General features: G+C 45.6%; 5 protein-coding genes across 9 annotated transcripts; 1 reads left to right on the top strand and 4 right to left on the bottom strand.

Annotated features, from left to right (window-relative positions):
• Positions 1-26,177: 26,177 nt before the first annotated feature.
• LOC123063290 (uncharacterized) lies at positions 26,178-27,427 on the bottom strand. The gene has a single exon (XM_044487030.1). It carries the CDS (start codon positions 27,405-27,407, stop codon positions 26,427-26,429), a length of 981 nt encoding a protein of 326 aa, XP_044342965.1. The 5' UTR covers positions 27,408-27,427; the 3' UTR covers positions 26,178-26,426.
• Positions 27,428-42,581: 15,154 nt separating this feature from the next.
• On the bottom strand, positions 42,582-44,294 carry LOC123059195 (putative F-box protein At1g30920). Its single transcript, XM_044481819.1, has 2 exons — positions 44,143-44,294; positions 42,582-44,059 (listed from the first exon to the last, which is right to left on the bottom strand). Exon 2 carries the CDS (start codon positions 44,031-44,033, stop codon positions 42,882-42,884), a length of 1,152 nt encoding a protein of 383 aa, XP_044337754.1. The 5' UTR covers positions 44,034-44,059; positions 44,143-44,294; the 3' UTR covers positions 42,582-42,881.
• Positions 44,295-45,521: 1,227 nt separating this feature from the next.
• Positions 45,522-48,997, bottom strand: LOC123059193 (cytochrome c1-2, heme protein, mitochondrial). 2 transcript variants are annotated; one of them, XM_044481818.1, is made up of 8 exons: positions 48,812-48,997; positions 48,409-48,468; positions 47,579-47,790; positions 47,042-47,321; positions 46,886-46,957; positions 46,254-46,370; positions 46,084-46,149; positions 45,522-45,988 (listed from the first exon to the last, which is right to left on the bottom strand). In XM_044481818.1, exons 2-8 carry the CDS (start codon positions 48,466-48,468, stop codon positions 45,872-45,874), a joined length of 924 nt encoding a protein of 307 aa, XP_044337753.1. In that variant the 5' UTR covers positions 48,812-48,997; the 3' UTR covers positions 45,522-45,871. The 2 variants fall into 2 exon arrangements, with proteins under 2 accessions (XP_044337753.1, XP_044337752.1); XM_044481817.1 differs by having other exon boundaries at positions 48,409-48,660; positions 48,812-48,967.
• A 1,694-nt stretch (positions 48,998-50,691) lies between these two features.
• Positions 50,692-56,817, top strand: LOC123063289 (spermatogenesis-associated protein 20). Of its 4 annotated transcripts, none has more exons than XM_044487025.1 (15): positions 50,692-50,917; positions 51,293-51,365; positions 51,767-51,788; positions 51,877-51,955; positions 52,086-52,118; positions 52,267-52,415; positions 52,494-52,650; positions 52,969-53,209; positions 53,291-53,532; positions 54,389-54,652; positions 54,729-54,839; positions 55,338-55,562; positions 55,649-55,852; positions 56,031-56,207; positions 56,299-56,817. In XM_044487025.1, exons 4-15 carry the CDS (start codon positions 51,887-51,889, stop codon positions 56,509-56,511), a joined length of 2,085 nt encoding a protein of 694 aa, XP_044342960.1. In that variant the 5' UTR covers positions 50,692-50,917; positions 51,293-51,365; positions 51,767-51,788; positions 51,877-51,886; the 3' UTR covers positions 56,512-56,817. The 4 variants fall into 4 exon arrangements, with proteins under 4 accessions (XP_044342960.1, XP_044342961.1, XP_044342963.1 ...); XM_044487028.1 differs by having other exon boundaries at positions 50,693-50,917; positions 52,077-52,118; XM_044487026.1 differs by lacking the exon at positions 51,767-51,788.
• An 81-nt stretch (positions 56,818-56,898) lies between these two features.
• On the bottom strand, positions 56,899-62,653 carry LOC123063288 (probable potassium transporter 2). The gene is made up of 10 exons (XM_044487024.1): positions 62,478-62,653; positions 61,537-61,774; positions 61,123-61,371; positions 60,966-61,016; positions 60,248-60,508; positions 60,118-60,170; positions 59,509-59,623; positions 59,170-59,424; positions 57,912-59,052; positions 56,899-57,166 (listed from the first exon to the last, which is right to left on the bottom strand). Exons 1-9 carry the CDS (start codon positions 62,517-62,519, stop codon positions 57,962-57,964), a joined length of 2,355 nt encoding a protein of 784 aa, XP_044342959.1. The 5' UTR covers positions 62,520-62,653; the 3' UTR covers positions 56,899-57,166; positions 57,912-57,961.
• Between the last annotated feature and the right edge of the window lie 7,682 nt (positions 62,654-70,335).

Here is a 70,335-nt window from a genome sequence, read left to right as displayed (position 1 = left end):
CTTCTTTCCAGAGCTTCCATTGCCGTTTTGGCCTTCAGGACATTCATTGGCATAATGTCCGGTCTTGGAACGCTTGAAACAGGTGACTTGGCTCAGGTCCTTCTTGGCTGGGGTTGATGGGTTGTTGCGGTTCTGGCCATTGCTTCCTCCATTCCCATTACCATTCTTGGTGCCATTGTGATTGTGCGAGCTACCTACTCCATGGGTATGCTGAAAATGTCCTCCCGGTCTAGGGGTAAAACGTGGCTTCTGTTGAGCTCCTGAATTATACTTTCCTTGTCCATACTTCCTCTTGCGGTTCTCAATTTCCTGTTGCTTCCCTTCAATCATAAGAGCATGATCTACCAACTCCTGGTAGTTGTTGAAGGTGGCTACCATCAACTGCATACTCAACTCGTCATTCAGTCCTTCCAGGAACTTCTCCTGCTTAGCTGCGTCCGTAGCAACGTCATCTGGGGCATAACATGCTAGCTTACTAAACTCCTCCACATACTGGCCAACTGTCCGTCCTCCTTGGCGCAAGTTATGAAACTCACGCTTCTTCATGGCCATTGCTCCTGCTGAAACATGGGCAGTACAGAAAGCCTGCTGAAACTGATCCCATGTGACAGTGTTGACTGGGAAAGTGGCCGTGAAGTTCTCCCACCATGATGCAGCGGGTCCTTCTAACTAATGTGCGGCAAACTTCACCTTCTCCGCATCTGTGCACCCTGTTGTGGCCAACTCCCTAGCAGTCTTGCGGAGCCAATCATCTGCTACAATCGGCTCGGTGCTACTGGAAAACACCGGCGGATTCAGCCTAAGAAAATGGCTAGGTGGTCAATAGGTGGTGGTGGTGGTGGGTTGTTGTTGTTGTTCCCCTGATTCTGATTCTGGACTAGCAACTGCATCAAGGTGTTCTGCTGCTGGATCAACTGGGTGAGCTCCAGTGGAAAGGCAAATCTGGGGTCACGTCTCGGAGGCATCTGAGGGTTTTAGAAAAGATGAGAGATAAGATTAGAGGGGGTCTAAAGAGGAAAGCACTACCCATATGCACATGAGGCAAAAGCAAACAATTCACTTCATTCAAACAAACAAAGGCATACAATCGATCTAGCTATCGCAAAGTGCTCGAACTACTATAATTACATGGTGGACTACTACTACTGATGAGGTGGTCTACTAGAAATATTCTACGGTTGTAGACTCCATGATATCTGCTCCTGCTTCATCAACATAGTCATCATCGCTACTATCTGCTTCCGAGTCGGTGCCGTCGATGATGATGTAGTCTTCTGGGCTAATCTCTTTGGGTTCTTCGTCTTCATCTACTGGTGTCGGGCCTCCCATAAATACTACTAGCTTCATAGTTAGGTCGGCATTCTTATCCACCAATACTTCTATTTCTTCTTCATAATCTTCACATGTAGCCTTGAGTTCTTCCTCCAGTTCCTTGATTCTAGTCTTAGCCTTCTTCAGATCTATCATGTCGGCGCACATCTGATTCTCCTGTCGTCGAATGTGCTGGTTTAACTCCTGGATAAAAGCTGCAATTGATCTATCCTTCCTGTTGCTAATCATCTCCCAGTGTTCATCTCGGCGCCCACAAATCGGGTAGATAGTATCCTTGAGATCCTTGCGGTAGACTTCTCCAATGCGTCCCATGGCGATGTGAGCTGCCATACTCTTTCCTAGACTCCAAGTTGGTGCGTTAAAAGAAAACTCTATGGGCTTAGTGACTGGCATGAACGTCCTTCCTGGAACTTGAACTTGAATCATCCAGCGCTCTTCTTCAGGTAAAGTGGCGTTGTAGGTTCCCGTGAAGCTTGGTACTCCTATGTTCAGGTATCTAGTGACTTCCTTCAAGTGGCGTCCAAAGGGTGTATCTTCGTCCGGTTGGGTGAACTTGTTCCTTGCATCAGCCATCCTAAAGAGTACAAAAGATGGGAAGTCACAAGAGAAGAGAGTGAGTAGTGATCTAGGTCTTTAGCTTAGTGGTCGTGTCCTACAGTCAGCGTGTGCTCTGATACCATCTCTGTAGCGACCAGACCTCAAACAGTCTGATCTCTGTGCTCCGGTGTCATCTCTGGATCAGTAATGCTGACACCACACAGTACTTGGAGGATTTATAGCAGAGTAGCAATCGCACACTTATTACATCGAGTGTCTCAAAAGAGAAACTATTACAATGAATATGGCTTAAGGCCATCTAATAACTATAACAGCGGAAGGCTTGGAAGATAAGTGAGTCCATCAACTCCAACGGCATCACTGAGTATAGAACCACGACCTAAAAACTCCTTAATCATCGTCTGAAAAGTCTGCAACATTAACGTTGCAGCCCGAAAACAGGTCAGCACATGGAATATGCTGGCAAGGTAACACATAGAGAGTAATGGAATGAAACAGCTGTACTACATGCATATTTGGCTGTTGGAAAGCTCTATGGTTACAGTTTTTGCGTAAAGCCAAATTTTCCCTACCTCAAAGGAATAAATTTTATTTAACTATCATGGTGGTTGTTAAACATTGAGAATGGTTGACAGCATTCTCAATCCCAATTAAAATAACATCATTAAACCCAACAAAATTAATTTAAAGTAACATGTTGAGATTCACATGATAATCCAGGTACTAGATACTCAAGATGTCCATAACCGGGGACACGACTAATCATGATTAGTTTGTTACGCTCTGCAGAGGTTTGCGCACTTTTCCCCACAAGACTCGATCGCCTCCGTTGGATTTCTCGCACTACATGGTGTTTGAGAAACGGATGACCGAGACACAGTCTTTCAGAAGCACTAGCACCTTACGATGGATAGACCGGTACACCTACTTTCCCCTACATCTGCTAGTCTACCCTGTAAGAGTTCGCACGACTTACTCAACTATGCCAGAGCCCATAATGGCTTGTGGCTGCACACGGAAGTTTCTAGTATGAATAATCTCATGATCCCTTTGAGCCTGGGTGGCGGTCCAAAGAAAAATAGGCAAGTCCTGGAATACCCAGGTGCCTCAATCCACCCAGATGTGTGTTTAAGTTGCCACCTTAGATAAACCCTTCATTATCAATCTCACATCTGTCATGGATATCACTCACCCAATCCACGTCTACTAGCATAGCATGGCATAATAAGCAAACGCAGAAGTAACTCCCAAAGCTTTGACAATAAACAGGTAATAGGTACTACCTCATCTACTTCCCATCCCACAGTTTAATTAGATCCTAATCATGCAATGTGTGAGGATTGATCTAATGCAAGAAAAACTGGGTTGTAGAAAAGGTATGATCAAAGTGTTACTTGCCTTGCTGATGATCCGCGAAACCTAACGATTCGAAGTAACAGGCGGCGCACTTCGGGTATTCTATCGCAGACAAACAAACAAGCATACAATAAGTACTCATCTAATGCACAGGTAAAACTCAAATAAGAGATTTAACCAGAAGGTTCAACTTAAGAACTCCGGTTGGCAAAAGAAATCAAATCGAACGAAGCAAAGAAAGTCAAACTGTGAAAGAAAACAACTTCATTCTAGTAATCTGAATCTAAGTCAAATTTTACAGGAGCAAAAACTTGTTTGAGTTGATTATTCGGATAGAGGGTTTCGAGACGAAACTCCAGGCGCTTGAATCGCCTGATTCCGATAAACGAGCAAAAAGATAAACGAAAACGAAAATCGGATCGGGAATCACGATCAGAAAAATCGCGGATTTAATCCGACAAAAAGGAAAATGATGAACGGAATTTATTTTTTTTAGAATGGCATGGAAAACGAGGTGGCGGCGAACCTCGGGCGTTGCGCGGCTCCGGCGGGTCGGCGGCGGCGGCGACGGCTGGCGGGTGCGGGCGCTAGGGTTTGGGGCTGGGGCGGCTGGGCTCTCGGGCCCCGGGGAGGCGCCTTATAAAGGCCTCGGCCAGGCGGAGTCCTGGCCGAGTACGGCCCAAAGTCGGTTCCCCCTTTTGTTTACGCTCGGAAGAAAAATAAAAAGAAGTACTAAACAGACTCCAAAAATCCCGAAATAAATTTATCGGGCTTCTAAAATCAAGCCCGACAAAGTGAACATTTATTTGGGCCCTAAATGCAATTTTGAAAAACGCGCATTTTTCCTAAATTCAAATAAAAATATCGAAAAACTCCGAAATAAATCTTATTTGATTTTTTTATTAGACCCTCAATATTTCTATATTTTGGGAAAGTCATTTTATTCCCTCTCGCATATTTTTGTAATAGAAATAATTGATGATAAAATAAATAAAATCAAATGATCCTATTCTCAAAATTTGAGAAAACTCAAATGTGAGAATAACGAAATCCCCAACTCTCTCTGTGGGTCCTTGAGTTGCTTAGAATTTTCTAGGATCAAAACCCAAAAGCAAATAAAATATGATATGCATGATGATCTAATGTATAACATTCCAAATTGGAAATTTGGGATGTTACAATAACTTCAAAGCTTTAAGCATATAGAGAGGAAACTTGATATTATTGCAACTCCTACAAGCATATATTCTTCCATCATAATAATTTTTAGTAGCATCATGAATAAATTCAACAATATAACCATCTCATAAAGCATTCTTTTCAAGATCTACAAGCATAGAAATTTTTCTACTCTCGTCATGAGCAAAATTCTTCTCATTCGGAATAGCGGGATCACTAGTTCCTAAAGTTGACACTCTTCCAAACCCGCTTTAGATGGTAGTATTATTCATACTCCAAAAGATATAAGTGAAGTTCATGGAGCGTTCTATGATTAACATAGACTAACCAATATCCAAGCTCAAAATGTATAAGTGAAGCACATGAAGCATTCTATGAAACCATACTCAAAAGATTTAAGTGAAGCTCAAAGAGCAATTCTATAAGATCATACTTAAAAGATATAAGTGAAGCACATGAAGCATTCAATAAACCAATGAAGAGATATATCATACTAGCATGGTTCTTAAAGAAAAAAATAAAAACACAAAGGACACAAATCATGTGAACAAAACAAAAACCGAGGTATACCGATAATTGTTGAAGAAGAAAGATGGGATGCCAACCGGGGCATCCCCAAGCTTAGATGCTTGAGTATCCTTAGAATATTTACTTGGGGTGCCTTGTTCATCCCCAAGCTTGATCTCTTGCCTCTCTTTATTCTTATCACATTGGTAACTCCTCTTTCTTCGAACACTTCATCCACACAAAACTTTAACAAAAGCTTTGTGAGATCAGTTAGTATAATAAAGCAAATCACTACCTTTAGGTACTGTTGTGAACTCATTATAAATTCATATTGGTGTAATATCTACTGTATTCCAACTCATCCATGGTTCATACCCCCTGATACTAGGCATAGATTCATCAAAATAAGCAAACAACACACGAAAAACAGAATCTGTCTAAAACAGGACAGTCTGTAGTAATCTGGAAGTTTAGTAAACTTCTGTAACTCCAATAATTATGAAATAAATTTTAAAATTTTAAAACTTTTTACAGAAGTAATGTGCAAATAGTTTTAGACCCATTTGACTTTCCAGTAAAAAAAATGTAAATTCACGCGCTACAGCCAAAGTTTCTGTTTTTGTTCTGCACATAGTAAACAAGCAATCTAATCATCCTAAAACCAAAGCTTGGCACATTATTTTTATAATACAATGGATATATACAAGGGGATAATTATTTACAGAGAAACTTCCATGAAAAATTATACATTGTTTCCGTGAGCATATACACGAGTGCTCAAGGTCGACCCTCACTTCTTCAATGCATAACTTTCCAATCACTTCTCTTTTTCAAAAACTTTTTAGGCATGAGAGGCAAGTAAATTTTTTTGGTATTTTCATTATTTAAAAAAATTGTATGTTTCACCCACAACTAAACAGAAACAAAAAGGAAAAACAAAATCTACTTAGTGAAGAAAGCAAACAAGCACACACGAGAATATCAACCCCACGCTATTGCTCCCCGGCAACGACGCCAGAAAAGAGCTTGATAATCCCCAAGTGCAAGGAATCATCATAGAAATTTCCAAAGGTGGAAGTGATAAGTATGGAATGTAGAACCCACAAGGAGCAAAAGGTAAGACCAATATTCTCTCAAGCCCTATCTTCCACTGATACGACTCTACGTACACCGAACGTTTACTTCCAACTAGCAACGAGAAATAAAACTATGTTGTGGGTATGAAGAGGATAACTTTGTATGATATCGGAGAGATAAAATATAAAAGTAGGTGACGTTATCATAAAGTTAGAATATATTACTAAATATTATAAATAGTGAGTGTGTAATAATGGTGGATCGGTGTGCGGAATTGTCCTAGGCAATCACTAACAAGACCGGTAATCACTATTGCAGTTTCATATGAGGGAGAGGCATAAGCTAAAATACTTCCTCTACTTGGATCATATGCACTTATGATTGGAACTCTAGCAAGAATCCGCAACTACTAAAGATCATTAAGGTAAAACCCAACCATAGCATTAAAGCATCAAGTCCTCTTTATTCCCATACGCAACAACCCCCTTACTCGGGTTTGTGTTTCAATCACTCACCAACCCACTATAAGCGAATCATGAACGTATTACAACACCCTACAGCGGGAACCCCTCACGCTTGTGCGACACGGAGGGCACCATAGGACAGCATCAACGTAAAACATACAACTCATACTAATCTAGATCATCAATCAAACCAAAGACAAAAGATATCTACTCAAAACATCATAGAATGGCAACACATCATTGGATCATAATATGTGGCATAAAGCACCATGTTCAAGTAGGGATTACAGCGGGGTGCGGGAGAGTGGACCGCGTAAAAGAGATGAGTATGGTGATGATGATGGTGATGTTGATGAAGACGATCACATCGGCGATGATTCCCCACCCGATGGCACTCTGGTGCCACCAAGAGAGAGGAGGAGAGGCTCTCCCCCTTGTGCTTCCTCCTCCATGGCCTCCCCCCTGGATGGGGAGAGGTTCCTCCTCTGGTCCTTGGCCTTCATGGTGACGATGGCCCCTCCAGGATCCACCTCCATGCCCTCTGGTGATGATGGCCCCCTTCGGCAGGGTGCCAGAGAGGGCCTAGATTGGTTTTCGGTGGCTACGGAGGTTTCTGGTGGCGGAACTCCCGATCTAGATTAATTTTCTGAGGTTTTATATTTATAGGAATTTTTGGCGTCAGTCTCACGTCAAGGAGGTGCCCGAGGCGTCCACGAGGCAGGGGCCCATGCCGAGGGGGGGCGGGCGCGCCCCACCCTCGTGGACAGTCCGGGACTCTTCTGGCTCAACTCTTTTACTCTGGGGTCTTCTTTTGGTCCATAAAAAATCGTCAAAAATTGGCACGTCAATTGGACTCCGTTTGATATTCCTTTTCTGTAGAACTCAAAAACAAGGAAAAAACACAAACTGGCACTGGGCTCTAGGTTAATAAGTTAGTCCCAAAAACCATATAAAATAGCATATAAATGCATATAAAACATCCAAGGTTTATAATATAATAGCATGAATACTTCATAAATTATAGATATGTTGGGGACGTATCATGAAGCGCCTTTGGTAAGTGGAATTCGGTAAGGAAACATTTATATGGTGTGCTAAAATTTATTGCCACTTGTTACTATGGAAAACAATCCTTTGAGGGGTTTGTTCATGGTATCTTCACCTCGTCCGGAACCACAATTAGCTACCCCTCAACCTACTGCACCTACTGAAAATATTGAATATGAAATTCCTTCGGGTATGATAGAACAACTGCTAGCTAATCCTTATGCAGGAGATGGAACCGAACATCCTGATATGCACTTGATATATGTAGAACAAATTTGTTGATTGTTTAAGCTTGCAGGTTTACCCGAAGATAAAGTTATGTAGAACAAATTTGTTGATTGTTTAAGCTTGCAGGTTGTGGTGCGCTATTACTAACAAATTTTATTTTTTTTATTTTTCCAAAACTAGTAATGGTGCACCACACACTCTGTGCACCACTACTAACATTTTTTTTACTTCCTTTCAAAATTAGTAATGGCGCACGCACCACAACCATGGTGCGCCACTACTAACAATTCTTATTATTATTTTTCAAAAACTAGTAATGGCGCACCACGTAACAGGTGCACCATTAGTAACTAGGGTTACTAATGGCGCATTGTTAGGTGGTGCGCCATTACTAACTTTCTTTGCACCCCCCCCCCCCCGCCGACCGCCTTTTCCATGTAATATGTGGTCTAGTTGTTGGGAAATTTACAAATATGAATTTCGACTTTATTTGCAAAATCTCTCTAGAATTTCGTAAAATGGGCATAACTTTTGCATACGAACTCGGATTAAAAAGTTTTTTCTATGAAAAATCATCTACTCGAAAAGTTACATCCGAATAGAATTGGGGGAACTTTGTTCAAGATTTTCAGAATCCCCAAAAACCTAACAGAATAAAAGATACGGGGCTTTTAAGATCTAGAGGGGGAATGGAAAAAAATTCAAACTTACTAGTGGCGCACCATTTGCTAGGTGCGCCACTAGTAACAGAAAAAAAAAATTGGTTTCGAATTTTTTTTGGATTTTTTTTTCAAAATATGATACGTAATATGACCGGGAAGTTTGAAGTATTTTTTAAAATTTCATCACACTCATGAACATGAACAAAGTCCTAGACATCAACAAGGTTTAATAGGATTGATATGATAGATATATCAACAAGTGCCTGTTAAGTGAGGTGGTGCTGGGGTTGGATAGAACTGCGAAGGGTGACCTTCCGGGAAGTTTGACCACTTAATGTGATTTGACTTGAGATTAAGCATATTGACCCGAGATTAAGAAAAAAATTGAACAAAAATTCTGATTTTTTTAAAAAACAATTGTTAGTAATGACGCACTTCTATGTGGTGCGCCATTACTAAGTCAGATAGTGCGCCATTAGTATTTGTTACTAGTGGCGCGATAATAGTGGCGCACCTGTAGTGCGCCATTAATGGCCAAAACAGGTGTGCCACTAATTAGCCTTTTCCTAGTAGTGCAGTTCTCAAAGAAATTATGCTACTATTGAAAAGGAATTCTTAGCAATTGTGTTTGCTTGTGATAAATTTAGACCTTATATTGTTGATTCCAAAGTAACTGTTCACACAGACCATGTTGCTATTAAATATCTTATGGAAAAGAAAGATGCTAAAACTAGATTTATTCGATGAGTTCTCTTGTTACAAGAATTTGATTTACATATCATTGATAGAAAAGGAGCTAAGAACCGAGTTGCTGATAATTTGTCTAGGCTTGAAAATGTGCTTCATGACCCACTACCTATTGATGATAGTTTTCCTGATGAGCAGTTAGCTGCAATAAATGTTTCTCATAGTACTCCTTGGTATGCTGATTGTGCTAATTACATTGTTGCTAAATATTTACCACCTAGCTTTCGTACCAACAAAATAAAAAAATTCTTCTATGATTTAAGACATTACTTTTGGGATGACCCACATCTTTATAAAGAAGGAGTAGATGGTATTACTAGACGTTGTGTGCCTGAGCATGAACAGGGACAAATCCTACGGAAATGTCACTCCGAGGCTTATGGAGGGCATCATGCTGGAGATAGAACTGCTCACAAGCTATTGCAATCTGGATTTTATTGGCCTACTCTCTTCAAGGATGCCCGTAAGTTCATCTTATCTTGTGATGAATGTCAAAGAATAGGTAATATCGGTAAGCGTCAAGAAATTCCTATGAATTATTCACTTGCTGGTGAACCATTTGATGTTTGGGGATTTGATTACATGGGACCTTTTCCTTCCTCTAATGGGTATACACATATTTTGGTTGATGTTGATTATGTTACTAAATGGGTAGAAGCTATACCAACTAGTAGTGCTGATCACAACACCTCTATTAAAATGCTTAAGGACGTTATTTTCCCAAGGTTTGGAGTCCCTAGATATTTAATGATTGATGGTGGTTCACACTTTATTTATGCCGCTTTCCGTAAAATGCTTGCCAAGTATGATGTTAACCATAGAATTGCACCGCCTTATCATCCTTAGTCTAGTGGTCAAGTTGAACTTAGGAATAGATAAATAAAATTAATTTTGCAAAAGACTGTCAATAGATCCAGGAAGAATTGGTCTAAGAAATTAGATGATGCACTTTGGGCTTATAGAACAGCTTATAAAAATCCTATGGATATGTCTCCTTATAAAATGGTTTATGGAAAAGCATGTCATTTGCCTCTTGAGTTACAACATAAATCATATTGGGAAATCAAAGAACTCAATTATGACTTCAAACTTGCTGGTGAAAAGAGGTTATTTGATATTAGCTCATTAGATCAAAGGAGAACCCAAGCTTATGAAAATGCAAAATTATTTAAATAAAAAGTAAAAAGATGGCATGACAAAAGAATTCAAAAGCGTGAGTTTAAAGTCAGAGAATGTGTTCTTGTAAAACTCTCGTTTCAGATTCTTTGCAGGAAAACTCCTCTCAAAATGGGAGAGCCCATACGTCATCGAGGAGGTTTACCTGTCTGGAGCCATCAAAATAAATAATTCCGAAGGTACTAACCCGAAGGTTGTCAATGGGAAACGAATAAAGCATTATATCTCAGGTACGCCTAATATTGAAAGTAATATTATACAAACCATGACACCAGAAGAACACATAAAAGAGTCCTTCCGGAACACTCCGGAATCGTGAAAATAAGGAGGTACGTGATATGGTAAGTAAACGGACTCCGAAAAAACCGTAAAAATATTTTTTATCAGTTTTGGAATATTTTAGAATTTTGTAAATAAATAAACTTCCAGGAAGCGTCCCCTGGTGGGCACAAGACCTAGCGTGCCCAGGTGGGTTGTGCCCACCTGGGACACCTTCAGTACTCCTTTTTTCTACCATATGCTTATCCTCCAAGATATAAAATATCTATATATACTCCCCGAACCTGTTGATCATCGTATCACGGAGAAATCCCCTGTTCTCTGTTTCCTTGCTATTTTCTGTCGGATCCCATCTACCATGGCCTCCTCAAACTCCTCCAAGGAAAAGTTCTTCAAGGACATCATCAACCCATATCTGCGGGAGGTGGTGCAGCACCCTCAGGTCATCCAGATGCATGAGGGGGTGCTTCACCTCAGCGATGTGCCATGTCCCAAGGGGACGGGAACCATGGAGGCCAGGCTCGAAGCTGTGGAGCAAGACGTCTTCCGGTGCAAGGGGATGGTGGAGCGTGGGCTCAATGCCAATCACCTCATGATGACGAACCTTTCTCGTGATCTCAAGGTGGATGGCAAGCCCATGAAGGACATCATCTTCACCCTCAATGAGCAAATCAACTTCCTCCAAAGCCAGATCTATGATCTTCAAAACCAAGTCTTTGAATATGAGGCGAGGTTTAAAGGTATGAGTTTGGCTGCTAGTTGCAGGACTCATGAGACTTACTCCTCCTCTCACGATGGTGGACCACTGCCATGGAGATACGAGGACAAGATCTCTTCTTCACCACCACCTTCATCATCTTCACCACCAAAGGAGAATTGAGTATCGGGTATGGGCACTCCCCTTGGCTTCCGCCAAGCTTGGATGATGTGCCCCGGTATCGTATCATCCCACTATCTTTTTACTTTCACTTATTTTAGTTCGATCTTTTGCTTTAGATGAATAAAAGTTTAGTATGATCCTTTCTTCTTTGAGACTTTGCTTAGTGATCTATCCTTGTAATTGTGTGCAAACTATATAATAAAGTTTAGTATGAATTTTGCTTTCTTTACTTTCATGTTGCAAATAAAGAAAAGAAATAACAAAGGAATCAAATAAAATAAAAGAATTAAATAAAGAAAAGATTGTATACTAATCCTATGGTAGGTGATGGCACCACATAAGGAAAAGTATAAGTAGAAAATTTTATTAGAGATTGACAAACATAGCATTAGTCAATGATGCAACTCATGAAAGAATTAATAAGGGAAGAGAAGATTCACATATAAATATACTGTCCTAGAAATCTTTTGTGATTATGAGCACTCATCAAAATATTATATGCCAGAATTGTTGACGTTGGACAAGGAAGACAACCTAATGATTTATGTTTATTCATATTCACATAGAAGTCATATTGTCAGAGATCCTTTAACATGTGGTGCTTTCCCCCTACCTTTGCTAGCCAAAAATTCTGCACTAAGTAGAGATACTACTTGTGCATCCAAAAACCTTTAAACCCAAATCTATTTTCAAGTGTCCACCATACCTACCTAGGGATTGAGCAAGATCCATCAAGTAAGTTGTCATCGGTGCAAAAAAAGGCAATAAAAATTGCTTCTAAAAGTGTGAGATCGTTTACTGTAAGAGAAAATTAAGCGTTGCACGAACTTGTGATGGTGAAGAATAAAAGCGATAGACTGCATAATAAAGGTCGCTATCACAAGGGGCAATGTAACGTGACATTCTTTTGCACTAAGGGATTGAGCATACAAAAAAAATAAGCGCATGGCAACCTTTGCTTCCCTCTGCGAAGGGCCTATCTTTTACTTTTATGCAAAGAGTCAAAGTTTTTCCCTCTATTCACTACTAGGGAAAACCTTATACACAGAATGTTACCAGTAGTGCTGTACAAAATCAAACGCTACTGCTAATTAGTAGCAGCGCGCGTAAATAAACCGCGCTACTGCTATGACTTTTGCAGTAGCGTGTACTGGCGAGAAGCGTTGCTGCTATGTTTGAACTGGGCGCACATGGCTAGCCCAACCTAGCAGTAGCGCGTATACTGGCCCAGCGCTACTGCTACGCTCCTTAGCTGTAGCGCGCTTACGTGTAAGGCGCTGCTGCTAACGGAAATAAAATAAAGTGAAAAACAAGTAGAAAAGTAAATGAAAATGAAAGAAATAGAAAAAGGAGAAAGGAAAAAAATAAAATGTAAAGAAAAATAAAAGAAAAAAAGGAAAAAAGGAGAAAGGAATAGCAGTAGAGGGTTTCAGTAAACGCGCTATAGCTAACATAGCTATAGCGCGTTTCCGAAAACTCGCTACCGCTCCGTTTCACTTAAACAGCGGTCCCCCCCCCCCGTCCCCCGGCCACCACTTCTTCCCCAAATCCCTCGCCCTCGCTGCCGTCTCCCCAATTCGTCGTCGCCCACTTCGCCGCCGTCTCCTGCCGGCGTGGACGCCCGCAACCTCACCGTCTCCCCCCGAGGCCGCCATCATCCTCACCGCCGCCGCCCGAGGCCGCCCTCATCCTCACCGGCGCCGCCCGAGGCCGCCCTCGACGTCACCGTCGGCGCCCTCCACCTCACCGCCACCCGAGCCCGCCCTCTCTCCCCTCTCTGTAAGTCCCCCACCCCTCCCCCCCACTCATCTCTCTCTGCATTTTAGAGAAAAAATTAGTAGAGCAAAATTAGTAGAGCAAAAGTTAGTTAGGGCAGTAGGGTTTAATTAGTGTAGATGCTGCTTGTATAGTATATAGTGATACTAATAGATGTTAATTAGGTTAGGGCAATAGTGGTACTAGTATATGTTAATTAGATGTTTTTCAGTAAGGGCACTAGAGTTTTGCTAGGTTAATTTGGTTAGTAGTGCTGCTAGTAGTAGTGGTATAGTAGGTTAATTAGGTGATGTTAAATGAATAACCTAAATGAATGAAATTAGTAGTTAACTGAATTTTTTTTGCTTTCATCATTATAGAGCACTAAAGTTAACTGAATTTTGTTCTATTAGTAGTTAAATGAATTTTCTTCTACACTTTGTTTTTGAATTAGCTTGTGAAATTTGGACATGTGGTTCTTCGTGTATATTTGGACACTGTTTCCAGGGAATGATGCTTAGTGGCCTATGTTTTGCCGGAATGTTGATTCATTTCTTTTCCGGCAAATTTCAGGTTCTCGATTTGTCCACTTTTTAGCAAAGGTCATGCCAAAAATTTCCGTGAATTTCGGCATGACTTGTGCGACAAACTAGGACATATCGAGTGCCCGTGATTTGCCGCACCAGGAAGGAGTCAACATTCCTGCAAAACAATAGGCCTTTTTTATGTCATTATTCATTTTATTAGGTCTAGAATTAATTGACTAGACTTAATCATAGGAAACATGGCTAGCAACGATGAAGGACAGGGTTTTGGTGATTGCGACGACGCCTACAGGGCGGCAGACTAATTTTTTAGCCTTACCGATGATCAATCGATGTTATTGTTGGGCCCACCGGTGGCATCGGGGACTGACGCCGACACGCAGACCGGTGCTGAGACTGAGACCGGCGCTCAGACTCAGACCGGCATCGAGACCGGCGCTGAGACTGAGACCGGCGCTGCCTCCGGGAGCGGAGTCGGTGTAGAACCGAAAGCAAAGAGGCAACGGGTTCCTAACAAACTCAGGACTACTAGAGTGGTGGTCACAAAGGTGGACGACGGCAATTTTGAGCCAATGGCGCCCGAGGAAGCGCGTCAATGCTACGGCAATCAAATAGGCTGCATCATACCGACTTCTGCTGCATCCAGCAACCGAACGATTCTCTTAATGATGGATTCTATGTCCTACACCACAAGCTGGAGTACAAACGGGATCACCAGAACCTTCGCATGGCACCTTCTTCCGGCGATGCCCATATTCTGCAATGGGCAAAGGACATAGGAGATATCGAGGATCATCGACTTCGAGCTGAGTTCTATAACATCCAGCGCGAACTTGCCCTAATCATCATGAAGGAGGTCGTCGGAAAAACAGGGATGTTCTATGGAGAAGGACAAATGTCGCGGGAAGACGTCCGAACATGGATAGCCTCTCAGTGTCTCGACCTGAAGCCTTTCACTAGGCTCGGGGACTATCTCCCTGACTTGCATGGATGGAACGACATGTTGGAGTGATTGTCGATATATGACAATGTGTCCATTTAGTCCATACTTTCTGTATGACAAAACTTTGAGTTATGCATGGTGAAACTTTATTTGTGATGTAATTAAACCGTCCTCCTCCTCGACTAGCGAAAATCACTCTAGTTAGGGCATTTTGGGGTATGATGAACTTTGTTATTTATGCTTATGATATGTTGTTTCTATTTTTGCCAAGTCTCTCTCTTTCTGTTGCTCAACTATATATGTTGCATATCATCGACTCATGTGATGGTGCAGGTGCATAGATCATAGATGGCGAAGAAGTGCTACGCTAGGAGTATATATACGACAAGTGGCCGGAGTGTCAGGTCGCCCAGGTGTACCGGTTTCCGGTTTCCGAGCGACAGGCAGTAGTTAGTTTAGGTTCACGCTAATGCGAGAGAGGGATACGAACTCATGTTCTCAAAGTGATAGCTCTTCTCGTGTATATCATTGTTTAGATGGATGACGATGTATTTGCAAGTAATCGAGACTTGTATCGCTATTTTCGAGATGATGACGAGAGACCACTTTGTGTTGGATGATGATTATGATGATGACATGATTTGATGAGACTAATTGTATGTATATACTATGATTACATTTGTATGTGTATGATATGCTAAAGATTATTGTATAAAGCCTATTCAAATACAAAACAAATATGCAGGAAAGAAACTAATAAATAAACTAGTAGTAGCGAGGGGGGAAATTTAGCAGTAGCGCCTCCTTACCAGTAGCGCGTCCCAGCAAACAGCGCTGCAGATAATATCAGTAGCGCCCTTTCCCAAAGAGCGCTACAACTATTCATGTATAGCAGTAGCGTGGGACAACAGGCGCTACTGCTATACGTTAGCTGTAGCGCCTTATTAGTAGCACCGGCACCCGCGCTACTGAGAGGCCCAAAACCCTCGCTGCTGCTAGGCTTTTCCCTAGTAGTGATTCCTTTTATTTTTCTCTTTTGGCAAGCATCATGTGGTGAGGAAAGATCTAGGCACATGTGTCTAGTTGAATATGGGTGGCATGAGTTATTATTGTTGACATCACCTTCAAGGTGAGTATGTTGGGAGGCAAAATCATAAGCCCCTATCTTTCTATGTGTCCGGTTGAAACGTTTTGCTCATGGGTACAAGGTGAGTGTTAGCAATCATAGAAGACTATATGATAGTTGAGTATGTGGACTTGCCTAAAGGCTCCGACACGTGACTCTTCCTGAAAAGATGATGAATTGTAGTTGCAAAATTAACTGAGAACATAGTTTGTTGGTTTCTAATAGAGTTTTTTCTTTATACTTCGATTGTGTGATGAACTATTACTTATTCATGAGAAGTATATGATAAAAGTTCTATGATAAAAGTCTTATGTTTAATTTTGTTGATGTTAAAATAATCAACATGATGCTTCTATGTCCATATTTTATTTTTACGACACCTCTCTCTCAAAGCATGTGGACATGTGTTTCGATTTTGGTTTTCGCTTGAGGACAAGCGAGGTCTAAGCTTGGGGACTTGATACGTCCATTTTGCATCATGTTTTCTTACTGTTATTTATAATGTTTTTATCCATAATAATGCTTTTTGGAGTAATTCTAATGCCTTTTCTCTCATAATTTGCAAGGTACACACCAAGAGGGAGAATCCAGGCAGTTGGAAATCTGGACGTAAAAAAGCTACGTCGGGCTACCTATTCTGCACAAATCCTAATGAGCTGAAACTTCACGGGGATTTTTTATGGAATATATAAGAATTATTGGGGCAAATAACTACCAGCGGGGGGCACCAGGTGGGCACAACCCACCTGGGCGCGCCAGGGCTCCCTGGCGCACCCTGGGGGGTTGTGGCCTCCTTTGCCCACCTACGGTGCCCATCTTTTGGTATATAAGGCATTTTGACCTAGAAAAAATAAGGGGAGGACTTTTGGGACGAAGCGTCGCCGCCTCGAGGCGGAACTTGGGTAGGAGCACTTTTGCCCTCCGGTGGAGCGATTCTGCCAGGGAAACTTCCCTCCCGGAGGGGGAAATCATCGTCATCATCATCACCAACAACTCTCCCATCTTGGGGAGGGCAATCTCCATCAACATCTTCAACAGCACCATCTCCTCTCAAACCCTAGTTCATCTCTTGTGTTCAATCTTATTACCGGAACTATAGATTGGTACTTGTGGGTGATTAGTAGTGTTGATTACATCTTGTAGTTGATTACTATATAGTTTATTTGGTGGAAGATTATATGTTCAGATCTAATATGCTATTTAATACCCCTCTGATCATGAGCACGTTTATCATTTGTGAGTAGTTACCTTTGTTCTTGAGATCACGGGAGAAATCATGTTGCAAGTAATCATGTGAATTTGATATGTGTTTGATATTTTGATAGTATGTATGTTGTGATTCCCTTAGTGGTGTCATATGAACGTCGACTACATGACACTTCACCATATTTGGGCCCAAGGGAATGCATTATGTAGTAGCAATTAGATGATGGGTTGCGAGAGTGACAGAAGCTTAAACCCCAGTTTATGCGCTATTCCGTAAGGGACCGATTGGATCCAAAAGTTTAATGTTATGGTTAGAATTTATTATTAATACTTTTCTCATAGTAGCGGATGCTTGAGGGAGGGTTAATCATAAGTAGGAGGTTTGTTCAAGTAAGAACATCACCTAAGCACCGGTCCACCCACATATCAAATTATCAAAGTACCGACACGAATTAAACCAACATGATGAAAGTGACTAGATGAAATTCATGTGTACCCTCAAGAACGCTTTGCTTATCATAAGAGACCGTTTTGGCATGTCCTTTGCCTCAAAAGAATTGGGCTACCTTGCTGCACTTTTGTTACTATTATCATTACTTGCTCGTTATAAATTATCTTGCTACCAAACTACTCTGCTACTTACAATTTCAGCACTTGCAGACATTACCTTATTGGAAACTACTTGTCATTTCCTTCTGCTCCTCGTTGGGTTCGACACTCTTACTTATCGAAAAGAGCTACAATTGATCCCCTATACTTGTGGGTCATCAATGAGCTCCATGCAGGTCCCATGGGCGAAGCACTCGCATTTCTCAATGTTCGAGTCAGTACCGCATGAAGTACTTACAACTATGTGTGTGTCTCAACCTCTGAGCTATATGGCATGCAAGGCGAATGGTAATTTACGAAGAGATATACGAAACTCCGTTATCCACTTTTCACTTTGTTCGAAGTATCCTGGATGAACTTTGACTATCTACAAAGGAGGTGAAGGTTACTCCCCACACTCAGACTACTCTAGTGCACTAGAGCTGCCAACCGCCACCAGTGGGACATGCGATGATTTGGATACCATGGTGGGGAAGATCCAGCATGTGGGAAGTGTTGCGGCGATGGCGCGAGATGAACATGTCAACTAGTTGGGATCTTTTGCAGTGGTTGCCTTCAACACCGGTGACTCGAAGGTCCTTGAGATTACGCTGTAGTGGATGTGAATGGCTAAGGACTATCTCATAGTTATATCCAATCTGAAAGGTGTTCGCTTCGCCTAGCTCTGGTGGCTCAGGAGAAACCTAACCACCCGCTGCCGGCACTTTCCCCATCGACTTCTCTCACCATTGTTGCCCCTGGCCCTTGTGGAGGTGGCGACGTCCCCACTCCCAAAAGGTGGGTGGGGATCTCCAGTTGTCCGAGGGCGGCAGAGCGTGTGTGTAGGGGCACAGCTTGGTGTAGTGGGACGCCTGGGCGACGGCCTCGGTCCGGGCTGTCGACTTGACCTAGGCATGGACTACATGCGTAGTGGTGTGCGCTTGTGGCTGCGCACATTTTTCGTGATGGCGCTCGGCGCTGGATGCGCACGGGGGGGGGGGGGATTGTTAGCTGGGTGCAAAGGTTGCTTGTGCAGGTTGGCCGCAAGGACTAGCAAGGCGTGGCGGGTGTCTTCTCCGGAGCACGGGGTGTGTTGTGGGTTAGCCTACTCATCCTCTTCTCTAGTTCTTCACTTGAGCAACTTTGATCGGGATTGGGTTGGGTCTCAGATCTTGATGCTATCTCTCGCGATGCGTCATTGGTTGTCGCGATGGTGGGCGGTGGCTATAGGCGAGGGGTGGTGCGTGTATGGGTGCGGTGTATTGAGGGATCCCGCAGCCAGAGTGAGGTTGCTCTCGGCAAGGGTGGTGGTTTGTGGGCGGCGGTCAATGGTGGTGGGTGGTTGGCGCATCTTTTGGGGAAATACTTATTCCAGTTTTCATCGGGTCCAGCGATCGCGGCGCCTGCAGGCGCCACGAGTTTTCTTGGAAGCGTCGTCATGGAGGTGTGCTCCTCCTTCTCCCCATGGCTTTGGCTCCGAAGGGAAACCTCAAATCCGCTGTATCGGGCGATGGAGGAATCTTCGCCTCTGTCTCCTCCTTGGGGGCATCGTCTCGTAGCCGGCTACGACTGGAAGACCGGTGGATGGCGGCATCTTCGCCGCTTCGTTTGCTAAGGCGGGGTGTTGGTTTCTGTTTGGCAACGATGATGGTGTCGAGAGGAGATTGGGTCGCGGCGCGGACTTCAATAGTCAGTTTGGTCTTCCCGACGTGTCCGAGGTGCTCTTCTGTGGGTTGCTTGGTTGCTTTGAAGTTGGAGCTGCGGTGGAGCAAGTCCAGGTGGTGACAATGACAGACACTCGGTGGTCCTTTGCAGAGGGCACGGTCGGCACAAGTCCCGCACATTTCCCTTGTGAAGCTCGTCGTCAAAGTCAGAGTTGTCGGTTGCTCACACTTGTGACCTTCCGTTAGCATGTGCCATCTATGTAGTTGTTTGCGAGTTGGCTTCGTTGTTGGAGCTCTATGGTGAAGTCGAAGTCGCCCATTCGGAGCCAACCGGTGATGATGATGTGGCTTGCGACTTCTCAGCCGATGCCTTTCTTCTTTGCAGCTCTGTGTTTCATCTCGATGGCCAGGTTGGCCAGTGATGCCCATGTCATGTGGAATGCGTTGTATCGGCTTTAGCCTGGTTTTCCACCGATTAACCAGACAATTCTTACTCTTTTCTGTCAAACCCAGCCATCGGTCACCAAACCCAGCCAAACATAGCAGTGTTTGTAACTTTGTACGGATGTCATTGCGGCAACGTATGAAATGTGAGGTTGAAAAAAATGTAGTAACTATTTCCATACTGGTTTACAAAATCTAAATTGCATGAATGACTTGATAGACATAAGAAAATCGCGACCAACAAGTATAATGTGCTCTATCTACATAATAACAATTAGATTAATGATATTGAGGTTTCTAGGTCAGTTAATGACATTCTTGATTTGGAAGCTGATCATGCGGTAGATATGATCCGTCACATAGCTGCTGTTAAACCTATGAACGATTCGGAGATAGATGCGCTTGGGGTTAGGGTTCTTGATGGCTTGTGTGCCGATCTTGACCCTGCACTACCCGAGACGGAGGAGGACACCATTCCTGAGGTGTCTCTTCATGTAGATGAGCCCGAGGCGATAGAAGCAGAGAATGACTGTGCTGATCAGGATGATGGTCACCTTAAGCCAAAGCGGACGTGGAAACGGAAGGTTTATCCCATCTCGGCAGCATGTAGGAGTGCTAGGATCCGCACTGCAAAAAATTTCATGATGAATTATGAGAGGCATTTTCTGGAATAGCAGAGGTCTTAGAGACTTGGCTAAAAGAAGATTTCTAGCGGAGGCTTCTCTTGAACACCAGTTAGATTTTATTGCATTGTCTGAGACTGGAAGAAGCAACTTCACTTCTCAATTTCTTGCCACTTTGTCCGGGGGGTAGATTTCGATTGGCATTGCCTCCCCCCTCGAGGAAGATCCGGTGGGGTTCTACTTGGGGTTAAGTGCGAAACGTTGGAAGTTCGGAGTGTAGTTTTGGGGGATTTTGCCGTCAAGTTTCGAGTTCGAACTAAGGCAGATGGGTTTGATTGGGCTTTGGTGGCGGTGTACGGAGCTGCGCAATCAGAGTCAAGCCAGACTTTTTGGCGGATCTAGTTCGTATTTGTGGTAACGAACAGCTCCCCCTCTTAGTGGGGGGTGATTTCAACATTATCCGTAGGAAGGAGGAGAAGACAATTTTGACGGCCGATGGTCGTTTATGTTCAACACTATTATCGAAAGTTTGGATCTCAGAGAGATAGACCTTTCGGGTAGGAAATTCACTTGGGCTAATTCGTTACCGGTCCCGACATTTGAGAAACTTGACCGTGTCCTAGCAAGTGTCGAATGGGAACAGAAGTTTCCTCTGGTAACCGTGCAGGCATTGACAAGAGGTGTCTCTGATCATACACCATTACTAGTTGATTCAGGAGTTCAAACTTTTGTGGGCAACAAGAACATTTTCTCGTTTGAACTTGCCTGGTTTGAAAGAGAAGGTTTCCTTGAGTTGTTAGCTCGGGAGTGGGCTAAAGACTCGGGAGGAAGGACGCCTATCGAGCGATGGCAATGCAAGATTCGTCATCTCCGAAGGTTCCTTCGAGGATGGGCTAAGCACACGCATGGTATTTATAAGGCGGAGAAGGAGAGACTTCTTCTACTTATTCAAAACCTTGAAGTTAAAGCTGAAACTTCTATCTTGGATTCCAGTGAGTTGGAAACAAAGATAGAGGCGGAGATGCAACTTAAACAACTTCACGAGGAGGAATTGAAGTGGGCGTTGCGAGCTAAGGTTCGCAAGATAGTACAAGGCGAGGACAATACTCAATTCTTTCATATGATTGCTAATGGGAAGCATCGTAAGAAGAGAATTTTCCAGCTAGAACAAGACGAAGGGACGATAGTTGGTCAAGACAATCTGGAAGTCTACATTACCAATTATTATAAGCAGTTGTTTGTGTCCTTAGATGAGTCTAGGGTTGAGGATGTTCCTCAACTTGAGAATGTCGAGAATGAGCTCCTGACTGCTCCTTTCTCTGAGAAAGAGGTTTTTGAAGCCATTGCACAAATGGAGAATAATAAGGCTCCAGGACTGGATGGGTTTCCGGCGGAGTTCTACAAAAAGTGCTGGCATTTTATTAAGGGTGATTTGATGCCCATGTTCCAGGAGTTTTTTGAGGGACAGCTTCAGTTGTTTAAGCTGAATTTTGGAACGATAACTCTTCTTCCTAAGAAGACAGACGCGGTTCGCATTGAGCAGTTCAGGCCTATATGTCTGCTTAATGTGAGTTTCAAAATATTCACCAAGGTTGGGACGAATAGCTTACGCAGATTGCGCACTCTGTGGTTAATCCGTCCCAGACTGCTTTCATGCCTGATAGAAACATCCTTGAAGGGGTTGTTGTCTTGCATGAAACGCTCCATGAAATCCACTCAAAAAAACTTGATGGCGTAGTTTTTAAAGTGGATTTTGAAAAAGCATATGATAAAGTCAAATGGCCTTTCCTTCAACAAGCTTTGCATATGAAAGGTTTTGATCCGGCCTGGAGAAACCAGATTGATTCCTTTACGCAAAAAGGGAGTGTAGGGATTAAAGTGAATGACGACATAGGTCACTATTTCCAAACACACAAGGGGCTAAGGCAAGGAAACCCGATGTCACCGATCCTATTTAACATAGTGGCTGATATGCTCACTATCTTGATAGGTCGGGCAAAGGATGCAGGGCAGGTAGGTGGCCTGGTCCCACATCTAGTTGACGGAGGGATTTCCATTCTTCAGTATGCTGATGATACTATCATCTTTATGGAGCACGACTTGGCGAAAGCAAGAAACATGAAGTTGTTGTTATGCTTATTTGAACAATTATCTGGCCTCAAAATTAACTTCCACAACAGTGAATTGTTTTGCTTTGGAAGAGCAAAGGATGACCAGGACACGTATAAACAATTGTTCGGATGTGAATTGGGCTCTTTACCGTTTACGTACTTAGGTATACCCATTCATCATCGTAAGCTGACTAACATTGAGTGGAAATGCATCGAGGATCGCTTTGAAAAGAAACTGAGATGTTGGAAAGGGAAGCTCATGTCATACGGAGGACGATTGATTCTGATTAATTCGGTCCTTACCAGTATGCCTATGTTTCTCTTATCCTTTTTCCAGGTTCCGGTGGGAGTCAGGAAAAGGTTAGATTTCTACCGATCTCGATTCTTTTGGCAGAATGACGAGCTCAAACGGAAGTATAGGCTTGCTAAGTGGGATATAATCTGTAGGCCGAAGGACCAAGGGGGTCTAGGGATTGAAAATTTGGAAGTCAAAAACATATGTCTCCTTAGCAAGTGGGTATTTAAACTGTCGTCTGAGATGAAAGCTACTTGGGCACAGATTTTGCGTAATAAGTATCTTTATGCTAAAACCTTGGCTCAGGTAAATGTGAGGCCTTCCGACTCACCTTTTTGGAAGGGTTTGATGAGAGTCAAACAACTTTTTTTCAACAAGTTAAAATTTATTGTCGGGAATGGTGCCACTACGAGGTTTTGGGAGGATACGTGGCTTGGGGAGACTCCCCTTGCACTTCAATATCCTACTTTGTACAACATTGTGCGACGTAGAGAAGCCTACGTTGCAACTGTTCTACAATCCACTCCCCTCAATATTAGTTTTCGGAGGACGCTAGTTGGAAATCGTTGGGAGGCCTGGCTCCACCTTGTTAGACGTTTAATGGAGGTCCGACTGACCCAGCAACCAGATCAGCTGTATTGGAAACTTACTAAGAACGGTGTGTTCTCGGTTAAGTCTATGTATCTGGATGTCATTAACTCTAGCGTTGTCCCTTCCTCGATTCACGTTTGGAGAATAAAGGTTCCTTTACGTATCAAAGTGTTTATATGGTTTATGCATAAACAAGTCATTTTGACTAAGGATAACCTGGCAAAATGCAACTGGATGGGCTCATCTAGGTGTAGCTTTTGCGATCATAACGAAAACATCAAACACCTCTTTCTCGATTGTCCGTTGGCTAAGATACTGTGGCGGTCGATTCATATTGCGTTTAATATTAATCAGCCCACCTCTATCAACATGTTATTTGGAACATGGCTTGATGGGGTTGATTCTGATACTGCAAGACACATTCGTGTTGGCGTTTGTGCTTTACTTTGGGCAGTATGGAACTGCAGAAATGATTTAGTATTTAACAAATCAACAAACATTCACTTTTTGCAGGTTATCTTCAGGGCCACGGCATTCATCCGTATGTGGTCGTTACTCACTCCGACGAAGGCCAGGGAGCGTTTGGTTACTGCGTCTACCCGATGGGAGATGGTAGCGCGAGATATTTTCAACCGGTTTGGATGGCGGTCATGTAATAGGATAGGCATGTAGTACTCCTATTGTGTTTGCCAGCCAGTTGTGGCTTTGGGTTTTCGCTCTTTCGAGCTTTTTGTTTATCTTCGCACCTCGATACTTGGCGACTTTGTTACTGGACTTTATTTTTAATAATATGAGCCGTATGCATCTTTCTGATGCAGAGCCTGGGGTAAACCCCCTTTTCGAAAAAAATCTACATAATATAAGCTAACTAACTTTTTCGACAAAGGGTAATATATGCTCATATTAATTACACCCGGCCTCTGCAATGATTATTTTTTTTCCTTTTTGCCGGAACTGCAACTACAGTTTATCAAGAGCTAGTCAAGACATTAGGAATGCACACAACCAAAAGGATACCAAAAGCCCGGCGCAAAAAAAAGATACCAAAAGGAAACAGAAATAAAGGTAACCAATGCAACAAGCAACAACACCATCCATCGCCCTTAACAACACACGAATCACACTCGTCAATCTGATACGCTAGAGAGATAGACTAATTTGCACAAGCTGGACACCAACGGTGGTTGGGCTGCCAGATTCATTTGCGTCTGCGCTCTCCAGTAGAGTACATGCACGGGTCACAAGCTTTCAAATACAGTAACGCGTGTGCTAATCAAACGCTACTGCTATTACATATGTCGAGGTTAATATGGCAAAAGTAGAGGTGGCTCTCGTATGTCGTCAGAGCACAGTTGTATTCCACCGACGGTTAATTGTCGCCGATTGCATCATCGATGCCAAAATTAAAGTTGAGTGTCTATCAAACTCGCGTCACGCAATTGTTTATGTTGGGTAATGATAGGTGCCAGATGCTTACAAATCAGAAGACTGAGGAGCGTAGACCAAAACAATGATGATGCACGTGATGTGTGATTGCACGCGTTCTTCCTCTCCCCTTCTTACTTCAGACAAATCTGGAGACTTGCTTGTTAAGCTTTCCCAGTCGACCTATCAAAACACCAAAACACAATAAAAGTTCCCAGTGGAAGCCCTCTCCCGGATCAAGACAAGGAAGGAGAAGCCAAGTTATCTGACTTTGTCACTATCAGCGGGGGAGTGAATGTGATCTGCACGTACAATTAATCTCTTCAGCCAAATTAAGCAATGCATACCAAATTTCTTGACGCCTGGCCGCCTGCCAGCTGCGTGCCTGTGCAATTGCAGAAAAGATGATGGTGAGCTAGACACGACCCATATGTGGAGGCCTAAAATTTGTTATTCTTGTAAGAATTTTGAACTTTGTACTAAAGATAGTTTGTGTGCTTGAACCGGTGAAGAGGTTGGAAAAATTGTATAAGGAAGAGGATATGTAGCACCTCGGTGCTCCAACCCCCTATATGAACATTAAGTTCAAGAAAATACCGAGAAAATTTGAAAAAACAAAACTGGGATTTTGGGATATCAAATTTGGGTGTCCGATCTACTTTTGTGTGAAGTTTCTTATGTGTAAAAAAACCGGTTTGGATGGATTTTAGTCCGGACAGTATTTCCCTCGCCACATATTCCTGGTATTTTATTCACGAAACTTCACACGGGAGTAGATTGGAAACCCAGTTTGACATCCTCAATTTTCTTTTTTTTAATTTTTTGGGATTTTTTATATTTAATATCCGTATAGGCGTGTGGAGCACCCAGGAGCTCCGGTGTATTTTCTGAATGTATATATGCTAAAATGAAAGGGCAAATCGTCTCCGCGCAAAAGGAAAATAAGACCAATGCCAAAGTATCAAGAGTTTGAGTTCCCAAGCAGCAACGATGGTTAATATTTCAGTAACATAACAATTTGGACCTCATCATCATTTCATGTTTAAAAAATCTGCATTTTGATCCATCAGTTTCACCTGATTATTCAAAAATATTGATAAATTTGATCTGAAATTAGTTTAAATCTGACTGGAAATTGCAAACTTACAAATATTTCGGCGCCCACCAAAATCTTAGAAGTTCCGTCAAAATTTTGTTTAAATTTTAGCTCTATGCAACGCTAAACACTACAATTGATAACTTGTAACATAAGGAACATCGGAAACTATGCAAATGCGAGGGGTAAAACAGAGATCAATGAACATACCCAGTTTTAATACGAACCTACGAGATAACAATAAAATTGCACATATAGAATTATAGATGCATATATAACAAGGCAAATGTATTAGTTAATCTGCAGAAAAACACATTGCTGCTCGTACAATCTACCAACCCTCACGAGTAAACTAACACAGCAGTACACAAACCCAAGTGGTAATGTAATGTGGAATAGGAAGCAAAAAAAAAAAGGTAGTACGAAATGGCAGAGCACTCCACGTCACGCACACAGTGCAGCGAACAGATTAACCAAAGTAACTAAACGACCAAATCAACCAGCCGCCGGCCGGCGGTACGTCTAGAATCGGTTCATGAGGCCCTTGAACCAGTTCTTCACCCCGCCCTCCGCTCCATGGTGGTGGTGGTGGTGCTGGCGGGGGCCGCCATGGCTGAACCTCCTTCTCATGATCGCCTCGCTCAGCCTCCTAGCCAGTTCTTCCACCTCGTCGACCTCGTTGTCGCTGTCATGCGCGTGGTGGTGGTGGAAACGTCGGAACAGCTTCATCTTCGGGCCTTCATCCTTGTCCTGCTGGTGGTCGTCCTCCTCCTCCACGTCCTGGTCGTGATGGTGACGAAGATGGTGGCGGTGGTGGAAGCGTCCGAACAGGTTCATGCTCGCGCCTTCATCCTTGTCCTGCTCGTGGTCGTCGTGCTCCTCCCCGTCCTCCTCGTGGTGGTGGCGAAGATGGTGACGGTGGTGGAAGCGGATGCCGTGGCGGAACCTCCTGATCATCTCCACCTTCCACCCCTTGGCTGCGTCTTCCTCCTCCTCGCCATGAAACAGCTTCTCGGCGGCGTCGGTGTCCGGGCGTGAGTCGGGGTCAGGCTCCGCGACCGCCTCCAGCTCGGTCTCTTGGTCTTCCCCGCGGGCAAGCTCGGTGGGCACGACGTCGACGACGGAGGGATGGACGCGGGCCTCGCCCGGACCGGAGAACGCGCCGCGGTGGTGAGAGAGGCCGTGGTGGCGCGCCCACCAGAGGTGACGGTGGAGGTGGCAGGGGCGGCGGTGGGACGGGAGCCGGAGCACGTCCTCTTCCACCGTGACTGCCGGGGTGGGCAAAGCCGGAAGGGTCACCTCAGCAACAGCAGCATCCGCCTGATCATCTTGAGTGAGGAGGACGGAGTTGGATGAGCCCTGGTCGTCGGAGATGGTCTCAAGGACGCGGCAGCTGGCGACGGCAAGGAGGGAGAGGAGGAGCACGGCGGTGGTGGCGAGACGTGCCATTGTAGCAGGAACAGAAGGTCTCAGCTGGAGTGAGATGGGAGCGGGCCGGGGCATTTGTAGTCGAGGTGAATCGCACAGGAGATTTGGTCAATGGTCGATGGCTTGAAATTAAAATTTCAGGGCATGATATCAAGGCTCACCAAACAAGGTTTTAGCCTTTAATTAGCTGTAGACGTTAGGTAACTTATTCGGTCTTGCTAAGTCTCAGTTGATTGAGACCAGTCGCGATGCTATATCCATGACATCTTACATTAAAATCTATGCAAAATTTTCTTTTATGTTTTTTTCTCTCTTACATATTATGTCATTCGACTGAGACTCGACAGAGACCTAGCTCTAACTTATTATACTTATTCCATCATATATACCGGATGACGTTTCCCTCAATAAAAAAGAATCAGCGACGCTATGCTACATGTGCATGAATATTTTCTTGCTTCCAAACGATGGAGCTGGATATTTTCCTTAGCTGCATATATAATGAGATGTCGATAGCAAATTAAATTCAAAATTGTACTGCATGATTGCACCCTTCCGTCCGACGAGTCCATTGTATACCGTCGAGAGACGAACCAGCGTGTGTCAACCGGGTTCAATTGCGTAGGCAGTGACGTCAATCATCTCACCATCTCGAATAAACAAAATGAGGCGAAGATCGAGGCTTACGTTGTGCTGGCAAAAAGATTTAGCAACGCCCTAGCTAAGCAAAGCTTAATTAACTACTACCGGGGTTACTAGCCTAACGTGCACCTGGCGTGTGCCATCTTTGCTCTCTTTTTTTTTTAGCATCAGTACAGACACAAGCGCTCATATAGTAGGCGCCTTGTCGTCGACGGGAACGTCCCCTCACACTGAAAGCGCATCGCCGGAAATCCTGAAATAAATCCAGGAATAATGCGAGCACCAGGATTTGAACCTTGATGGGTTGGGGATACTACTATCCACCTAACCAACTCAACCACAGGTTGATTCACGCCATCTTTGCTCCTAAAACTATGTGAACCCCGGCCCTTTTTTTCTGAAAAACATATGCACTTTATTCAAGGGATATAACAGATACTTGAGCAAAGGTAAAATTTCACTCATAGGCTTCTCAAACCACTCAACAATAGAGAAAAATCTAGTCAATCTAGCGAGCTCGCAATTTTATTTGCTTCTCTATTACAATGTTTAAACCTACAAATAGGGAAATCACAGGCTAAAAAGTAGAAATCAACAAAAACTGCCGCTGATACTCCTGCTGACCGTCCGCCAAAATGGCTTCAGTGACCTTCAGATTATCGGAATTTAGAGCATCTCCAGCCGTTGCGCCCCCAAGACGCGCCGAAAATCGCCTATTGGGGGCGAGCCGGCGGTTTTTTCAGCGTGGGGGCGAGTACGTCCCCAGTCGTCGGGCCCCAGACATCTCCATAGTTCGGCCAAATTTCAGCAAACACGACATATTTAGGCCAAATTTCAACAAACACGACATATTTCGGCGAAATTTAGACGTTTCTTACACGAATAAAATGCACGGAAAAAACCCTAAACTACGGGCCGAAGTAGGTGCTGAGCAGGGCGTAGTCGTCGCCGGCGTCGTCCTCCTGCTTCTCCTCCTTGACACGGCCGGCGCCGCTGCTCGACCCCTCGCCCCGGCGCGCTGCTTCACGGCGGCGGCGTTCGGCGATCTCCTCCAGGGCGAGGCACTGGCGGTCCAGCTCCATGCGCGCGTAGTCCTCGCGCGCCCACTGCAAGGCGGCCTCTTCTTGGTCGGTGAGGGAGTCCTGAATTAGGGGGTCTCCGGACAGCCGGACTATATCCTTTGGCCGAACTGTTGGACTATGAAGATACAAGATTGAAGACTTCGTCCCGTGTCCGGATGGCACTCTACTTGGCGTGGAAGGCAAGCTAGGCAATACGGATATGTATATCTACTCCTTTGTAACTGACCTTGTGTAACCCTATCCCCCTCCGGTGTCTATATAAACCGGAGGGTTTTAGTCCGTAGGACAACTGACAATCATACCATAGTCTAGCTTTTAGGGTTTAGCCTCTCCGATCTCGTGGTAGATCAACTCTTGTACTACTCATACTATCAAGAATAATCAAGCAGGACGTAGGGTTTTACCTCCATCAAGAGGGCCCGAACATGGGTAAAACATCGTGTCCCCAGCCTCCTGTTACCATCCGCCTTAGACGCATAGTTCGGGACCCCCTACCCGAGATCCGCCGGTTTTGACACCGACATTGGTGCTTTCATTGAGAGTTCCTCTGTGTCGTCGCCGTTAGACTTGATGGCTCCTTCGATCATCGATAGTGATGCAGTCCAGGGTGAGACTTTTCTCTCCGTACAGATCTTTGTATTCAGCGGCTTCGCACCGCGGGCCAACTCGCTTGGCCATCTGGAGCAGATCGAGAGTTACGCCCCTGGCCATCAGGTCAGGTTTGGAAGCTTAAACTACACGGCCGATATCCGCGGAGACTTGATCTTCGCCGGATTCGAGCCCCTGCCTAGTGCGCCACATGGCCACGATGAGCATGATTTAGCTCTGCCATCGGACGGTGTCCAGGAGATCGCGCCGGCAACCGCTCCGACTCTCAATTCGGAGCCAGCTGTGCCTTCCATGGGCGGGTGGATAGACCCCGCCACAGAGGCCGCACTCTCATCGGCGATCGAGCCGAGTATCGACCTTACCCTTCATGAGAGCCGTGATGTCGAACTACCGGATTCCTCCCCGGCCACGGACCCCCAACCGCCTGCGCCCGTGCCTATCGAATCCGATTGGGCGCCGATCATGGAGTTTACCTCCGCGGATATCTTTCAGCACTCGCCCTTCGGCGACATACTGAACTCATTAAGGTCTCTCTCCTTGTGAGGAGAATCCTAGCCGAACTATGTCCGGCAGGATTGGGATGCGGATGACGAAGAAATTCGCCGCCCACCCACCACCCACTTAGTAGCCATTGTCGACGACTTAACCGACATGCTCGACTTCGACTCCGAAGACATCGACGGCATGGATGACGATGTGGGAGGCGAAGAGGAACCACTGCCCACCGGGCACTGGACAGCCACCTCATCATATGATATATACATGATGGACACACCCAAAGAAGGCAATGGCGACGAGACAGCGGAGAATGACCCCTCCAAGAAACAACCCAAGTGCCGGTGTCAACGGCGCCGCTCTAAGTCTCGCCAAAGCAAAAGCGGTGACCCCGGCACAGGAGATAATAGCACTCCGGACAGTGCCGAAGACGACAACAATCCCCTCCAGCAAGATCTAGGGTAGGAGGATGGAGAAGCCAGCCCTCTAGAGAGAGCGGCAGATGGAGAGGCGGAGGATGATAATTACATGCCTCCCTCCGAAGACAAGACAAGCCTCGACGATGACGAATTCGTCGTGCCTGAGGATCCCGTCGAACAAGAGCGCTTCAAGCGCTGGCTTATAGCCACGGCAAATAGCCTTAAAAAAAGCAACAGCAGCTTCAAGCTAATCAAGATTTGCTAGCTGACAGATGGATTGAAGTCCTTGCGGCCGAGGAATATAAACTCGAACGCCCCTCCAAGAGTTACCCAAAGCGTAGGTTGCTACCCCGACTGGAGGAGGAAGCACTCAAACCTACATCTCCAGCATATCGTGGCCGCGATAGAGAGGCATTTCAGCCAAAAGCTCAGCCCGCACTCCGATGCCACCCAAATAAAAATGTCAAGGCATGGGGAAATACGCCAGACCTACGAGACGTATTGGAGGACAAAGCAAAACATGCAAGATCGATCTATGGATCACGAGGGCGTGCCACTATGCGAGACGATAACCGTCACACCGAATACAGTAAAAGTAGGTCCGGCCGAGCCGAACACAGCGGGCAAGACTCATTTGAGCTGCGCCGCGATATAGCCCAGTACAGATGCGCCGCACACCCCCTATGCTTCACAGACGAAGTAATGGATCACCAAATCCCAGAGGGTTTCAAACTCGTAAATATCGAATCATATGATGGCACAACAAATCCTGCGGTATGGATCGAGGATTTCCTCCTGCACATCCACATGGCCCACGGTGATGATCTACATGCCATCAAATACCTCCCACTCAAGCTCAAAGGGTCAGCTCGGCATTAGCTCAACAGCTTGCCAGCAGAGTCCATTGGCTATTGGGAAGATCTGGAAGCCGCATTCCACGACAACTTCCAGGGCACTTAAGTTCGACCGCCAGATGCCGATGACTTGAGCCACATAATTCAGCAGCCAGAGGAATCGGCCAGGCAATTCTGGACACGGTTCCTAACAAAGAAGAATCAAATCGTCGACTGTCCGGATGCAGAGGCCCTAGCAGCTTTTATGTATAACATCTACGGCGAGTGGCTCGCCCGGCACCTTGGCCAGGAAAAGCCGAAATCTATGGCAGCGCTCACGACACTCATGACCCGCTTTTGTGCGGGAGAAGACAGCTGGATGGCTCGTAGCAATAACATATCAAAGAACCATGGTACTTCGGATACCAAGGATGGCAATGGCAAGTCACGTCGCAACAAACACAAGCGCCACATTAACAGCGACAATACAGAGGATACGGTAGTCAATGCCGGATTCAAAGGCTCTAAACCCGGTCAGCGGAAAAAACCATTTATAAGAAGCACTCCAGGCCCGTCTAGTCTGGACCGTATACTCGATCGCTCGTGTCAAATACACGGCACCCCCGACAAGCCAGCCAACCACACCAACAGGGATTGTTGGGTGTTCAAGTAGGCCGGCAAGTTAAATGCCGAAAACAAAGATAAGGGGTCGCATAGCGATGACGAGGAGGAGCCCCGGCAGCCGAACACTGGAGGACAGAAGAGGTTCCCCTCACAAGTGCGGACGGTGAACATGATATACGCAACCCACATCCCCAAGAGGGAGCGGAAGCGTGCGCTAAGGGACGTATACGCGTTGGAGTCAGTCGCCCCAAAGTTCAACCCATGGTCCTCTTGCCCGATCACCTTCGATCGCAGGGGCCACCCCACTAGTATCCGTCATGGCGGATTCGCCGCACTGGTTCTAGACCCAATCGTTGACGGATTTCACCTCACTCGAGTCCTTATGGACGGCGGCAGCAGCCTGAACCTGCTTTACCAGGACACAATGCGCAAAATGGGTATAGACCCCTCAAGGATCAAACCCACAAAAACGACCTTCAAAGGCGTCATACCAGGTGTAGAGGCCCATTGCACAGGCTCAGTCACACTGGAAGTGGTCTTCGGATCCCCGGATAACTTCCGAAGCGAGGAATTAATCTTCGATATAGTCCCGTTCCGCAGTGGCTATCATGCACTGCTCGGGCGAACCGCATTTGAGAGACTCAATGCGGTACCGCATTATGCATACCTCAAGCTCAAGATGTCAGGACCTCGGGGGGTCATCACAGTTAATGGAAACACAGAGCGCTCTCTCCGCACGGAGGAGCACACTGCGGTCCTCGCAGCAGAAGCACAAAGCAGCCTCTTAAGGCAATCCACTAGTTCGGCGATTAAGGACCCAGACACCTTCAAGTGCGCCCGGAGTAATCGGCAACAAGACCCCTGGCAGGTTCCGAGCTCGCATAGCAATGCGGCCCCCACCCCAGTCCCAGCCAAATGGCGAAATCCGTGCCGCGCGTACATAATTATGCATTAAAAATACCGTCGGCATAGGTGGGGAGGGGGCACGACTACGGCACGCCCCAAGACGCGGCTCAACCGCACTAGGGGCTTCCCGCTTTGTTATTTTTCTCTCTTTCAGGACTTTAACCTCTGGAAACCCTGTCCGGCAATATGACTGCCGAACACATGATGCAGCAATCAAGGAGGCAGAAAGCTACGTCGCACCACGGCACTCCCAGGCGGATTACGATAACGAGTGAAATACTTGCTTTAATGCCATTCCTCAGCTTGCCCTTGGAGGGGACATGTCAAATAGTCCTACTTTTTGCTTATCGCACTACTTGTATCATTTTGCTTTAACGCATCTTTTTGAATAAACAATGCATAGCACTAGACTATTGTCTCATTCTTTATTCTTCCTTTATATATATATATATGTTCATTTCATGACATCCAGCACCCGTACACTCTGGTACGGCTAATACGCTAGGGGCTTAAGCATACCCCATAATACGGCATGAGATGTCCGAACACTTTAGACAGTGCGGCACCCCGAACTTATAGCATTGTATGCATCAGCTCCGAATCATGTCTTGGGTCAATAGTTGGGTTTGCCCCGCTCCCATGTTTTGATACCTTACGTTCCGCTATATCGGCTAAGGTAGCACTATTAGAACTACTGCGATTGTGCCCCGGTTCAGCTGGGCTAAGCACCTCAGTAGAGAAAACTAAAACTGACTGTCATAATAAGGCGAGAGACTGGTCGCTATTCGAGAGGTTTCGAGTCCCTAAAGACTTATGCCGCTTAGAGCGAGGAGTCGGCTTTGTCCGGCTTAAGGCATGTATAGCGCCCCAAATTCGGCCTTCCGAATACTAGGGGCTTCGCCAAAATTTAAAATTATAGACTTCTATGGCTAAGTGAGAGTGATAAAGCATTATAGTCCAATTGCCTTGTTCGTTGCGCTGAGCACCTCCCTCGAGGGACCCAAAAATGGGAACAAGAGTGCTCAGATTTATCCCGAACACCCCAGCACTCGTGGCATATGGGCAGAAGCCGACGACTAGCCATCTCTCAGATTTGATAAACAGCCGAACATAAGGTAATATTTTAAATTCAAACAAGCGTTGCATAGCGCATATGAACAAGTTTTTATGCCACGGAATCACACAAGCAAGTTCATTCAAATATTACATCTTTCGCACACTCGTCCGCTACAAGACGGGCACCCTTCAGGACACCCTCATAATACATCTCGGGGTGGCGATGCTCCTTGCCCTGCGGCGGCCCCTCCTTCACCAGCTTCCCGGCGTCCATCTTGGCCCAGTGCACCTTCGCACGGGCGAAAGCCTGGCGTGCACCCTCGATGCAGACGGACCGCTGGATGACTTCCAGCCGTGGGCAGGCATCCACAAGCCGCTTCACCAGGCCGAAGTAGCTGTTGGGAAGGGCGTCGCCAGGCCACATCCGGACTATAAAGCCCTTCATCGCCTGTTCGGCCGCCTTGTGCAGCTCGACCAGTTGCTTCAGCTGGTCGCTCATAGGCATCGGGTGTTCGGTCCCAGTATACTGAGACCAGAACAGCTTCTCCGTCGAGCTTCCCTCCTCGGCCTAGTAAAACTTTGCGGCATCCGACACGTTGCGGGCAAATCTGCGAATGCTCCTGGAGAGCTCCGGACTCGGGTAAGTAACAAGTAATTTACTTTCACATGCTTGCTTTGCATATTGAATGCCTTACCCGCCGCTATCTTCCTCATCGCCTCAATCTCGTGGAGGGCCTTTTAGGCTTCAGCCTTGGCACTCTTTGCGCTCTCAAGGGCCACGGAAAGCTTAGACTCTCGCGTCTTCGAGTCAAGCTCCAACGCCTCGTGCTTCGTCACGAGAGTTTGGAGCTCTTGTTGCACCTCGCCCACCCATGCCTCTTGCTTTTCCCGCTCGGTGCGCTCCTGGGCCGCTTTGTTTTCGGCCTCAGACAGCGCTTGCTTCAGGGTTGCCACTTCGGTCGTGGCCCCTGGCAAATTCATAATGATCCTATCATTTTGCAATCGCATCTTTTTTTGCATATATATATATATATATATATAGACAAGGTATTACTTACCTTTGTTCTCCTCGAGCTGCCTCTTGGCAAGGCCAAGCTCTTTCTCGGACACCTCGAGGTCCTGCTTCAGTGCGGCGACCTCCGCAGTCAGTGCGGCAGAGGCCAGCAGTGAAGCCTGCATACGCATACAGACATACTTATATTAGACTCCTGCAGATATTATTTGATCCTCTATTCGGCTTTTCTTTGTGAACCCAAACAGAGCATCAGGGGCTACTGTCTATGCGGTAATATTTTTCCTATATTTTAAATACTTACCTCAAAGCCTGTTAGAAGGCTGGCACAGGCTTCAGTCAGTCCGCTCTTGGCGGACTGAACCTTCTTGATCACCGCACTCATAATAGTGCGGTGCTCTTCGTCGATGGAAGCGCCGTGAAGCGCTCCCAGCAGGTTGTCCGGTGCCTCTGGATGGGCAGAGGTCACCGGCACGGGCGTCTTACCCCTTTTGGAAGGGGGCCGCCTGCCCGATTCCGGAACCACTGGAGGTTCCTGCGCGGTGTTTGGCTGAGAACCGAACATGGAGCTCCCGGGAGCCTTGCTCCCTTTGCTCTTGGAGTCTGGAAGGTCGCCTTGAGGCGCCTCCGGGAATGTCTCCCCCCGGCTCGGTGCCCCTTGAGACAATACCTCGGCGTTGTCTGTAGGGCAAGGGGAGGAGGTGGTCGGAAGTGGATCACTATCCATATCCGACGAATCCAAGGAGTCGTTCGACGAGGATACGTCAATACGGGTTTGGGGAGGTCTACATAATCATATTCGACATTAAGGGAAGCAGTGCGACAAAGGTATGCTATGAGTTACTCTGGTATCCGAATACTTACGACTTCGCCAGGGGCTTGGCCCTGAGCAGCCACTCGTCTTCGCCTTCGGCGACGGTGGTGGAGTAGTCCGGAAGGAGAGTCCTTACCTTCTTGGACCCTTCGGCCTCCCCGGTTGGGGCGGCCTTCCTTTTCTTGTCTACCCCGACTGGAGGGGGAGCATCTTCATCTTCCTCCTCATCATCTTCATGAGAGGAGTGCGCCGCAGAGTTATCGGACGATGAGTCCGATACCACCTAGCGACGGGAACTCTTGCGGGTTCCCTTGGCCTTCTTCTTGGTCTTCTTCGGCACCTTATAAGGAGCCGGAGTCAGCATCTCCATCAGGAGAGCGTCTGTAGTGTCTTCGGGCAGAGAGGTCGGACAGTCAATCTACTCTGATGCCTCCACCCAGTCCTGTCAAAGGCATGGGAGCTCAGAGCCCGCACATGGTTAAGCTATAGGAAATAAATATCCTACCAGATGTATAGAACTTACCAGATTCGCGGGGCGCTTCGCACTTAGCCCGCGATCCTCGGTGAGAGAGGGGGGACCCCGGCGCCCTTGAACAGCACCCTCTAGACGTCTTTGTGTGTCGTGTCGAAGAGCTCGCTTAGAGTCTGGTGCCGGGCCGGGTCGAACTCCCGTAAGTTAAAATCCCGTTGTTGACACGGGAGGATCCGGCGGAAGAGCATGACCTGGACTATGTTGACAAGCTTAAGTTTCTTGCTTGTCATGTTCCGGATACACTTCTGGAGTTCGTCCAGCTCCACTGATGAACCCCAGGACAGGCCCTTCTCCTTCCAGGAAGTGAGCCGCGTGGGGATTCCGGATCGAAACTCGGGGGCCGCCACCCAGTTGGTGTTGCGCGGGTCGGTGATGTAGAACCACCCCGATTGCCACCCCTTTATGGTCTCCACGAAGGAGCCCCTCGAGCCATGTAACGTTGGGCATCTTGCCCACCATGGCTCCGCCGCATTCCACTTGTTGGCCACCCACCACCTTCGGCTTGATATTGAAGGTCTTCAGCCACAGGCCGAAGTGGGGTCGGATGCGGAGGAAGGCCTCGCACACGACGATGAACGCCGAGATGTTGAGGATGAAGTTCGGGGCCAGATCATGAAAGTCCAGCCCATAGTAGAACATGAGGCCGCGGACAAATGGATGGATGTGAAACCCCAGTACGCGGACGAAGTGGTGGAGGAAGTGAAGGAAATATGCCCTAGAGGCAATAATAAAGCTATTATTTATTTCCTTATATCATGATAAATGTTTATTATTCATGCTAGAATTGTATTAACCGGAAACATAATACATGTGTGAATACATAGAAAACAGAGTGTCACTAGTATGCCTCTACTTGACTAGCTCGTTAATCAAAGATGGTTATGTTTCCTAACCATGGACAAAGAGTTGTCATTTGATTAACGGGATCACATCATTAGTTGAATGATCTGATTGACATGACCCATTCCATTAGCTTAGCACTCGATCGTTTAGTATGTTGCTATTGCTTTCTTCATGACTTATACATGTTCCTATGACTATGAGATTATGTAACTCCCGTGTGCCAGAGGAACACTTTTGTGCTACCAAATGTCACAACGTAACTGGGTGATTATAAAGGTGCTCTACAGGTGTCTCCAAAGGTACATGTTGGGTTGACGTATTTCGAGATTAGGATTTGTCACTCCGATCGTCGGAGAGGTATCTCTGGGCCCTCTCGGTAATGCACATCACTTAAGCCTTGCAAGCATTGCAACTAATGAGTTAGTTATGGGATGATGTATTACGGAACGAGTAAAGAGACTTGCCGGTAACGAGGTTGAACTAGGTATTGGATACCGACGATCGAATCTCGGGCAAGTAACATACCGATGACAAAGGGAACAACGTATGTTGCTATGCGGTCTGACCGATAAAGATCTTTGTAGAATATGTAGGAGCCAATATGGGCATCCAGGTCCCGCTATTGGTTATTGACCGGAGACGTGTCTCGGTCATGTCTACATTGTTCTCGAACCCGTAGGGTCCGCATGCTTAAGGTTTCGATGACAGTTATATTATGAGTTTATGAGTTTTAATGTACCGAAGGTTGTTCGGAGTCCCGGATGTGATCACGCACATGATGAGGAGTCTTGAAATGGTCGAGACATAAAGATTGAATATTGGACGGCTATATTCGGACACAGGAAGTGTTCCGGGGAAGTTTCGGATAAAACCGGAGAACCGGGGGGTTACCGGAACCCCCCGGGGGGTTAATGGGCCTCATGGGCCTAAAGTGGAGAAGAGGAAAGGCAGCCAGGGCAGTCCGCGCGCCCCCTCTCCCCCTAGTCCGAATTGGACAAGGAGGGAGGGGCGGCGCCCCCCCTTTCCTTCCTCTCCTCTCTCCCTTCCTTCCCCCCCCTCCTACTTGGACAAGGAAAGGGAGGGGAGTCCTACTCCCGGTAGGAGTAGGACTCCTCCTACGCGCCTCCTACTAGGGCCGGCCGCACCCCCCTTGGCTCCTTTATATACGGGGGCAGGGGGCACCCTAGGACACACAAGTTGATCTTCGTGATCGTTCCTTAGCCGTGTGCGGTGCCCCCCTCCACGATACTACACCTTGATCATATTGTAGTGGTGCTTAGGCGAAGCCCTGCGACGGTTAAACATCAAGATCGTCACCACGCCGTCGTGCTGACGAAACTCCTCCCCGAAGCTTTGCTGGATCGGAGCCCGGGGTGCGTCATCGAGTTGTACGTGTGTCAAGAACTCGGAGGTGCCGGAGTAACGGTGCTTGGATCGGTCGGATCGGGAAGACGTACGACTACTTCCTCTACGTTGCGTCAACGCTTCCGCTTCGGTCTACGAGGGTACGTGGACAACACTCTCCCCTCTCGTTGCTATGCATCACCATGATCTTGCGTGTGCGTAGGAAATTTTTTGAAATTACTACGTTCCCCAACAGGAAGACCACCCTCTCATGAGGTTCTGGGGTAGGGATGACCTGCCCCGCGGCTGGCAGCCGGTGCGTGATATCCGCGGCTAAGTATCCGGCTCCGCGTAACTTTTTGATGTGCCCCTCCGTGACGGAGGAGGCCATCCACTTGCCTCCCGCTCCGGACATGTTTGGAGAGAGTTGAGGAGGATGCGGACTTGCGCGCTGGAGCTCGAGTGCGCGAGAATGGATGAGCAAGGAGGAAGAAGGCGTGGGTAGAAAAAAGGTGAGATCTTATTCCTTTATAAGGGCGGACTAAACTATGCGCCTCCACTAGCCTGATAAAACCCGCTTGTCCACCAAGCGCCGTAATTGATGGCGCGGTTGGGTTACCCACGTCCGTATTGATGAGAATCTCGTAATAAGGGGAACACGATCTCTGCTTTGACAAGATGTGTCAAGAAACCGCCTCGCGTTATGTGCGGGGCTGGTTAAAGAAAAACGGTTCAAATAATTACCGGGCCGTGGCGTGATGTCATGCTGCCAAAACATGTCAGCAGATTAGATTTTTGGAAATATTATTCTCTCTACAGTGGTATGTGGAACTTATTTTGCAGGGTCATACACTATCTTTGTATTCAAATTATTCCGTGGTGTATTCGGAGGAGGAACCCGCCTTACAATGCCGAAGACAACACTGCGCGCCGGACTCATCGTCATTGAAGCCTGGTTCAGGGGCTACTGAAGGAGTCCTGGATTAGGGGGTCTCCGGACAGCCGGACTATATCCTTTGGCCGGACTGTTGGACTATGAAGATACAAGATTGAAGACTTCGTCCCGTGTCCGGATGGGACTCTACTTAGCGTGGAAGGCAAGCTAGGCAATACGGATATGTATATCTCCTCCTTTGTAACCGACCTTGTGTAACCCTAGCCCCCTCCGGTGTCTATATAAACCAGAGGGTTTTAGTCCATAGGACAACTGACAATCATACCATAGGCTAGCTTTTAGGGTTTAGCCTCTCCAATCTCGTGGTAGATCAACTCTTGTACTACTCATACTATCAAGAATAATCAAGCAGGACGTAGGGTTTTACCTCCATCAAGAGGGCCCGAACCTGGGTAAAACATCGTGTCCCCAGCCTCCTGTTACCATCCGCCTTAGACACACAGTTCAGGACCCCCTACCCGAGATCCACCGGTTTTGACACCGACAGTCGGCCTCCTCGGCAAGAGCAGGCTCCGGCTTCACGGCGGCAAGACCCGACTCCGGCTTCACCGTCGCTAGCCCTGGCTCCCTCTTCGGCTTGACCAGGCGAGGAGTGGTCGAGGAGGAGGAGCCACGGCCGCCATCGTTGATGACGAGGCCGACGCCACGGGTGCGCCTATCGAGAGGCGTCTCGGACGGCTCTGGCTTGACGCTGACAAATGCCGGCGCGCCGGAGGAGTGAGAGGAGGATCGGGAGGAGGAGGAGGAGGAAGAGGAGGATGAGCATCCCATCATCCTCCTCGGCAGCCACGCGCCGCCGCTTCGAGTGGTCGGGTACTCGAACGCGGGTCGTTGCCGCCCTCGAGGTGCGCTAGGACGCCGCTGAGCGTGCGGCCCGAGACACCCCACCACAGGCGGCGGCCCTCGCTGTTGTTGCGGCCGCGCGGCGCCGGCGCGTTGTTGGTGGAGGCGAGCCGCACCTCCTGTCGGCGTTCGAAGTACGCCGCCCACGCCGCGTGGTTGTCGGCGGCGTACTCCAGGAGCGCCCGCTCCGCGGCCGTCAGGGACGCTCGCGCACGCTCGATCTCGGCGTGGAAATAGGTGGGCGCCTCAGGGACAGGCAGAGGGGGGACAGGGACCCCGCTGGCGCTGAGCCTCCACCGCGACGGAGCACGTACGTCGGGCGACGCGGGGTAGTTGGCCTCGTGGAGGAGGTGGGCCTCCCACTCATGCAGCGAGCGGCGGCCGAAACCGTTGGCTGCCGCCGCGTCGCCGGGGTACCTCGCGCTCATGGTTGCCGGGGGGGAGAGAGGGGCTCGAACGGCGGAGAGAGGGGAGGAAGTGCGGCAGCGAGAAGGGGGGATTGGTGCCTCACCGGCGCGGCCAGGGGCGGCTTTTATAGTGGCTCGGGGGTGGCCGCGTGTGAACGCGTAGCGGAAGGCTGGGCGGCGTCGCTGCACTTCACCACCCATGAATCAATGGCAGGCTGACCGGCAGCAGCCTTGGCATTGATTCCCCGCAGGAAAACCGAGACGATGAGGACGACCAGCCTTCGTCTCGCTGACGCGCCGGTCCCGCCACTCTTTCGCGCCAAAACGTTCGAGCCGGCGTCCCCGGGCGCCCCCCAGCGCGCCGGGTTCGGGTTGAGTGCGTCGGCATCAATTTCGGTCCAATCCGGCGAAAAACAGGCTCGTGGGGGCGCGACTGGGCCGATTTTTCGGCGCCGGCGCTAAAAAACGGCCTTAGATGGCCTGTTGGGGACACGGCTGGAGATGCTCTTATGATGAGGTGATTGCATCCCACCCATCGCGCTAGGGATAGGCCAAATCTAAGAGCCCAATCTTGTGTTGTTAGAGCGTCCACACAGTGATCAATTTTCCAGAAACCTTCTGCAATAAAATTATCTTTATCGTTCCTCAAAACAGCCCCTGCCGTACCCGCCCATCAAGCTGCTTTACATTAATCTACGTGGTTGAATGTGCATCAGGCATCCTATTACATGCTTTGTGCCCCGTTTAGTCCAGGAAGGACGCATTGCACCATTCTAGGCCCGTTTCTTCTATTTCTATTTTTTTTCAAGTTTTCATTCGTATTTTTCTTTTTGTTTCCTTTATTTATCAAAAGTAGGTTTTCTCTTCCTTTTTCTCCTTTCTATGTTCAGCTTTTCCCTTTTTGTTTCTATTTATTGGTAACTAATAAACATTTTAAACATAAATTAATTTTTCTGTTTTCTTCTTTTCTGTAAAATATATAAACAATAATTCAACAAGAAAGTAATTTTAAATTTCTCATCTAATATTACATGAATTTCTTAAATCACATGAACATTTTTAATACATGATTTTCTAATTACATTTTTTTAAATTCAACAAACACTGTTTTTAATTCCATGAAACTTTTAAAAAATCAGGTACACGCCTTGAAGATTGGATCGCAGCAAGAAACCATGAGACAATTTTCGCTCATGAATTGCACAAATCAACACAAATGCCATCCACTACACATACCAACCACATATCCTGGTGCACAACGCATGCCAAATCACTCTTCATCTAGAACTGATTCAAATGGCAGACCATATTGCCTTCAATCTGAACGTTCTCCAGATATATATCACTTGACAAACAATCAAAAGCACAGCATGGAACAAACAATAAGAAGTTTCTATGTTGATAAATCTGCAATAGGTAGATCATGAATTCACAACGACGAGAGGCCCCATTCCCCATGACTTAACAACATGAAGCGGGCAACTCGTCTGTCAGAACTTGCATCTGGAGGAACCGCACTTTGAGACCAGTGAAGGTGACACGAAAACCAGAAAGGCAAAAAAGCACTTGCATTGAAACAACAGTTCATATATCAGAAAACTGAATCTCGGTTTCAGCAGACATGAAAATACAGCACATAAATGAAATACCAAAGATAACTGAGTCTCCGTGGAAGTGCAACAGCAGCCCTGGCCATTCCAGGTCCACCCAAACAACAAGATAGATTATAGGACAGATTAAGAACAACAACATAACCATTCATGTTATCATGTACTGCCACAAATAAAAGTTGGTATACCGAATAGAGAAATAACAGAGACCAGAATGCAGATATTAAAATATTCATAATAGTTCCAATATATATAACACTACACAAACACAGGCAGAGTACTGTCATATACATCACTCAAGCACCAACAGGTACATGCCGTATGTATATATAACGGTCACATATTCATGATTAACAGAGAAGTTGACTGAATAGCTAGCAGCATAATGTTAGGTACATGACTTCAATCAAGCACCAACAGCATATCACAACTTAACCAGATAACTGTTGCTCATATTCAAGATCTAAGTTCACTATCATCATCAGAAAGATGGACAAGTGTGAAGGCTTCAATACACAAACATTTAGTGCCCATCCGCTAATGACTCCGAGAACAAAGGAACATATGGAAGATAAGGGCACCTTGAATTCCGTCCAAGATCACATACGAAACGCGGCTCCCTCGAATCCATTTTGTATGACAATAATTTCATCTGCGGAAAGATCCTCGATGCAGATTCTACAATTATCACATTGTCTTCTGGGTGGGCTGAGATAACACTATAATGTTCCCCGGCGCTTGAATACTCTACTCCGACCAGTTGCATGTAGCTGACTTTGAGCTTCAATGTCCAACAATTTTCATTAATAGAATCTTCAAGAACCCAGATTGACAGTTCAGAAGAAGCATGATCTGTGAGATACAATTGTCCTCGTGATACATAAACATTAGGAACACCACGAGCATCAGGTGAAGTAGGAATAGGAATGATCCTATAATTACCCTGCACGTCGATGGCTGCAACTGTATTACTATCAGAACGTAAATACAACACTCCGTTGAAAAATGCGCCACCTGATAAGCAGAGTATCTCAATTGAATTGTCCCAAACAATTTGATGCGTCCAACCACCAGCTTTGGAAGAGTATATCCCCACCTCTTCGATGCGATAATCATACTTATTATTCAGATCCAAAGCCACGGCAGTTACCAACTCGAACACATGGAAGTGGGAGGAGATGGCCGGGTCGAATCCCAGGCGAGCATCGTTCACGAACAAGGAATACTCGGGCACGGATACCCATCTCTCAGTAGCAGGATTGCACACCACGTACTCCAAAGTACCAGGGTCATCCCACGACTTGGGGGCAGTCCGGCGTCGGCAGAGGAGGAGGCCGTTGCAGCAATCCAAGATGTCGAGCTCCCCGCATTCAGGTAGGAACGAGAGTGAGGCGTCAAGAGGGCACCAGTTCCCCGAGACGCTTTGGTAAACATGAGGAAGCCGTGAATCGCGGCCCATGCCGTAGGTTTTGTAGAAGAAGCCGGCGAGGGTCGACCGGGGAAGCTTCTCGCGGTGATCGGGGTGGGAGATGAGGTCCCGCCAGCGCGTGGAGACGCACTTGCAGCAGCGGGTGGACTTGTAGGGCACACGCGAGATGACCTCGACCAGGAGGTCGTCGGGGAGCTTGATCGTCGGATCGCTCATGAGGGCCGCCTCCATGGATCCCGTCGCCATCTCCGGGGACGCAACGAGCGGCTAATCTGCAGATCGGGGCGGAGGACGAGAGGTTAGAAAGATACTACGTCCTAGCAGTGAGGGGGGAGCGAGGGAAAAGAGGACGTACCAGATCCGTGGCGCGCGGACTGCTTAGGGATAAGCGGCGAGAGCGCCGGCGTTGGGTGCTCCCATCCGCGCCGGCGAGTGGGTCGCGGCGAGCCGGTGAGGGTTTGGTTTGGTGCGGGGCGACGAGATGGATGGATGATGGATGCTGCGGAATTTATTTTTTCTTTTTGCAGTTATCTGGGCTTTTTACTGGGCTGTATACGAGTCCAAAGACTCCCACTGATAGACACGCACGCCATTTTACACGATCTTAAAAAAAATTAACCTTAGGCCCGTTCGTTTCACAGGAATTTTGCAGGATTTTTACACGCAAGAATTCCTACTGAATGCTTTTCCTTTGAAGTGTTCGCATTGTAGGATAGCAGTACAGTATTCCAAAAGAAATGCTGGCTTCCTTGTGTCTATTCCGAAGGAACAAAAAAATCTACTCCAAGCTCATTTGTTGGCGGATGCCCGAGGAAAAGCAGAAGTACCCCAGACAAAATGTTCTATGTGAGAGAGAAAGGTACTAGCTGTGCCCTGGTGCTGGTGTTTGCCTAGAACTTGGTGGGTCCCAACAATTAGCTTTTCCTTTGGATTTTATCCCATGACCCGAACACCTCAGTTTTAGCCGATCCTTTATTTGAGTATCACAAAGGTTTTCAAGCTACCTGCAACCCAGTTTCTTCACAGGTTTATATTCCTATGTTTTTCTATCCCTCCATTCAGAACACGGCCTTAGTTCAAAGCTGCGACACTTATTATGGATCGAGGGGAGTCTTAATTAAAGAAATTTCTTCCAACCATTACTTACATAGGCCGTCATGCAGGACAGAATAGTGCAATCTCAGATGTGCTAACAGGGGCAAAGTATGTGTGTGTTCATAGAGATGAGTATGACAAATTGAATGTTTTCCATGACAAATTATGTTTGCCGAGTGTGGCAATTTTAGTTGCAAAGCATGGAAAATCCTTCCTGAACTACATGGCTGAAGGTGAGCAATTCATAAATCCGAGCAGTTCTTAAATTGCATAGGCGATGAACAACTCACGGATCATGATGACCTATTCATAAACTACGTAGCTGATGAGCACTTCACAAATCCCCAAGATGAGCAGTTCATGGATACAACAGAAGGCGAAGATGAACAATTCATACATCTCGTAGTAGCCGAGGATTTTTTTTCCAGTAATGTAACAATTTAGAAATATCAGTGGAGGTCGTGTTGTGTGCACTGCTTGGTTCTTCCCGGTGATACCAGCTCCGGTCTCCTTGGACTTCTCATTCCTCTTTTTAATTTGATTCTAATTGCTATGACAAATATAAAAGTTGATGGTAGACTGTAATCAACTTAGAATGCAAATAATATGCAGCGATAGATAGTGCCGCAAGCCAGCAAATCAGAAATCCAGAAGGGTTACATATATTCCCCAAATCCTGAAACTGCAGTCTGTGTGTGGACTGTGGATTACAGGACTTAAAAAACAAAGTAAAAGTAAATTTGATCAACAAAGCACAAATATATTTACAATCTCTGTCTTATTTTTCTGCTAGATGATTGTTGGCACTGTTGACATGTCAAATTTTGAAAACCGTGTCCCCCAAAAAGATGAGAGTAATTGTAGACAAGAATAATGCATTATAGGCATGCATGTCAACCATGCCCGTGTGAAAACGTACATCGTGTACTCCTTATTTCAAATATTTCTAATCACCCAAGAAATGTTTGGAGAAAACTAAGCGTTGGTCCTCAATTGACCACATCAAGGACCAGCTTGCGGGACTTGTAGACCGACCACTTCATGCGCCGGTAATAAGCAGCTTGCATAAGCGCGAGCGAGAGTAGGAAGATCCATTTGACTCCCATCTATGATACAATCACAAGGTGGAGTAAGCAATTACGGAGTAGATAATTTATGCTGCCATTCAAATAAAATGGGTGGTGTAGAGCAAGAGGGCTACCAGCTTTCTCTCTTCCATCTCAGGCTCAGCTGCCCATGACAAGAATGAGACAACATCTTTACCCATCTGGAATTGTAGAGTGTAGACAGAAGAAACAACCCATCCTTTAATTTAGTACTGAATCCGCGGCATAAGTTCCGTGATGCTCACAATAAAAAAGTAAGACTTACCTGAGCTTCCGTTGCAGGAGTACCGTCTTCATACTCGACAGCTCCATCACTAAGCATCTTGGGCATGGCTATGGCGCCACCAGGAAAGTAGGGATTGTAATGCAAGCCTTCACGAATCTAGATTTTAAATCAAAAGCAGAAGCTTACGAGTTAGGGTGTAAGAATTTCATCAGAGTATATAACCAAAACAAGGTACCTACCTTACCAGACAACTTCAAGCAAGAGAGAAAGATGCATACTCACTGGAAATTTGATTACGATATTCCTTTTCACAGTACAATTCTCAGAGGAATTTTAGAAGAAAAAAAATCTCAGATGAAGTTGGTAATCCTTTCAAATTCCAAGTAAAAAAGATTAGGTTTAGTGACGAGAGAGTGCTAGAGTGGCACAGCATTTTAAGATTCTTCAAACTTTGAAGTTGACTAGAGAGAAGCAAATAGCGCGAAAGGATTAATGGTTGGGTAAATTCAGTGTCAGTTCAGAACAAGTGTATGCCCATCATGCGCCAATGTGAGTCCATTGTATCCATATGATTGCTGCTACTACTTACGCATAATAAAAGTATAAACTGGGAAAGATCACACTGAGAACTACAAGAAACCATCAACACCAAATATAAATGAGAGGATTACCGAGACGCCAGCAGGTGGATCACGGTAACCAGTAAGAAGAGAAAAAACGTAGTTCTGACCATTGTGCCTGGCCTGCAAAAAATGTAAGCAAAGAGTGAGATGCAATTTTGAGGCCAAATATTGGATGAATGCAACCAGAATCCATCAGTCGGTTACCTTTGTAATCAAGCTGAGGTCTGGGGGGTATGCTCCACCATTTGAAAATCGAGCCGCTTGCTCATTCGCATATGGTTGCGGCAGACGGTCGCTCAGCTTACCCGGGCGTGTGAACATTTCGCCTTCATCATTTGGCCCATCAACCACCTCAATCTCAGCGGTCATTGCTTTTGTTTCCTCCTCTGTGTAGGCAACACCAACCAGGTCTCGGTACGAGATCAGGGACATCGAGTGACAGGAGGCACACACTTGCTGATAAACTTGGTGTCCACGCCTTATTCTGCTCATATGTTTTCAAGAAAATTAAATACGTTTTGAAGAGATATTATCAATTTCAAGAGAATGTTTTTACAGATAGCATAACTGTAGTATCGGAGACTGTTGTATTTCCGTTTATCTTAAATGGAAAGGGGCACGCCCGGTTCAAAAAAAAGATAGCATAACTGTATAGTATTCCCCTGTTGCTGAACTTGGACTATTTGACAGAGTCAAACCCTCGACAGAAGTTGTTTGACAAGAGAATATGATTTCACTTACGATGCGTGATCATAAGAACTAAGGATGCCTTCATGTGGCCAGGGATAGCTCGGAGATTCTAGCCCATGCTCTGCTTCATCAGCTGACGCTATTGTACCAAAGCTTAAAAGGCCAGAAGCACCAACTCCAAGAATAGCCAATGCTTTCAGTCCAGTGAAGCCAGAGGCTCCTTCTGGATGATTTATCCGGAATGAAGAAAGAAGAGATGAATCCTGCAAGAACAAGTGTAAGAAAATTAACTTCATTTGTAAAATTTAACTCTTCTAGTTCAATTGCAGATCTATAACTCTATACAAGCAAAAAGAAAATCCTAGTGCAGTCGTATAACTACTATACTACAAGCAACGAAAAAGGTGGGCTTAGTAAAACTGCATGAACTGGTTCCGCAACTAACAAGTGCAAAGTTACAGAACAGTACTGTAACAGAGAAACATGGAACAGTACTGCAAAATTACACAACAATACTGTAATAGGATAAATCCACCGAATGCAAATCTCATCCAATAATTTCTGCAAGACAGCTGCTATTTCTCTTAGTCTCTTATAGGGTAATTGCACGTAGTATCTGGAAATTATGCATGCTGATGGTAATGCACCTTGGCGGCATCTAAAAAATTTTCAGACGAGCCATCGAAAATACTACTTGGTTCAGTGCATATATATGTAACGTTGCAACTAGAACACTTCGAACCAACTAATGTGACTTAAGCTGCCAGCTCTTTTTGATAACAAAGGAAAACAGTCAAAAAAGAAGAACATAATAGGATCTTTAAAAAAAAGAACATAATACGGTAAATTAATTTTTTGAAAAACAGAGAGGAAATACTTACATATGAGTGCTGGCGAAATGCTTTCTTCAGAAGCTGGCTGATGCCCCTCCCAGCAGCCATCTGCCACGTTGCATCAGATATCCAAAACAGGTCGATTAACATTTAGGAGTTTCGGTCTTGTAGCACAGTAATCATTAACTTGTTGCAAAAGGATCCCAAACTTGAAGGTACAGCACTGATTGGAAGCTAAAGTATGGCAACTCTCGGCCTGAATTCCAATTGATGGATAATGATTTGCAGAAGTAGCAGGGTCTGCACGAGGTTCATATCCAAACACATACGTACAAAACAGAATCACAAACTAGGTACAGTACTTTGCACGCCCGCAGGAGACCAGACGTTCCTAGGTACCAACACGCAGAAGAAGAAGAAACAGAGACGGGTTGAGTTCGGCAATCGGTACCTGCGCTGCGCTGCGCTACGAGACGGTGGAGAAGGGCGGCGAGACCAGAGGGGAGCGCGAGCGGCCGGGCTGCACGTCTGCTGTCTGCACGATCGGGGGCGGAGGAGGGAGAGTGGTGTGGTGGGGAGCTGGGCTTTGTGGCGCTCGGATGGCCGTGCGTGGTGGCGACTGGAGGAAGGTGCTGACCCGTGGGCCCGGGTTATTCGAGTGAGTTTCAAGCTTCACTTTTTTTTGAGAGAGGAGTTTCCTGTCCACGTGGCGGACTTGTGATTTGGGAATGGGCTGGCCCGCTCTGGCATGGACCTTGTCCCGGTCGGCCCGTCTGTTCTGTCCAGGTACATGGGGAGCCACTAGTTAACGAGCGCTCCTTTGGAAGCCTCGCAACTATCAGTGCCACTTGCCGCGCTCTCAGTCATTTGTTACGTGTCGTGCTTTGGGCGCTTCTTTTGAATTTTGTTTATATATTTTTTTGGCACGTGTTTTCGACTATTTAAACGGTTTTTTTCCAGTTTTTTTTTACGTTTTGTTTTCCACCGGTCTTCCTTAGCTTTTGGACAAAAAATAATTTTTGAAAACAAGAATTTGCGCAAAAAGCGTATTTTTTTTCTTTCACGAGAGTCACGGTTTTGCTTTCGCGAAAATCACGGCCGTGATTCTCGGAAACGAAAAAAAAACACGGCAAAATATTGAATGTGTATGTAAAAAGAGTTGAGATCAAAAGAAAGAAAAGCAAAAAACAAAGAAAGCTGAGAAAGAAACAAAGAAAAAAGAAATGGAAAAAAGTAAAAACCATGAAAGAGATAAATAAAATCAGTGGATAAACAAAAAAAAACATAAAACTGAAGAAAACAGGTGAAGAGAAAATAAAACCAAAAGAATCATAAAAGAAAACAAAAAAGGGAAAAGGAGGGAAAGGAAGGAAAAAACTGGACCAAACCAGTATGTGAAACAGGGCGAGGAAGCGACCTAAGCGCGAGTGAATGACCTGAGCTAATGGGCCGGCCCTATATGTGTGCGCCTTCAGGAGATGTTATTCTCGCTATAAGAGAGTCGAGAAACAACCCGAGCCGAGTAGGATGATCAAATGTTGTCTGTCATTGAATCACCCACACATGGTACAACATATAGAGTGCTGGAGCAGTTACAGAAGCCCGAAGGATGTGGCACGCAGGCCAGGGCGTGATCTATGATCCTATATACTAGGAATACATGTACATACATATACACATGTACAATACACGTTAACAAGCCGCCTCATACTTTGACCCAACGAAGAAACCTGCCTTTTGTCTACGGCTCACAACACAGAACCACTTACAAAACGAGCCCACCCAGCACCGACACCCTCCACATGAAAGACCAAGTTAAAATTGATAGGCAGATTCCAAAATCGAAGCCTGGGTACCGGTGGCCCTCATGGAGCATTAGTCAAGGAGATAGTAGAGAGTATGATTTTTTTTGAGTTGTGTATTTTCATTCACGAGCATAGGAACATTACGTTTGAAACTTACAATCTCACCAAAATGGCTTGTAATTTAGCCATAGGCAGGCATGTTTGGTTCGAAAATCCACATGACTCTTTACTCTCACTATAAAGAACTATAAGACCTTTTTTCCATAGGCAGACATGGAGTACCTTTGAACATTTTTCTTGAATGAATAAAGTTGACGAGATTAAAAAAATTTAGCACTCGCAGTAGGCGAGGCATAGCTCTCGCGATGTAGCAGTACCATCGTTTTGACGAGCGGTGGTGGGCCCAGAGCGCAGTGACACCTTGGCAGGCCGACCTGCCTCTGCCGCTGTGGGGCGTGGACGTGTCGCCGCTAAGCAGGGGACGCATGGCGCCGCCCGCCGCTCTCGCCCGGGTCATATCCTGCCTCCTCCCCCCACCCCTCCGCCCCCCTCCCATGCTCTCCACGCGTCTCCTCCGCCTCCGCCACCGCCACCGCCCCAGCTCCTGCTCCTCGCCCCTCCGCTTCGTCGCCGCCGCCGCCGCCATGTCGTCCTCCTCCTCCTCCTCCGCCGCCGCGCCCGGCGGCGGCCGGAAGCCGAACCGCCTCGCCGCCGAGCACAGCCCCTACCTGCTGCAGCACGCGCACAACCCGGTGAGCGACCCCTCCACTCCATCCCACCCCACCCCACGGAGGCTCTGCTTCCGTCTGCTCGCGCCGCGGTTCTCCTCCCCCTCCCCCGCGGGGGGATTCCGCCGAGCACCTTGCGGTCGCGCGCGTGCTCCCTCGCGTTCGCCTGATTCGGGGAGCACTTACTGTATTTTTGGGCGCGAGTGACTGAGGAGCGCTTAGCTGAACACGTGGTCGAGCTATGTTTACGAGTTTATTTATCCTGAAAATTCAGATCCTTCTGGAACAGCTAGCCGTGACAAATGTTTCCTTTGCCTTTGGCTCTCCACTGGCTTTTGGATTGTCTGTGGATTATAGGTACCATTATTGAACTGGCATACTTACTGATTCCATATGCAGGTTGACTGGTATCCTTGGGGAGATGAGGCTTTCGAGAAGGCTCGCAAATTGGATATCCCCATCTTTCTGTCAAGTAATGCACTGTCCGAAATACAAGTATACTCTAGTGCTTCATTTAATACCGCTATGATCGATTGGATTATGGGGCAATTATGATACCGTTGCGTAGTGGACTGATTCCTTGATGTGGTATTTTCATGAACAATTGTGTTAGATCAATTACCAACTGGTGGTGCTATAGTTCGGGGCAGAGGAATGGCTGCCAATCCGGCTCTGTAATTTTTTTAATAAATAGTTGTGTAGTGGATGGGTGTTGCCAGGTTCAAACTAAAGCTAGATTCATTCAAATTCATCTGCTTCATTTTAGCAAAACAAACCTACTTGTGACTTGCGTAATACAAATTTAGTTAGTCCTTCCGTTCTATCTTAACATCCTTCTTTTGCTGCATGGGAAATGTGGATGTGTCCGTGAAGTTGGCTATAGTACATGCCATTAGTGAGTTGTCGTTCTTCATCTTATCGTGATTTATTTGCACAGCATAAAGATGTTAACCGCAGATTTTATTATTGGCTGAATGTTAAAGGTGCCATGTAATGGAGGTGGAGTCTTTTGAGAATGAAGAAGTTGCTAAGATTCTAAATGATTGGTTTGTTAGCATCAAGGTAGTGTCGTGTTTATAAGCACTAGTTGCTAATTGTTTTACTTCCCACTCATTACATGTCTTCCGGTGTGTGGAAGTTATGCAAATGCAATGTAACTGCAATTCTTCTTTCTGATTATTAGTTTTGACAGGTGGATCGTGAAGAGCGGCCAGATGTTGACAAGGTATTCTGTTTTCTAGTGATCAAATGTAAAAGAAAAATGCTGTTTCTTGTGGATGGCAGGCTTTATTTTCCTGTTTTTCTATTGTCACACTTTTGAGAGGTTTTGACTTGCACCAGTTCTTGATTTATGACACTGTCACATTCTTTAGGTTTATATGACATATGTGTCAGCGCTGTACGGCGGTGGTGGTTGGCCTTTGACCGTCTTTTTATCACCCAACTTAAAACCTTTGATGGGCGGTACATACTTTCCACCAGATGATAAGTATGGAAGACCTGGGTTCAAGACTATTTTAAGGTATCAGCTCAAATACCTCATTTCTGAAGTTGATTGCTCATACATGATATGACAGTTTTGTTCATAACTTCTCTTCAGAAAGGTCAAGGAAGCCTGGGATACTAAACGTGATGCGCTTGAGAAGTCAGGAAATGTGGTCATTGAGCAACTTAGAGATGCATTATCTGCCAAGGCTAGCTCTCAAGATGTGCCAAACGATGTGGCTGTTCTTTATGTAGATCAATGTGTTGAAAAGGTTTGAGAAGTACTCCAACTTTATTTTTCTGTATGCTACTACTATGAACTTCTACACAAACAGCTGGCGAGACTGAGTGAGTGAACTAATTGCTCGATTGAGTTAACAACAGTGCAGTAGCTAAACTGCATTTTTCCTGGATGGCGTATCCTGGTTCCTGATTTATTCCATGTCTTATTAGGGCACTCTAACATCCTTAACTCAGCGCCACTAGCTTGTCATAGCCTATCAGGATCTCACCTACCTTTTTCAGCTCTTATTTTTTCTTAACTAGCTAGCTTATTTGCCTTAATAGCCCTGCACCTTATATCCATGCAGTTAGCAAGCAGTTATGACCCAAAGTTTGGTGGATTTGGCTCTGCTCCCAAGTTTCCAAGACCTGTTGAAGATTGCATAATGCTCTATAAATTCCGGAAACACATGGAAGCTAGGCAGGAGAGTGAAGCTCAAAACATAATGAAGATGGTAACTCATACACTGCAATGTATGGCTAGAGGTGGAGTTCATGACCATGTTGGAGGTGGTTTTCATAGATATAGTGTGGACGAGTGCTGGCATGGTAAGTTCACTTTAATCTCAAGGAGACATTTTCTTTTCATGTATTTGCAGAATTCATCTCTCATATTTTCTCTCTGTGCAGTTCCACATTTTGAGAAGATGCTGTACGACCAGGGACAGATAGCCAATGTATACTTGGATACATATGTTATCACAGGAGATGAGTATTATTCTTCAGTTGCACGTGATATACTTGATTACTTGAGGAGAGACATGATTGGAGAAGATGGTGAAATTTTCTCAGCAGAAGATGCTGACAGTGCAGAATATGAAGGTGCTCCAAGAAAAAAAGAGGGTTCTTTCTATGTGTGGACAAGTCAAGAGGTACATACTTAGTAGTGCATATGTAAGCCTTTTCTATTTATTCGCCGATTTAATGCATACCCCTGCCCGCTCCTTATGAAATGGCCTTCAAGTTCGAACTGTCGCATACCATCAACCATCATGTAAGTCCGCCTGCTGTTGACTTTGAGTTTACATCGTAGCCACTTTATACACTCTTGCTGGTTTCTTGAAGAAACTTTATACATATTGGAGCTCTTTACACAGGCTTGCACTTCAGCTAGATGATAATCCAAGTTGAAAAGACAATTATAGTCTCCTCTGCTCTTGTTCCACAATAAATGTACTTACAAATAGGACTCAAGTCATACCATTAGTGACTGGACTCTGTAGCCATTGCCTAGTCTTATACATACCGGCTCTAAAGACTGGCTAGTCTGATGCCTACCTCCTAATAATCAATAATTTTATGTAAGTTGTTCTCATGTAGTTGGTACTTGGTACCTACTTGGTGCTATGCAGAATTTTATTGAATAGTTCTACTACATTTTATTCAAAATAGAAGAATAACTCACACAGACTCTGCACCTGAAGATGCACACAACTCAATTTATTAGAAGGTCACAAAAGTTTGAATAAACTAAAATCAGCAGGCTGTCAAGTCACTAAAAACTTAGTCAGTACAAAGCCTATCGCTAAACTGTCAACCGTATTTGGTGATAGATCCCCTATAAGGCTGTAACGTGCCCAACTTCTTGCTACCAGCCACCATATGCTCCTGCCACTGAAGCAAAGACCAGGATCCCAGGCAGCTATATATTTTAGATTTGTTGATTTATTCATTGGCCTCAACTTCTGGTATATTGCATGCTCAAGCTGTCTAATATTTGTCACATAGATCGAAGACACACTTGGGGAGAACGCGGAGCTGTTCAAGAACCACTACTATGTTAAATCGTCTGGCAACTGTGACCTTTCGGGGATGAGTGATCCTCACAACGAGTTCAGTGGTAAAAATGTGTTAATAGAAAGAAGACCGGGTTCATTGATGGCATCGAAGTATGGCAAGTCTGTTGATGAATATTATGGAATCCTGGGGGAATGCAGACAGAAGTTGTTTGATGTCCGATCAAAAAGGCCAAGACCACATTTGGACGACAAGGTTCTTGTCTACATGCTGACAGCAGCTTGTTTTTAATCTGGTCACATAATAATCTATTAAATATGATTTGTTTTAGGTTATTGTTTCATGGAATGGATTAGCAATATCTGCCTTTGCAAGAGCTTCACAAATTTTGAAGTCAGGACCACCTGGAACCAAATTTTATTTCCCTGTAGTAGGATGCGATGTAAGTTTTGTGCTCCATTCTCTGAATATTGCATTTTTATTTTCTGTCGTTGACATGAACTCATGTTATTATAGTTATGTGACTATGTGCATGATCAGCCAATCAATATGGCAGGAGCTTTTATCCATCCCTGCTTTCTTCAAGTCTTTGTCATACTTTTCTACTCCATACTTCATTGTTGAAACCTATCCCTGGGAATGCAGGCCCATACATCTGTTCAAAACTGCTAGAATGAAACTGTCTATTATGTTATGTCGTGTATGACAAAGACAAAGAAAACACCATGATGTTGTATGGGGGCCTCTTCTGCAGCAGTAGCCATTTATGTTGTTTTGTATCAGGTCTAAAAAGCTATCTCCCCTTCGTGTGCGAGTGGAGGAATCCATGTGCTGGATTTTTGCGTTCACCTGCTTTTACATCACCAAGTTTATTCACTGTCCAACTGTAGCTAGTCATAAATTTGTTTATTGACCACCCATATTTCTGGATTTTTTGCAGCCAGTAGAATATCTTCAAGTTGCAGAAAAGGCAGCAAACTTTATAAAGGAAAAACTCTATGATGCAAGCTCAAAAAGGCTGCATCATAGTTATCGAAATGGCCCAGCAAAAGCACCAGGATTTTTAGATGATTATGCCTTCTTAATCAATGCCTTGCTGGATCTCTATGAATATGGTGGTAAGATAGAGTGGCTTCTGTGGGCTGTCGAGCTGCAAGTCATTCAGGCAAGTGAAACACACTTGTTAAATGCATCGATGTTATATTTCACGTCCCTTGCATAATACTTTGCCATGACTACATACATTTACAGGATGAATTGTTCTTGGACAAACAAGGGGGTGGCTATTTCAATACTCCCGGAGAAGACCCTTCTGTCCTTTTGCGTGTTAAAGAAGATTATGATGGTGCAGAGCCTTCTGGAAACTCGATGGCAGCGATCAACATGGTCAGGTTGTCCAGTATATTTGATGCTGCAAAATCTGAAGGCTACAAACGTAATGTTGAACATCTCCTGGTATGTACTTATCTAGTTTACATTTGTATGCACTATATTACAGCAGTAGTTTGGTTTCATTCCATAAGGTTTATGCTTCACCATGGTCATTTTTCCTGCCCTAGACCCATCAGAGATGAGATGAGTAACATTGACAGGATATCTGCTTATGCTTGCAAATGGATTTGCTGTTTTGTAGGCGGTGTTTGAGACTAGACTGAAAGAACTTGGCATAGCATTGCCGCTGATGTGCTGCGCAGCAGACATGCTCACTGTTCCATCAAGGAAGCAGGTAGTGCTGGTGGGGAATAAAGCATCTCCAGAATTTCAAGACATGGTCGCTGCTGCATTCTCGTCATACGATCCAAACAGAACCGTGAGTGATGAACTAAGTGGTTGTATCATATGTTCGACATAGCACCCCTGTTATACATTTACCGACCAGGATACATCTTTCATTGCTCCAGGTGATCCAGATAGATGTCAGCAATATGGAAGAGATGGCATTCTGGGAGAGCAACAACGCAAACATCGCGCAGATGGCACGGAGCAGCCCATCGGGGAAGCCAGCGGTGGCGCATGTGTGCCAAGAGTTCAAGTGCAGTCCTCCGGTGACCTCTCCTGGCGCGCTCCGTGAGCTGCTCAACAAGACGGTGGCTGCTGCGGGTTCAGCTGTTTGATGCTCTGCCGCCTTGCTGCATGTTACTAGCAGTCTGTTTTCCCGCAAGTTGGTGTCGACGTTTACATGTTTGCAGAGCTTATGTAGTTCATGTGTGTGCCATATCGACAAAGCTCTTGAGACCTTTCAGTTGGCAGTTGTATATAGATGTTCCCAGTAAGATACAAGGCTAGACTAGTACGTCACACACCTGTGTGCATGCGTTTCATATGTTTGCACAGGGAGGCCTGCTTTGTATACATGACACTTTATAAATAAAGGATGAAATAAAACAGTACGGTGAATGGTTTCACTGGAATTTGGATGACACCATTCTAGGCTTCTCATCGCAGATAGGTTTACGGGCAAAGCGGCAAAATTTATACAGGTTATGGGTAAAGCGGCAAAATTTATGCGACAAAATCGATTTACTTCACATCGTTCCAAAAAGAAGTACATGTAAAACAGTAGACAATAACCAAAAAGAAGAAGCTACGATCACTGATACGAGTATGGCGTTTTATTAGGGCTGACAAGTGATATTAACATGCACAGCGCCTTCATCTCCACCAGACTGAAACTGAGACCGTTTGGACAGCTAGATGTAGTGCAGCATTCCTTCCTAGAGATTGCAGCTTGAACTCCAGACATAAAGCAATGGGGCTTCACAGGTAGCACTGGAAAAGGGAGGAAAATATTTCTAATCAGACACCTTCAATTCAGTTCAAGAAAGAAGAAACAGTGCCAGAATGACAATACTTTCAAAAGCAACAATCATCTGACTGCAAAATCAGGAGTCGAAAAGGGGCACCAGGAACACATGTTCTCAGTTACAAGAAACAAAAGTCACAAAGTCTAAAATATTCTAGAAAAAAGTGAGACATATAATTGTTTGAGCACCTAGTATAGTATACCTACAGATTTTTACTAAAAGTACTTATGCGCTGCGTGAGAGGAAACACAAATTTAGGGGCAAAATAGTTGCTTTTTTGGACTTCCAACTAGTTATCTTTTTGCACAGGAACACAGAAATATTACTTCATCATGAGAATTAACACATGTATAGAGCACTGAAGCAGGTGAGCAGGTGACCTTTTTTCACAATGTTTTAACATTAGAAAGTATATTTTCAGACTACCTTTTTCATCCAAACAACACATGCTCCAGGGAGCCAAAAGCTTACAGTACAATTTATGTCCAATATAACTTAAAAGAGCAAGGGGAATAATGACAGATGAAACTAGCCAAGGGCGATGACAATGGCATAAAGGATGTTTTATGACCCTTGGGATGGAACATAAACATTAAGCATCTTAGTAATGACATGGATCCCCCCCCCCCTCCCCCCCCCCAAAAAGGCATTATCCAAATGGTATCTGAGTAGGAAAGTAGTCAGTTTTAACCGGTGACTAGCAAACTCACCATGCTTTGTTGCCACCGAATGCCCACATTGTGAACAAAAGAGCACCAGGCTACACATAGTAGATCATACCAACTTCTATCAGACTAATATGAGGGATATGCAGTGAGACTGATGGGCCTCTGCAGTTCTTCCGGAGGAAAGAGTAGGCAACATCGATCGCAAACTTCTTCACGAAATTGGAGCTCCTCCTAGCTTTGATGTAAGAATGGCCCATGATATACGCAGCCCCTGCGTGTTTCGCCTCCACGAGTGCCAATAACTCATCTTTCACCTGCTGATCCATGGCGTCCTCATTTGGCAGCTCGAAGCGAACACGGCGCCTCCGGCCTGCACTCGGTGATTCCTGCTCATAAGAGGACTGCAAGCTTCGAAGGCTCTCGGATTTGCTGCTCCTCGTGGTAGAAATGGACTCAGCTAGGCCACCCAGATCTCTCATGCCCAGTGGGGTGCCAGCATCGTCGGTGGTTCTTATCACAGCCATTCTTCCCTCGTTAGCAATATCATAACTTGCTGAAGACGAGACATCCTCAGCTTCCATCATAATGAACCTTGCAATGCTCATAACTAACATGTTCTCAAAATTTTCATCATCTCTCTGCACATCCTTGTAACCGTACCTGACAATGCAACGGTACATCCGATACGCTTTAGGTCCAATCCTACCAACAAGGTATCGCTCATCTGGTTGAACATACGGCACTGGAACTGACTTAACACAAAGAAACACTAGGACTTCATGAAAGGCAGGGAGATTAGTGACAAAATGTGTGAAGATGGCAGGCACACCAGTCACCAGTTCTGTGTAAATCAGTCCAATTCCCGGAACCCGAACTATGCCGAGGTTTGGACCTAGAGACAGGATTGATCTCATTGACACTTTGTTCTGAAGATCAAACTGGTACTTCTTCTTTGTTCCATAGTGCCAAACAAACATGACAGACATGAATATGAAAGCAAGCACAAGAGGCACCCATCCTCCCTGATGAACCTTCATGAGGGATGAGGAAAGATACACGGTTTCAATGGATCCGAAGAATAATAGAAACAACAAGGCAAATATTATGTTCTTTTGCCAAACAAAGATGACGATAAATGACATCAAGAATGTTGTAACAAGCATAACAGTCATGCAAGCAATACCTGAAATTATAAACCATGGACAATGGTTAGACTATCAGTAAATGAGAATGCTGGAAAAATCAAAAGGTCTATGTGCAAGAAAGATCTTAATCTCGTCAATTGTTATTACAAGCTTACCATAGGCATTTCCGATAAGGGTTGTATCACCGAATGCAACTGTGACAGCTACACATAGCACCATAAGGATCCAATTTATTTCAGGAATGTATATCTGCCCATGGATCCACCTCGATGTGTGAACAATCTTCACACGTGGGAAACATCCCAAAGCATGGCATTGCTTTACAATAGAGAATGTTGCTGAAATGACAGCCTGGCTTCCAACAACTGCAGCAAGAGTGGCCACCACAAATACAGGCCAAAATACAGGTCCTGGATGACAACTGAAACTTTAATAACATTGGAAAGAGGAAGGAGCGGAGGTGAGGGTGATGAGTGAGAGACAAGTTCAAAAACCTGGGATGGAGTCATAAAAACTTGTGCGCGTGTGAAACATGTTCTTTGATAAAAATGCTGCTTGGCCCATATATTGCAATATAAGACATGGATATATGATGGTAATAAAAGCTAGCTGCAACAAGGAGAAACCCAGGTCATGTATCCAAAAAGATACAGGTTCAATAGCAAAGTGTGCCAGAAGGGCAGGTATAGTTTAAGCAAATAGAAATTGTAAATTATGAGTATAATAAGAGAGGCATTAGTATTATCCAGGCGGTTTCAATGCTTTAACGTCATGGAATCGAATAGAGCATCACAAAAGCAACAATTTGGTACACAACAAAGAACTTAACTAGGTTCTTTGGGAAATGTCATCCATTCTTTAAAATATGCAGGTTAAATCAATCTCTTTTCACAGAAAGGCTGTTTGGTATTACGAACTTTTCTGCTGCTTTTAAGCTTAAAGCATTTGGCAAAAATATTTTCCCAAAGTTATTTCTTCATGGATGCTTTGTCACACAGCACCACACCCAAATATAATTATAAACATAAAAGGATCTATACATCCAGTGGGAAGTTTTCACTGCAGAAATTAACAGATAGAAGATCATCACTAGTTCAACTTACCCTGACAGATGCACTTGTAAAATGGCCGAGGTCGGCAAACATAGCTTCACTGCCTGTAAGGGGAAAGGAAACATAAATTGTTACAAGCGAAGCACAATTTTACCCCTTGTATATGTTGACAGTCACTAACCTGTCATAGAAAGTAGTATTCCTCCTAGAGCAATCCAGCCATCTGTACCGGTTGTCCTAAAGAACTTAACAATATAATATGGAGAGATTGCTTGGTATATGTTTGGGTTCCAATGAACTATGTTGTACAATCCAATTCCACCAATGCAAAAGAGCCAGATGATTACAATTGGTGCGAACATGAATGCTACCTTCTGAGTACCTCGGTGTTGCAAGGAAAATAAACCAACCAATACAATGCATGAAAGAAGCACCACAGAACCTGTATAGAAATAAATTGCGATTATAGCAGTTAAGCCTAAGAATATAATAAGCCCAAAGTTCCCACGAAGTGTTTGGAAAATAAGGATGCATAATCTGACTATGCAATAACAGAATCTAATGTCCAGATATATTACACAAAATGTTTTTGAAATACACAGACTAGTATTTGAAAACTAAAGATATATGTACAATGTATATTTGAAGAGACAGCCACATGCTCACAGCACATAGCAATACAGTAGACCTTAAATTTTCCACCATACAGTGCATCGTGCTGTAGACATGATGTGCTATGGGTAGCACATCAAGTGCAACCAAATGACAAAATATGTAGTAATACAGAAATATAACCAAAGGAAGTGCATGTACCGTATCTCATAATACTCCACACAAGCACATGTGTTTAAATACTGTGCCTTACGAGTTCACATTTCAAAGAGACGAGTTGTACTTACGTTCCTGTAAACCAGTAGCTCGAACTTGCAGCCCAGACATAGATGACAGGACTGCAAGGAAAGGAGCAGAAAAACACACGCTAAGCACACACAGAGGTTAATAACCAGAATCATGCATCGACATGGAAGGTAACCAACAAATGATGGTAGTATCCACCTGAGATTGCCGGAGTAAGGACACCATCACCGATCACCATGCTAGCAGCACACAGAACTACAACAAGAAGTCCAGTTTTGACAATTTTGTGCTTCTCTAGAAACCTTCTTAGCCAGGGTGAAGATTCATGCTGAGCTGCGAACCCATCTCTGTAGTATGTAGATAACTCCTCATCCGCTGCTTGTTGATTCGGAATCAAGCTAAGCTTTGCATGCCTGCAGAGGAGCGAATACAGAGCAAATGGCCCACCTACAAAAGTGTACATGGATTAAATATTTTTTGTTCATAAGGTGATTTATTATGATCTCCATGTGAGCATGTTTATAGAAATTTGCCAACCAGCTACAACAATATGAACTTCACGATGACAGGCATAAAAGAGAAACAACTTCTTACAAAGGAATTATAGTGTACCTTCGCCATTGTCATCAGCGCTCAATACGATAATGACATACTTGAGCAAAGGAACCAGTGTGAAGGTCCAAAATATCAGGGAAAGTACACCATATACTGTCTGTTCATCTTGGTACTGCCGGAGCCTTCCTGAGAATGTACTTTTATACACATACAGAGGTGATGTGCTTAGGTCCCCATAAACAACACCGAAGCTCTGGTATGCTAGCAGTAGTAGATTCCTGTAGTGCTGCCTCCACTGAAAATGAAAATCCATGACAGAGCAGTTAAAAAATCATTTTGTGGCAGAGTATATTCAGACGAGTTATGCTGGATAACTACAATATGCGAGATCATAACTCTTCTTTTCTATCATCTGGAACTTGAAAAGATTAAATGTCCTACCTGAAGATACGGAAACTGGCACTTCTCTGTATTTTTAATCATTCTTTTATACTGATGGCAATCAGACCCTCACTATGATTACAAAGTGATTGTTAACCCACAGAGGCATTTGTTTCGTCACAGAAATGCCATTCCTCACTTGTAGAATCAAATCTTACCCAAAGTAATTTGCTTCGGCAAAAGGTGGCGAACACTAACCCATACCATTCCACCACAAAAACAAAAATGCCAAACCCAAATCTAGTCGAGAAAGATTAAAACAAAGAAGAAAACGCTAGCTGCAGCGAACCCATTCCAATCGAACCCCGGGAAAAATTAAATCGAAATGGATGGATGGATGGATGAACGGAGACATAAGATCTCCCGTAGGAGCCGCGGAATCCCTGATCCCCCGCCGGACCTCCGCATCAGACCGCCGGAACCATTCCAGGCGCGGGAGAAACCGGGAGCGCGCCCTGATTTAGGGCTCCTCCCGGTCCGCGTCGGGTCCAATCAGCGCCAACGAGCAATGCGGAGAGAAATGTTGAGAGCGGGGGAGATGAGAGGGAGGGGCGTACCGGAAGCTGCTGGGCGGCGGCGGCGCCGGCCTCGGCGTCCATGGATCGCACTCAGGCGGCGGCGGCGGCGCGAGGTGTCCGGCCGGCGGTGGAGCGCGATTCCGTGGAGTTATAGAACACGGGGGCAGGGAGGGAGGGGCTGCGGATCATCGATCGCTTCCATTGTACTGTTGCGGGAACAAGATTACCATTGTGCCCCTTCGTTATAGGAACCACCGTATGCTATTTTCCTTCTCTGATTCTCAATCATGCCCTTGTTCATGGATAACTTGCAATTATAGCCCTTGCTATGTGTGGTTATTGCATATCTCAAGGCTTTATTGCTCTTTTGGACTTTGTTTGGTTGCAAGGGAGGATCCCGGGTGGATCCCTGCTATTTCTCCGAGTCTGAAGAACCACGAGTTGGGTTGGCCTAGGGAGACAGACATTTGGTTGGATCAGATCGGGGGTAACCCTGCCCCGACCCACGCCGTTCCCACGAGGAAAGAAGCCGGGACCACATAGGTCGGGGAGAGAAGCCAGACTCGAGAGAGAGAGAAGTGCGACAGGCGGCATCGACAAAGATCCAGCACCCCGCCTCCCCCACCTCCGAGCTCCTCCGTCGGCGGCCGATGTGACGCGCCTGACCCCCTCCGTCGGCAACCAAAGCGACGCCCCCGACCCCCTCCTCCCGATGCTTAGGATCCACGCTCCGCTCCTCTAGCGGAGGCGACAGGTCGTGACTGTCACCCTCCCCCTTCCTCGGATAACCCCTCAGCCTCGAACCTTTGCCCCCCTTCGGCGACCGCGACTTTTGCCTCGTCCACTTGGTTAGCCCTCTCCTCCTCTCCCCTCTTCAACCTCATATATTTTTCTTCACTTCATGCCTTCACCATCCGTGCGCTGATGAACTTGAACTTGCTGGTCCAGATCTAGGAACGTCAGCACCACCTCCTCCTCTCATAGCATTCCCACCAATATCAATCACCTATGAGTATAAACATATTCCTGGAGTTCATCCACCGCGCAACCACAACAAGTTTTCACTCAGGGGATCGTCTTCACCGATCGCGGAGCAAGGAAGAAGTTCCAAAAGCTCGCAACAAGGAAGATCAAAGCAACCAAATGGGTTTGCGCGAATACTCACGCCAAGCTAGGTATCACTCATGATTTTAATTTGCTTTGTCATAATGCCGGGTTGCACCATTTCGGTTATCAGGGATGTGAGACATATGGACACTTGACGCTTGAGTTTCTTAGTACTCTCTCGCACAATGTTGGATTAGTGCCAAATGCATATGAGGAGGAGAGGATCACTACCCATCTCCTTGACCAAGACTTTAACATCACTCTTGCTGAGTGGTGTAATTATTTTGGCTTCCCCAACAATGATGATGATCTTAGATATGTTTATGATTTCACTGACCCGCACCCAAGGCAATCCTTTTATCGTATATGTTGTCATGGCTCAAGGTAAAGAGCCAGTTGCATTGAAAGTCCTGCTATACGTTATTTCTACTATGTTATCACTATCTCGTTGTAGGCATGAGAGAAGTTTCTAAGGTAAATGACGAGAACATGCTAGTTCTTGGGAAAGCACCAAACCTGGACATCGGTTATTCGCCCAACTTAGGGGCAATACTTTGCTACACCTGGAGCATCAAGCTAATCATGAACAAGGAGATATCATGTGTGGAGGAGTGATCACCATGTTGGCCAACTCCCTTGGCCTTGACTACAGTCACCTCCGCCCCATTGTCGGTAACACCCTTGTTAACATTCATGTTCTTACTAGTGTTGTTATGGTAGTAGTTCGTAATGTTCATCATTGTATCAAAATTCTTGGAGTGGTGTACTTGTTACCCACACCTATGCCTAACCATTTCTCCACTTAGAATGGACAATTGCATTATGTTGCACAAGAAGGAGATGCAACTTTTGACCAAGAAGGGCCAGAACATGAACAAGTAGACGAAGAAGAACTCGCCACCGACGAGGAGGAAGAGCAGCCCCAACAATACTACACCACCTACGCGGACCTCAACAACCTTCAGGGCTCTATTGATGATATGTGCAACCTCGCATCACACCCGAGGAGCACGTCGGCCTACATGAACATGAACTTCTCCAACTAGAGCCAAGAGTGGGCTCCTGACCAACCGCCGCAATGATCTCACTGGTTTGGGCTTGCAAGGGCCTAAGCTTGCGGGAGGTTATCCCCACTTCTACATCAAGATGTGGCGGTATTTGAATAAATTGTAATGAGGTTGTACTTAAGCTCAAGAAGCTTCAAAACACTCATGTTGGTCTGTTCCAACACTTTGCTTTTTATTTGCCTTTTCTTTTTGCCTTTGTGTTTTTCGGTTGCAAGTTAGTTTTCAAAAAACCAAAAAAAACAAAGAAAAAAGAATAAGCTTTGCTTTGCTCTTGATTCTTATTTAGCCCCTTGGAGTTCATTTGCATTTTGTTTTCAGAGGAGTTGACCTATGCCAGAACAACGAGGAATGCAAGAGTAAGGAAGAGAAGTGTGTAAATTCACAATCGTGAAGGTATGTCCTGCGACGCCCGTCTTTTGCACTTGAACACTTAGAGTAGATGTAGTAGTAGTATGTGTGCTATGTGTGGATGGGAGTGAGTCTTGATAGTTGATACAAAGATTTTGCTCTAGTAGCTGAAATAATTTTGTAGCCTTTGTTTTCTTTAGTTTAGACAACTAAGACTTGCCGTGGGACAGTTTTGAAAATGAAATGAAATTAACCAAGTGTAACTTTGCACAAGAGAAAGTCTTTCAAGACTTGGGAGTTAAGAAATTCTAGAGTAGTGATGTTTAAACATGCTCAACCCCATGATGTTAATTTTAATAGACTTGATAGCACTTGTGGATAAAATTGTCTAGAGGAACTTAGTTGAAAGGTGGGTGAGATTATGCCAAAAATCAGTGTTGTATATCTCAACATGGTGTTACAGCCTCCGGCTGGTACCATGGCCTTTAATAGTATATACGCATTTACGTGTGTAAATGTGGATTCGTCACCCTTCTTGATGTTATGGTGAGGACTCCGCTGGCCAATGAACAATCCACCAAGAGTGATAGCTCGGATTTCGGCTATGAGTTTGGTACCGTACGTAGTGGCAACACTACAAATGAATATTATTCTGCTTTCTCTTGAATGAGTATGTATGTGGTAAATAGAGGGGACTAATCAAAAGAGCTCGAAAGGGACATTATTGCTAAAGGTCCATAGTTCCCGAACATTAAGCCACAACGTAAACCTATTCATGATCACTTATTTGGCATAATCTCCTTCACGTGACAATCAAAGTTCCAGCAAGCAATGCTTGAAACAAAGTGTTTAAGAGCCTAGAGGAAGAAACAATTGTGGGTATGTTCAAGATCACTTGAGCATCATGTTTCACTACATGCTTTCTGATACGTATCCAACGTATCTATAATTTATGAAGTATTCATGCTAATATATTATCATTCTTGGATGTTTTACAATCATTTTAGAGCAACTTTATATCATTTTTTGGTACTAACCTATTGACCCAGTGCCCAGTGCCAGTTGCTGTTTTTTGCTTGTTTTTTACATCGTAGGAAATCAATATCAAATGGAGTCCAAACACCGCGAAACTTTTTGGAGATTTTTTATGGACCAGAACACCCAATATGGGCCAGAGTAGCAGCTGGGGGGTGCCCCGAGGGGGGCACAACCCACCAGGGCGTGCCTGGGGGCCCAGGCACGCCCAGGTGGGTTGTGCCCACCTCGGTGGCCTCCCGCACCCCCTTCTTTACACTATAAATTCCCAAATATTCTAAAACCCTTCGGGGTTAACCTAGATCAGAAGTTCCGCCGCCACAAGGCTCTATAGCCACTGAAAACCAATCTAGTCCCCGTTCCGGCACCCTACCGTAGGGGGGAATCATCTCCAGTGGCCATCTTCATCATCCCGGCGGCCACCACGATGAGGAGGGAGTACTCCACCCTCGGTGCTGAGGGTTTGTACCAGTAGCTATGTGTTTAATCTCTCTCTCTCTCTCTCTCTCTCTCTCTCTCGTGTTCTTGAGATGTCACGATCTTGATGTATCACGGGCTTTGTTAATATAGTCGGATCATTTGGTATTTTCCCCTCTCTATCTTGTTGTGATGAATTGATTTCTTTCCCTTTGAGATTTCGTTGTTATCGGATTGAATACTTTTATGGATTTGAGAACACTTGATATATGTCTTGCAATTGAATACTCATGGTGACAATGGGGTATCGTATTGATTCACTTGATATATGTTTTGGCACTCAACTCGCGGATTCCTGAGGTGACATTGGGGTAATCTATGCATAGGGGTTGATGCACGTTCCTGTCTTTGTTTCTCCAGTAGAAATCTTGGGGCACTCTTTGAAGTTCTTTGTGTTGGATTGAATATTATGAATCTGAATTTTCTTTGGTGTTATTTTAGTACGAAATCTTGGTTAGGTTGATCGGAAAGAATAGATTCGTGTTATTTTAGCACGGACTCTAGGATAGATTGATCGGAAAGAATAGCTTTGAGGTGGTTTCGTACCGTACAAACAATTCCGTCTTATGTTCTCTGCTAGATAGGAACTTTGGAGTGATTCTTCGTTGCACGTTGAGGGAAGGTTATATGATCCAATTATATTAGCATTGTTGAGAGATTGCACTAGCGAAAGTACGGACCCTAGGAGTATTGCAATATCGTTTTTGTGCCCATTTACTATTTGCTACTTTGTTGTTTTTATTTATTCAGATTATAAAAATATATTTCTGCCATTGTATTGGGTGTGTTGGGGACACAAGAGATTCCTTGTATTTGGTTGCAGGGTTGTTTGAGAGAGACCATCTTCATCCTACACCTCCCACGGATTGATAAACCTTAGGTCATCCACTTGAGGGAAAATTGCTATTGTCCTACAAAACTCTGTGCTTGGAGGCCCAACACGAGTCTACAAGAATAAAGTTGTGTAGTAGACATCACTTTCTATTCCACAACTTATGTTTTCATGGCTCTATCTTAAGAAACTCTTCCATGCATTCCCGGCAAGCAAGTGTTGTCTAGATTAAATGAAATGAAGCATTACAAAGTTGTTTTATATAGTAGATCAGAAACTTTGTGTTGATTATCTTTACTTCACTAACACTTGCACTATAACCATGCCACCGCTATATCTATGATAAGTTTTCAGGTTAAAAAACGGAGGCCTATCTAGGCATACCAATCGTAAGTGGACCAAAACCTTCTCGTTATTTTGGTTTAAACAACTAAGTTCCTTATGATTCAGATTTCTCTCTATGTTTCTCGAGGACGATCAAGTTTAAGCTTGGCAGAGTTGATGACTGATATTTTTGGACTCATTTCAACCTTGTTTAAACCGAGAAATTTCACTAAAAGAGAGATTTTCGCTCTGATATTGCCACTAATGACTGATGAATGCAAAGGATTCCACAAATTCTCTCTTTAATAGTTTTTTCCACAGGAAATGGGCTAAAAATGGAAGATATCACGTGGGAGAAAGGAAAGGAAGGAAAATGGAGAAGAAAAAAATCATCAGGAGGCATCAGAAGGACTCCAAAGCAAAAGATGATGTTCCATGCGACCGCGAGCGCTCGCATGAGCGGTCATTTGGCATGGAAACCGAGGCAGCTTGTCCACCTGAACACCTTTTATAAAGGGGACCCCGTTGAAATATCCACAGAACATCGTCAAGGAGGAGAGGAACATCGAGCACAGCCACCACCCATTCATCATCTTCATCCACAAACCCTAGCCACCATTTTCACCTCCATAGACATCTCCACTACCATAGTCCTCTCTCATCTAGATCATACTTGTAATCACGCATCACACAAGGCATCTATTGCAAGACATATTGCAACCAATGAATCTCAAGATGTGTTTTCCAACGATTTCTTCTCGCGATCTGACCTTCATGTGTGAGTAGTCCGGTAAGGTATGGGGTGAGGCATGAGCCTTGCAGCCCCAGGTATTTGGTGAAGGGATCAATGGAAGCCTTTGACAAAACACCTTGTATGTGTAAAGTAAAATTGCATCGTGAAGTTTCTCTTGTCTTGTCCGTGATCTTCATCCCCGTAGGTACCCAGGATCATGGAGATCGAGCACCGGTGAGGCTAGGAGCAAGGGGACCGTGAAGTGTTATACCAAACACCGGTGGCAACACTACAAAAAAAGACACATCCGTGACATTTTGGGCCGAACGAATTTTTTTTTCTGTCATACATATGACACTTCTATGACGATAATTGTGACAAAAACCGGTATCATCATAGATGTGGTGGGATCCTACTTCTATGACAAAAAATCATGACAGAAAATGGGCTTTTCGTCTTGGGCGGGCCGGAGACGCAGCTGCATGACATTCTTTGGGCCGTCCATGACGGGAAAAACCGTGGTAGAAGCGAGGGCGAGGAAAATTTCGGGGAGTTCCCGGTTAGTGGGAGGTCGGGGACCGAGCGATGCGCGCTTCTCTCATACACGTACGCGCGTGTGTGCGAGGCGTTGGCTCTAACTGAACCCGAGCGAGGCGTTGGGCTCTAACTAAACCCGAGCGATTGCACTGCAGGCTACGCGTTACTGAACCCGAGCGATCGATCGATGGCTATTAACTGAACCCGATCGAGCGATTCCTTCGCTACTGCTGCTAACTGAAGCCGATCGATGTTGCCTCTGGATGAACAGTGACCGTTGGGGGGGGGGGGTTGGATGAACAGTTCCTGGTGGGGGTGGATGAACAGGACCCCGTGGTGTTGCCTCTGGATGAACAGGACCCCGATCGATCGAGCCGGTTGGGGCTGGATGAACAGGACCCCGTGGAGGGCTGGATGAACAGGACCACCCCGTGGAGGGCTAGATGAACAGTAGACGGTGGAGGGCAGGATGAACAGTAGCACGTGGAGGGGTGGTTGAACAGGAGCCCGTGGAGAGGGCTGGTTGAACAATAGCTGGTGGAGTAGCGCGCGGTGGAGGCTGGATGAACAGGAGCCTGTGGATGAACAGTCACATGTGGAGGCTGGAGGAGGTCGACGGTGGATGAACAGTAGCTCATGGAGGCTGGAGGGGGTCGATGGTGGAGATGAACAGTATCTCGTGGAGTCCCGTTTGTGGTATGCCACACCCCTCCCAATGAACAGGACCCCCGTTTCGACCGTAGCGCTCCAACACAAGTCTGTTTCGTCCGTTTTGCGGTACGCCACACCCCTCCCGATCAACAGGACCCCCATTTCGACCGTAGGAGGTCCGTTTCCTCTATTTTGCGGTACGCCAGACCCCTCCCGATGAACAGGATCCCGTTTCGAACGTGGCCGGTCGAACACAAGGCCGTTTCCTCCGTTCTGCGGTACGCCAGGCCTCGTTTCCATCGCCTGTTCCGTCCAAGCCCTCCCGATGAACACGACGCATTCCGTTGCCTCCCCATGAACACGACGCATTCCGTTGCCTCCCCATGAACACGACGCATTCCGTTGCCTCCCCATGAACACGACGACGACGATGTTTCTCCGTTCCGACCCAGCCATGTACACGAGCCCTGGCCGTACGTATGCGCGAGTAGGCGTTCGAGACCCCGCCCGTATGTACACATACGTGGCCGTATTTTCTTTCTTGCACCCTGGACGTTGTACGTACGTGTACATGCTATGTGCGCGCCTCTACATCGACCAATATATATGTACGTACACGTTCGCGACCAGAATGACAACGCTACGTACGCTTCGACCAGGTGGGTCCCGACTGTCAGGCACTTTCTTGCGTGCGAAGATGTAGCTGGTGGGTCCCAGCAGTCAGGGGCAAACGTTTTTTTCGCGAAATATGGTGGCCTAGTCGGTGGGTCCCGACTGTCAGGCACT

Source organism: Triticum aestivum, chromosome 3A (assembly GCF_018294505.1).
Source record: "Triticum aestivum cultivar Chinese Spring chromosome 3A, IWGSC CS RefSeq v2.1, whole genome shotgun sequence".
In the NCBI taxonomy this organism is placed as follows: domain Eukaryota; kingdom Viridiplantae; phylum Streptophyta; class Magnoliopsida; order Poales; family Poaceae; genus Triticum; species Triticum aestivum.
The sequence above is the reverse complement of the archived record's forward strand: the minus strand, read 5'-3'. Positions and strand labels throughout refer to the sequence as shown.

Excerpts from the sequence above, each read along its gene's own strand:
- LOC123063290 (XM_044487030.1), bottom strand. The coding sequence starts at position 27,407 with ATGCCCCGGCCCGCTCCCATCTCACTCCAGCTGAGACCTTCTGTTCCT.
- LOC123059195 (XM_044481819.1), bottom strand. The coding sequence starts at position 44,033 with ATGGCGACGGGATCCATGGAGGCGGCCCTCATGAGCGATCCGACGATC.
- LOC123059193 (XM_044481817.1), bottom strand. The coding sequence starts at position 48,510 with ATGTTAATCGACCTGTTTTGGATATCTGATGCAACGTGGCAGATGGCT. Across the intron at positions 46,371-46,885 it reads ATCCACCTGCTGGCGTCTCG|ATTCGTGAAGGCTTGCATTA; the intron begins GTAATCCTCTCA and ends TTTAAAATCTAG. Across the intron at positions 46,150-46,253 it reads CTCCTGCAACGGAAGCTCAG|ATGGGTAAAGATGTTGTCTC; the intron begins GTAAGTCTTACT and ends CTACAATTCCAG.
- LOC123063289 (XM_044487026.1), top strand. The coding sequence starts at position 51,887 with ATGGAGGTGGAGTCTTTTGAGAATGAAGAAGTTGCTAAGATTCTAAAT. Across the intron at positions 53,210-53,290 it reads TGTGGACGAGTGCTGGCATG|TTCCACATTTTGAGAAGATG; the intron begins GTAAGTTCACTT and ends CTCTCTGTGCAG. Across the intron at positions 56,208-56,298 it reads CATACGATCCAAACAGAACC|GTGATCCAGATAGATGTCAG; the intron begins GTGAGTGATGAA and ends TCATTGCTCCAG.
- LOC123063288 (XM_044487024.1), bottom strand. The coding sequence starts at position 62,519 with ATGGACGCCGAGGCCGGCGCCGCCGCCGCCCAGCAGCTTCCG. Across the intron at positions 61,372-61,536 it reads CGCTGATGACAATGGCGAAG|GTGGGCCATTTGCTCTGTAT; the intron begins GTACACTATAAT and ends ACACTTTTGTAG. Across the intron at positions 59,053-59,169 it reads CCTTATCGGAAATGCCTATG|GTATTGCTTGCATGACTGTT; the intron begins GTAAGCTTGTAA and ends TTATAATTTCAG.